At 37.6% G+C, this 72,089-nt stretch overlaps 1 protein-coding gene and 2 pseudogenes across 1 annotated transcript; all 3 read right to left on the bottom strand.

The window, feature by feature from the left end:
- LOC122352384 overlaps positions 1-6,929 on the bottom strand; it is a 15,361-nt pseudogene extending 8,432 nt beyond the window's left edge.
- A 26,631-nt stretch (positions 6,930-33,560) lies between these two features.
- On the bottom strand, positions 33,561-36,326 carry LOC122353026 (interferon-induced protein 44-like). Its single transcript, XM_043250858.1, has 7 exons — positions 36,067-36,326; positions 35,907-35,940; positions 35,310-35,505; positions 34,959-35,105; positions 34,662-34,833; positions 34,256-34,356; positions 33,561-34,163 (listed from the first exon to the last, which is right to left on the bottom strand). Exons 1-7 carry the CDS (start codon positions 36,077-36,079, stop codon positions 33,993-33,995), a joined length of 834 nt encoding a protein of 277 aa, XP_043106793.1. The 5' UTR covers positions 36,080-36,326; the 3' UTR covers positions 33,561-33,992.
- A 17,025-nt stretch (positions 36,327-53,351) lies between these two features.
- LOC122352993 lies at positions 53,352-56,018 on the bottom strand (annotated as a pseudogene).
- Between the last annotated feature and the right edge of the window lie 16,071 nt (positions 56,019-72,089).

Below are 72,089 nucleotides of genomic sequence, written 5' to 3'. Positions count from 1 at the left end.
AAATATAGTCACTGGTTCATTTCATCAGAAGTCGCTATATAATTCGGATGTTTTTTTATATAATTCATGTTCAGTAATTTCTAGCTGCCTATATCATGTGAAAACTAACCTTTCTGAAAGGCTGGAAGAGCAGCTCAGTTTTTGCCTTATTGCGTACTGCCTTCTAAAAGGCAGCATTACAAATGAAATGGATTTTAAATAATGACTGATTTGGAACAATTTACATACCCACAAAGTATCAGAATTGTTTTTTTAATTTTGGAAAAAAAAAAATCTATTTTATCCCATGTCTTCTGTCCTATGGCCTATGTCGACCAGTACTCAGTTTTTTTAAATTCAATGGCATTAATAGAAATCAAGAAGGCAAAAACAATGTACTTTTTCACCAATCAACTGGAGAAGTGATGTTCTGTTTCATAACAGGAAGTACAATTTTAATTGAAATCCCTTTAACATTTTCCTGAGATGTTGCTTTATGACAAAAAAAAATTAAAACTATTTAGATTTAAGTGACAATTGCAAAATATAATCATATTTCCATAAATATGTACATTTTTCCTAAATTAATTTGAGCCATTTTTAAAGACCTAGGAGAAGGTGTGGTCATGGTGAAACTTCCAATCATTTGATATCTCAGAAAAGACCCGAATTTGCTCTGTACAGGACATCTAGGCTTAAACTGTGACGGCCTCAGAGAAATCCACAACAATATAATGCCCACTACAGAGGCAAAAACTCCACAGCTAGGTCTATTATATTATAAACAAAAACTTTTACTTTGGATGCAAATGATTGCAATTAATATATTTCTAAGCTGATGACAAAACACTCTAAACTAGCATTGCAAACTTAAATACTGGGCAGAATAGTTGTTTTTACATTTGACTGAGCTATTTTTATTAATAATTTAAAGCGGAATGCATTATGAGATATGCAAACTTTAACTGTGATGCTCCCTTAAAGGAAAAATTCACCCAAAAAATGTAAATTACCCCATATTTTACTCACCCTGAAGCCATCCTAGGTGTATATGACTTTCTTCCTACAGACTACCTCAGTCAGAATTTTTAAGAAATGTATCGTAGTAAAACTAACCTTTATGTCTCTGGGGGTTATCACATGTCTTCTGAAGCAGATCAATGGGTTTTTGTAACAAAAATATAATGACTGACTAACTGAGAGTTTTGGCTTCTTGCTGACTTCTGATTGTAAACGTCAACATTATATTTAAATGATAAAAACGGGAAAAGCCAGGATAATTCCACTATAAAGTCATGCCATGAAAAAAGTAGTGTCAAAAGTTCTTCACTGAAACAATAAATAATTAAGAAAATAATAAACTAATTGTTCTTAAGTTTTGTTGTGGCTGACTTCCACTGATATAAGTTTTTGGCTTTGCTGGCAATCTACTCTATGTTTTGTTCCAGATGTAGTCAAATCAAATTTTTGTTCAAAATTTACTTTTTATAATGAAACACTCACATTAATTTTATTTGTAAGAATGCATGAAAAAGTTTAGTTTTGTTCAAAAGCAAGGTGCTGTTCTTCTTTTGACATATTGTACGTTCAGATATTCATACAGCCAAATATTCTGTCGGGTCATGAACATTTTGTGAAAATGCGTCTAATTGGTGTCAATGTATTTAAAACGTTCTTCGTGGAACCAGTGTATTTTAATTTTTATAAGTGTATTTTTCTGGTTGGACACTTCACATCTGGAGCATGTGATGCCGTTTAAACAGCTAATATCATAAGTATTATTAAACATCAAGCAGTGTTTCAGATGAAATACCTGGAAAGAAAGGTTCCCGATGTGAGATTTTTAGTCTCAAGTCTTGCCAGGCAATTTGTGATGCCAGGGATCAGTGCCAGTTCTGGAGACACAGTGGCAGCCGAACCCACCGCTCGTGCCACCAGCTCCAAAGCATCCTGGACGTAATGATCCAGCGAGGGCTCACCCATACCACCATGTGCAAGAAGACCCATGGGCAGCCCCTCTGTCCGTAATTCCTCCACATTCTGAGAGTCTCCTATAATCCAGTGGTAATCGGGAAGAATCAGACCAAACTTTGCAATGGTAGTAAAAATTCTCCTTATATCCTTGATGTCACATCCAAAGGTCACTATAGTGGATGTCGAGTCCTTGATGGACTCCAGTTGAACTTGCAGTGACATTTGAAAGTCACTTTTGGAGCTGCCGTTGGTGGATATCTTGAGAACTGTCCCCAGATGAAATTTGGAGTTGTTGTGGAGCAAGAAAACAAAGTCTGAAATATTCATCTGTTGACACATCACCAGACTGACATCATACCAGTTATTCATGGACAGCAGGGAGAAGATGAGATTTGCTTGAGAGGTTTGAGGATTTTGCATTGCCATCTGGAAATGAAGTGTGTTCTGTTGGGAAGAAACAAATGAGGTTATTGTTACAAAGAGTTATACTTTGAATCTTGTCGGTCATTCAACTAGTTCATTGAGATTAAAGTCCTGATTCATGGCAGTATTATATTGCGTATCTGGCATAACATTTTCAATTTCATTATAACACAACCTGTAAAAAGGTTTACGTCCTCGCATAATTTAGAATTACAACTCGTAAACCTGCTAAATAAAACTTTATTAATAAGCCATTTGCACAATGGCTACTGCTTGTTTTTTGTACCTTAAATTATGTAGATTCATTTCGTCAGTAATAATTCTGAGTCTGAGGACATGAACTGCCCAGACTAAACCATTCAAGTCGTCATCTATAGTAATTATGGTAATTACGACAAGCTTTGAATGGATCTTTTAGTATATGCAGGTGGCCTTTTTAAGCCATCAGGTTGTATTTAGCATTTTTAAGACTGCATGTCAACTTAAAACTAGTAAAACTTAAAAAAAACGCATCTTAAAACTCTGAATTCTAGTCTAAGACACGTCAAAAACACGACGACAGCTTGGGCTCAGGTGAAACTAAAGCCAGCCTAATTATACAGCACTTCCTTAAACAGATCGGTTGACTACTCTTTCAGGCAATTCTCCATGTAGTTGATTTTTCACATCTCTTCATGTCTGCCAAACAGAGGGAAGGCGTGAGTTTTAAGCCCAATAGATATTTATCTTAAATGCATGATTTGATGGACAGTCTCTTTCTGTTTGCAGATTGAGTTTCTAAAACAGATTCCCCTCTGAGGAAAACAAACATTAAGATTTCCAACATGACGTCCAAGTGTGCAATTCTTTGCTTCTGCAAACAATTACTTTAAGCGCTTTCTGGTTCCATTTATGATGGATGGCAATAGAAATGCATCTACTTTAGCATCTCAAACTAGTTCAACGCATTTGAAAGTTGATGAATCCTCTGAAAGCCTTTTTTTGTTCACGTGAGGTTTAACCCTTTAAAGCAGGAATGTGATTGGGCTAGTGGTTAGTAGTTGGGTACCAGATGGGCTGGTTTTGTTTCACTGACCTGGCAACCCTGGCCGGGACAATACTGAATCTCAGGCATTCCCAGCAAAATATGGATGTGGAGTTTTTCAGATATGGAATGAACATCTAATCGTTGCTCATTAAGGACATCCAGAAACATTCATTATGTGAGGTCTGGGATCTCAATGTTCTGATGATATAATAGCTATTAATAACCTGACATTGTCCTGCTAAGGAAATCAAGACCTTAACAGACACAGTCAGATGAAATGTTTAGCCAAGCCATTTAATTTCCCCAGGGGCTGCAATTATGCGATGGCAGAAAACCGGCTAATCAGAATTGATTAAGGAAAGCTTTCCAGGATTTATCTCAAGATGTCTAAACAAAGTCAGACTTATTTTCAGTAGAAGTTGTCATGAAATTGGCCTAACGGTGGGAGAGTAATAAGTACCACTAACAAGTTAAGAAGAGACACTTAAGAGGTTTTGAGTGGCTACATCATCCCAGTATGTTTTATCTTGAAGGAGCCCGTGTCATTAGATGATTTGCAAGCTGGGACACAGCCAGATATTACTGCTGTGTCATAAAAAAGCACTAGAGGGTGATACAATTATGTGCGTTTCCAGCAGCTTTGAAGATGAATGGGTAAAGATGGGTGATTTGATACACCCCAGTTCTTTTGGCCTGTGGAGAATGGCTTGATGGACTTTCGGTTTGTCTTCTCATAACCTTGAAACCTTCTGAAATATCCCAGAAGGAACTGAGAATGATAAATGATGTAACCACCAATGACGTAAAATAATACAGTTGTTGTAATGGTCTTTAATAATACGGACATCTAATTTTCAGTGTTACAGTAAAATGTATTGTTGTTACCTTCTACATACCAGATGAGGGGGTTTGCAATGTTTACTAAAAGCACAATTCATACAACTATTAAACACAACCGTAACCGACCACAAACAAACAAAGAAGTAAATCAATCAATCATTCGATCAATCAATGCCAAGTTCTGGAAAGTAAATGCTATGTGTGTCTTGGTGTTGCAAAAATTAAAATGGTACTGCATTCCTAATTTAAATGCACATTAAAATCTCAGTAGGCTTTCTATTTAAACTCATGTTTTTGTAAAACCTTGACAATGATTTTCCCTTTGGGCTGTTTTGCAGCTGATATTTTAATAAACAGGCAATTACTACATCATCATCAAACTGTAGACTTTTTTCACATTTTAGATCCTTCATTTATATCCAGTAACACATGGCAATGTCTGCTGTTTATATTGAAAGCATTCCTTTCTTTCATCCATTCATGCATCCATCCATCCATCCATCCAATATTTAATGATATGCAATCAAATAAAATTAAAACGTTTTATTATATCTCTATTTATGCATGCCTGACTTTTACTTAAGATTTAAGTATTGAGAAGAACCAACTATATAAAGTTCAAGGAATACTGAAATGGCGATGGTCCCAGAAACCTTTGTGTTGAAAACTCTGAGTTTTGTATTTCTCCACCATCTGTGAGCGCGGTTCCTGCTCTGACCGAAATCAGAAAGGCTCCGTAATGAGCGCATTGAGAGAATAATTGCTATTTGGACAGACAACAGACACAGATTCTGAGCTCACACAGGAATCTGATAAAACTTACACGATCCGAGTAAACAAAGACCTGACCAGAAGATGGTGCTAACTTCAAAAGATGAGATATCAAACAGCTCAGTCCTCAGGGTGCTCGACAAAATGCATTTAACAGGCGCTGTGTGTCAGCATCTAAATAGCTGTTTTATTTGTTGTTTGCATTGATCCATGAGGAGTGATGACAAACTTCCAATTCCAAAAAAGCAATTCCACTCTAACTGAAATCAGATACCTTCAGTACCACTTAGATATAAATATAGGCAGATGTAATGAATATTTGATACCAGTCATTAAAACAGTTGTACAAATAAATAGCACTGAATTTATTATTCATGCACTAAATATGAGAAATGCACTCTTACAAAATAAAGCCTCCTGCAGTGATACCAATAAAGAATATTTTTTTTTGAAATAGTTTTCTTTCTTCTTCTTCCACTATGATACAAAGATTCCATTAATGGAAATTTTAATGGAAAGATTCCTCTTGGAAATTTTACCAATGAATAAACACTTAAAAAGATATATATATATATATATATATATATATATATATATATATATATATATATATATATATATATATATATATATACACTCACACACACACACACACACACACAACATACTACACTATGACTCACACCGCTTAAAACCATCAGACCCCAACTTAAAAATATAAGCTTTCCATACCATTGGCAAAATCAAGTCACAACATAACAGACTTAAAACTTGCGTGCAATATGAAATATGTATATCAGTTACATTCATATGAATTATTTTTGTTCAGTTTAGTGTTTGATGACAGTGACAGCTGAATTGTGGGCAAATCAACATGTACAGGGCACATCTGATAAACTACGTATCATTTTCGTATCTGGCACGCTATCACGCAACGCAAATGATAATAACACGCATTTATTTGCAGAAGCAGGTGGTCGCGCGTCACAGATTCATTCCCTGAGCCTGCGGTGCATATAGTTTATAATCCAAAAACCTAAAATAGCGTTCACTCGCGCCTCCAATCCGACTCCTCCGAACATTTCAACGAATAGCGACGTCCCTCAACATTATTCACGTTTCTACATAAAACAAAGCGAGCTCCAGAAACTATACGCAGGCTAAACTAAACATATCAAATAAATAAATAAATAAATAAACACACCTGACTCTGGCGTTTGAATTCGCTCTGGACTACGCTGATGACCGGAATCTGTAGCGTCGTGGCGATAAATTCCAACTTCACCAGTTCGTCCCTGTTTTGCGGGAACGCGACGATGGCAGAAACTCCTTGCACGATGACAGTGTGGCAAACGCTTTGCAGAAACGACACGGGGTCGGCGCAGGCAGGTGCGGGTGACGAGGAGAAGGAGAAAGCAGGTAATTCTCCAAGTCCCGCTTCCACGGCCATGACTATCTCAAGGGTGAGGTTGTAGGGTAAAAGCCCCGGCACTCGATTGAGGCTCTCCGTAGCGAGCATAACAGAGTCTCGAGGTAGAAACGCAGCGTCCGTACCCACTTGTTTGAGCGCGGGTTTACTTTTGGAGGCCTTGTGGGGGTTACTCGCTGAGCTTTTAGTCCTGATACCCCTCCAGCTTTGCTCGTGCCCACTTTGGCTGATCGCGTCCCACTCTTCCCACGTTTCTCTGTCTGCTTCCCAGTCCGGATCTCTCCCCCTGAGGGACTCCCGCCTGAAGACCCGAGGCTGCAGGTGCAGGGCTCCGACTCTCACCGTGTGTCCGATCCTCTTCAGAATCTGACATGGCTGTGGATGCGCCAGAGATGCCGGGGACGAGAGCATTATCAAAGCGCTTGGCGCAAGTAAAGAGAGCCACACCGACCTGCCCAGCGCGCCCCAGATCCAAGAGCCCGGCATTACTCCAAACAAGCCTCGGTTAAGCTCTGGAAACGACGGGATCCGCGTCCACCTGCGCGCCCGGTGGCTCCTGCACAGCGCTGGAGAGATGATGGATCACCGGTGAATCTCCTAGACGCAGCAAAGTTGCGCTCCTCTCCAACAGGCTTCTGAGGGATCGCCAGCAGTGCACATGTCCGGCGCGGCGCAAAACACTCGTCGCTCATCTCAAAAGCGTTTATGGACAAAATATTCGGGGTACGAAATAATCAAGAGGGTGTCGTTTTGCGCGCTCCAAACAGGTGAAAAGGCAGCTACCATAACGCAAAGTAACCGCGAACCCCCTCCTAAAGCGCTTTTCCAGATCAACGAAAAGAGGTCAAAGGGTGCGAAAGAAACAGTTTTCACACATTTTTAGCATTTATTTTTGCATGCGAAACCGCACTCCATCCCGAATTTAATCACGCGAAATCGAGACGGATCTCCAAAAATGTTCTTCGCAAACTATCTCAGAATAGAAACGAGCGTTCAGATGCCTCAAAATGCAGTTTAAACATGTTGCGCAGTGAAATTGTTCCGATAAACTCCACAGTGGCACTGGAACAGCGCAGATTATTGCACCGGCTGTGCTGTGCGTTTAACCCGTTCGCTGCCGCGCGCACACCTCTGCTACGCGCAGACGTTGATGGATTTAGATGGGCTTTAGATGGGTTAAAGGTATTTATTTATTTATTTATTTTTATTTTCACGAAGAGTCCGTTTGCAAAAACAGATCATTTCGTTCTTTCAATCTCGTTAACAAAGTGTTTTTTTAAATTGCTTTTTAAAAAAAAAAAAAAAAAAAAAAAAAAAAAAGGACAAACAACAGAATTCAATTTCATTTTATCTGCACAGCACTTTTCGCAATATAAGTCAGATTTAAGTAGAATATCGCACCAGCGAGCAAGCTAAAGGCAACAATGTGGCAAGGAAAGCAGATGTTGTTTACGCTCATGCTGGCAAAATATGTAGCATCTCAATTTTCCTTTGATAGCTTCCACAACACTTTATCTTCAGAAACAGCCAAAAGAAGTTACACACCGATTTTGCTGAAAATAATTCTGATTGGCTAGGAAGCCTAACCTCTGCTCTCCCTTGAATCATCAGCAGTGCTGTCGTTCTATCACTGACGCAATCCTGACTTACAGCAGGAGAGGTTGGATAAGAGGAGGGTGTGACACCAGAACAGTGCTGTCGGTGAGTGATGAACAAGAAAAACCTCATCACCACTGCCATAAATCTCACACATCATTCCTTTGCTGAGACTACGCAGCTCCAGGTTTGTCCTGGGTTAAACAGATGACCTGATGACTTGACCTTCCTACTTGATCCCACTCTATAGCCATGCAAAGGCCTCTAGAACATGCTTCAGTTTAGAATAAAACATGCAATTTGACATCATTACCTGCACGTTCAGTTTGCTAAAATATGCTTCAAAGACTTGAGGAATACACGTTCAGTACATTTAAGAACTCCGGCTGAAATACAGACTCCAGTTTCAGCAAGTGTTGGAATGAAGGAAATAAACAGGATTTAAAAACAACGAGGCATCTAAATTTGTAGTGTATGCACAAATTAAATTTTAGTTTTTTTACTTATCAAATGTAAAAATGTTGCATTGAACATACATCTGTAAGTCGAAAAATTAAAGGAACTAATTTTGAACTCATGGCAACTAATTCTTCATTCATGGCTAAAAAAAAAAAAAAAAAAAAAAATATATATATATATATATATATTAAAAATTATTTAAAAATTATTATTTAAACATTGTTAATTGGCCAATTTTTTTTTATTTTATTTGTTTTTGTTCACATGACAAAAACACACACACACACACAAAAATTATATATATATATATATATATATATATATATATATATATATATATATATACATGAAAATGAAAATGATAAGCAACCAGTTTAGTTGCAATTTTGTTGATAGTTTATAGAAGAAAAAAAAAAGAAATTCAAAAAAACCTGCCCTTTCCACCGCAGTGATATCTCTTGTCTTCTGTACCTGTGCCCTCAATTCTGATGGAATCAAAAGGACGTTTTTCATCTCTCAAGAATCATAAGATAAAGATTAAATGGTTGTTATACAGTGCTTTGCTTCAGAACAAGAGCCACACTGAATAGCGAGATCATTCATCTTTTACAGTTATATATTAATACATTTTTTATAGTTATAGTAATAATAAAAATCGTGCTGAAGAACCTAGGTGTTGTGTTAGTGGTCAGCTTGCAGTTTAATGCACCGGGGGACTGGCGTTCGTCCTTCTTTGGCAGTCTTTAGTCATGCAGACTGAGGCTTTGGAGACTCCTGGCAGTCAGAAGCATGAGTTCCTAGTCATCTGGTCTATAATCCAGTCGTGATCAAAAGCTTTTCCAACCTCATGGACACAGATCATCTCCTTTATTTGACATTTTTGTTAATGGAATTCCAAAGCTCTAGTCTAAATCAAATGACTTGTCGTTTAGACAAACGACAACGAAATGTAACTAAAAGCAGTATGATTTCTATAAATCACTAATTGGTATTGATTCAAAAACAAGTATGGAATGAATGAATGACATCCTGAAATTACCCCAGCATGAAATCTACCATATAGAATGCATTAAAGTCCTGCATCATGAGAGAGGTGGGCTTTGGTGGTGACTCTTTGACCCTTCATTGACAAGCCGCTGTAATAAATCTCTTCTTCTCATTCCCCTCCTATCAGACTTAATTATAAGAGGGGACCCGAGCAGCGGCCATGACTGGTTGCATCATCAACTTCTAATGCTGCGCTGATGCTTAATGTAGGTCATGAGAAAATACCATTGTGACCTGTTTTTACATTAAACTGCAACAGATTTTGTCTGATTTGTTGTCTAACCTGTGGGGCCGATTGTGAGTAAATGAAGGCTTGGAGTTTTAAAGTGAAATCATGTGAGCTATGCATGAAACTGCATAATGTCTGAAAGTATCCGTTTTCAAATATCGCAGTATCATTTTGAGAATAGTCATGATATTGGGCAATGAATTGTATGAAAATTAGGCAATTTTTTGCCGTACTCTGGCACGTAATCAAATCTATATGAGTTCAGAGCACACACACACACACACACACACACACACACACACACACACACACACACATATATATATTTGGGTTTATTATTTTAGTTTTTTATCTCAGTCAGATTTATTGTTCATTTCAATTATGAAAGGAGTCGTGAACTACTTTGTTTTGATTTTGTACTGTTCTCCGAGGTCTGCTTACAATATTTTGAAGATCCTTACTTCAAAAAGCATCATAATTTAGAAATAATAAGCTACATCCTGTCCTGGTTTTGACCCCCCTCATCAGAACGCTATTGTGGTGCGTATTTTCTAACTTCCAAAAAGGAATACGTTATAATTTTGCAACCATTGTGCATCCACAAGCACTTTGTAGTGCCTCTTGCGGATGAGCACAAATATTTCAACGTTTGTGCAGAAATAGTTGGAGTCATGTATTTAATAATTTATGGTCAACAGTTTTGGGTTTCTGTTGCTTGTTTCCTGGAAGAAAACCAGATGAGAACAACAGCGGTATAGCATTGATTATATTGGACATTGATGTTTAGTATCACCAAATAAAATATGGATGACCGGGATGAGGACACAGGAAAATTCCATCAGGATTGTTCGTATCATCTTCTGCCAAATTGGAAAAACGTCATACCACAAATCACGGTTATAATGCTGTGTGCCGTTCTGGAAATCTCATCTAAGCTGGGAAAAAAGGAAAACACATACCAGTATAGTTCAACAAGTAATAAAAGCCTAGCCAAGAAAATGTTCAGGTGTTGATGTATCCGTCTGGGCATAAGTTTAAGATTGGCTACTTGGCATTCTTGGAAGCACACATTAGAAATAAATTGGACTCATATATATATATATACGATATCTTTTGGTTGCATTATCTTTCCTTTGCAAAGTAATACATTCAAAACAGTTAACAGTTAATAAGTATACTTGCATGATTAAGATATTAATGCAAATGTTTCTTATTAAGAAGATGAGTGAAAAGATGACCATTAAAAGTCCTCAAGGACCTCGATTTTTGCCATTAAACATGCACGAAACAGTAATATTGTGATTTTTAACAATTTGTAACTATTTAAAATAACTATCATTCTAACTATCATAGAAATCATATTAATATATGATTTGATGCTTAAGATTGCATCCCCAGGTTTTTCTTTGAAGAAATATAATATAGATGTAATATATAGATTCCGGTTTCCACCACAGACACACAAAAAAAGCAAAAAGCAAGGATTTTTTTCTTTTAAACCTTTGTCAAGGTTTGCACAACAATGTAACAAAGGTCTTTACCGTTACTTTTGATTGATTCAATGCATTGTTTTCTGAACATATAATAAAAATGAAATATTACGCTAAAAATACTGAGCCCAAACTTGGACTGATATAGCGCATGTAATATTTACTCTTATGCCACCTTAAATGCCCATAAATAATAACGCTGATATAGACAGAGCATGCAATTTGGTGCCTCGGGTAAAAAACGGTCCATGTTTTTAAATGTCATTTCATCAGGTCCATTACAGAAGATGGGATTTGAAAGAAGTCATAATTATTTGGATTCATGACATTAACCAGACCTGGTACAGGTGCGCGCGAGGCCACTGTGATGTAATGATTGTTTTATTAGTGCATCGGAAGCCTTCTGTTTCTCCCGTTGATATTTTTTCATTCCCTGCGGCGTCAAAAAACCTTTTCCTGCTGTGTCTTTTCACTTTGTCCAAGGTCTTTTCTGTAACCGTTCATCTTTTTTCCTTTCCGTACTTTTTTAGATTGCACTTTTTTTATTTTTATGAGAACATTTACAGAATGACTAGCCGATGAGACATTTTCAGGTCTCTTCAGAAAATGCACATAAAATATGTTAATATTTCTTATAATAACAGACGCTGTGGATTGAGCGAATCTTATTCAGAGTGGCCCGGCAATGATTTGAATGAAAGCGGATTAATATACATTTAATTATTTATTAAGCCCACTTCAAGGCCAGCTGGTTCGTATGACTTTCATCCATTTTCACAGAGATCAGATTCGGTTAATTCATCTTGCGAGCCTCGTTCTGTTTGAAGGTATATTATTTATTTATCTTATCTTTTTTTTTTGGGGAATGACATCTGATTCTTGACATGAAAAAGGTCTGTTCAGTTCAGACTTTGAACTGGAAATTGAGAGGAGAATGTGAATGTGAATTCACAAAGTGGTTAAACGCAGACACAAACCTCTCATTTGCGGACAGACTCCCCTCTGGAGGATGTCAGTAAAAGTCAAAATCTATAATAGAAAACATGTTGTGGGTCGTTTGATCAAGCGATTGCACAGATAAACCCTACTGATATTATAACCTCTGAAATGATGATATATTCTAAAAATAGCAAAAGCTAATTTATACGTAAGCCATTTATCCTCATTTGTAAGTCACTTAGGTTAAAAGCATCTGCCGATTTAATAAATGTAAATGTAAGTTTCATTTGATGTACATTTACCAGCTTTGATAGTTAAATATTTTAAAAGGTATTGCCTCTCCCTCGTTTTGTTCAGTAACTATAGGAACGTCTTCCTTCTTTTGAATATAAAAGTACATATTTTGAAGAACGTTTGTAACCGAACAATTGCTGGCACCCATTGACTTCCACTGCATATAGATTTTTCCACACTGTGGACGTCAAGCGGCTACCGGCGATTTAAATATCACGCTTTAACAGAAGAAAGACAATACATGACTTGCTAATAACTTCAGTTTATTAGTTATCTACTTTAAAGAGTAATTTGAATAATAGTCAGCGAAATACATTTTTAAATAGCAACACACACGAACACGATGTTTACTTAATAAAAACATATTTCACAGCAAAGACACCCGAACTATTTTTTCTATGCTAAAAAGCCTTTTACTTGTTAAAATGACAGAAGTCACGAAGAGATCGCGTACAATATATATATTTTTTTTAAATCAAAGTGTTGATAGTTATTTATAAGAAGATACAAATATGACATTATAGAGTTGACACCTTCACATTATGAGGAGCTTATAATGTAGTTCTAGTGACAAAATACACAGCTTCCCAAACACTAATACACTAATACCTAAATACATATCAAAATACGAGAGTTAGTGGATTCAACCTTTTATTTTGTGTAAATGGGCAGAATGTGTTAGTTATTAAGGTATTTGCGAATAGAAAAACCTCCACCACGATCCCTGCTGTGTTGATTGCAGCCTGCATCAGTGGAGAGCTCAGAAATGAAGCGAGTGGACCTAAGGCGGACCTCCGTGCCTGCTCTTAAACTGAAGTACATCCTTTTATTATCCATGAGAAAAACATAGGGATGCAAATTTCGACAGGGAAAGACAGCACTATTAGTTTTTGTCTAAAGGAGAAAAAAGGTCACGAACAAATGGTTTTGTGGCATATATTGTTGAAAAGGCCCCCGACTAGCAGAACGCATAATGTCTCAGGTACATTTACCAAACAATACCTAGTATAGATAAACAATTTTAGCTGCGTGTGTTTTGGTTAGTAGCTTACCGAACATATACAAATCTAGGCGTAAACAACCACAGGTTGAATTCATTCATGTGCTTTTCCTCCAAACATGAATTAATACTGATTACGTCAAATATGTCAAAGAGTGCTTATGAATTGTGTTGTGTGTTGTGATACTCTCCATAATGGCGTAAGACTTATATATATATATATATATATAAGGAATATATATATATATATATATATATATATATACTACTAGAGACTGTCGGGCACATTGTAGCGGTCTGAAGTAATTCTCATAGGAATCAATAAATATTTGAAAGATGCCACAATCCTGCACAGAATGGCTCAAAGGTTCTGTGCGAACATAAAGTATGGTGAATGACGTCTAATACACCGTTCCAACATGACAGCCTCATCTACGTTCCAATGAGCGATGAGGCTTCTATGTATATCTACAGAAAAGAAGGGTTGAGTAAATTGATATTTTAGATTTTTTTGCACATAAAAAAGTATTTTCGTAGTGTCGCAAAACTGAAGTTGAGAAATAGAATTTCTGCCTAATTCCTTGGTAAATAAATATAAATCATTTTTCTCATAATGGTCATAACTTCTCATTAACGTTTGAAATTGTTCCGATGCGAGAACTGACCTTTTATAGATGCTTTAAAAAGATCATTTAAAGTTCAGCAAAAACGATTCAATGATTGTAATCGCTCGAAACTCTTTGCCTGCTGAGTAAAGGCCCTGACGTATTCAGAATGCAATTGAAGAACAAACTGATATGACGTAATTTCGAACAAAGCTAGATCAAAACAGCTCACCAAAGCAAACTTTCTGGGGTGTTCGCTTTGACTCCTTACATTGGTGGTTACTCCATTGGTGGGTGTGTTATTGAACTTCTTTGAGGTCTGACTGTTTCTTTAGTCCGTTTCTCATTCAGTTATGCAAAAAGTGACATATCCAAGACAACATCCAAGACAAGTTTTCCAAAGATAGCAATTAGTACTTAATAAATGTATTACGAATATGTCACACCATTTTGCTGCTGCTGTGGCTGTTGTTCTTTCAATAAGTGCTTTTAAATGGAGCCTGTCCTCCAACAAAAAAACGACTCTGTAGATCGTTTATGCAAGCACTTTATTATGAAAAAGTTCCGTGCCCTCTGTCGCGTTACGTCTGTCGTCATTAAATGACGTATGACTGTCATTGCCAATCAAAATGTGTGTTTGTTTAAAAGCGATGTGTGGACGTTTTACACCGATCTCACACCTAACCCACTCCTGAACCTAACCCTTACAGAAATAGTGCAAAATCATGAATTCTTAGTGCATATACGAGTTTTCATGAGCTTGTCACACTTAAAGGAATGATTATGGAAGTATAATGGTTCTTTTTTTATTGCATATATGATATTTGACTACGCTAATCATTATTCTTTTGGCTGTAATATTCTGACCACTGATGCATGTCTCACACCTAGATTTTATCCTAAGTTTTGTATCGTCGTTGTATTTGGGGCATCTTTACTAGTGCTGTCAAATGATTTATTGCATCCATGTATATATTTAAGAAAAGATGTTATGCATGTAAATATTTCCAAAACATATACTGTGTATCTGTGTATGTACATGCATTATATATATATATATATATATATATATATATATATATATATATATATATATATATATATATATATGTATATATATACACAATATATTTGCAAAAACATTTATTTTGGATGTGATTAATCGCAATTATTTGTTTGATAGCACTAACATGTTGAAAACTGTTTACCGGTGCTCAGCCTTTTTGTACGTCTTTTTGAAGAATGAAACGACGAAGAATGAAAACTAACTTCTTTTGAAGTATATCAAGGCCTTAAATGCAACAAAACCATACATAATTCAGCTTATAAACCCAATGCAAACATTTTATTGAAAATCAAAGGTAGCATTAGTTCTGAGAAGTCAGTTAGTCAAGTTGATTTATATCTACCTATAGAAATATGACGCCTGTGATACATTTATATTGGTTCTGTTCTGTTTCCCTGGAGAGGGAGTAAAATGTATTGTTTTCTTAAAAGAAGGATTTTTGCTCAAGTTGACCACTCGTTATCATTATCCCAAATCACCTCGAGACCCTTTGCACACACGCTAGTCCTTGTAGCCTTTCCGGAGATGTGTTTATTTTGCAAATGCAATCGCAGGTCATAAGAACACTGGGATTATGAGGGCAGTAATTGCCAGAGCGCATCAAATTAGTTCCCTATCTCCATTGACTTGACAGAGTGTTTCCCTCTCTAAGATGTCTCCCAAGGCAGACAAGAAGGCTCTGCAGTCCTTTGACAACATTTCTGTCATTTTAGACAGAGTAACAAGAACTGGAGGTCTTTTGGGAACAAGCGAGTTCTCTGCATAACAAAACATCTGCGCTGGAGTCAAAGAAGCATATCCACAAAACAACACTGATGTGTCACCCACACATCACCGCAGACACTCACAAACATTTAACTACAACTCGGCTGTCTTCTCTCCACTCGCATGCCAGTTTATCAACATAATGAACAGTACGCTTCATCAGTATGCTTTAGATGAAGACAAAATGAAATCACAGCAGCTGAACTTCTAAGTTGGAAGAAGGTGTTTAATGAAATAATAAAAGGACAAAGTACTTTTTTGAATGTTTAGAGAGACACGTAATATTCTTTCGTAAGTGTCTCATGCAATAGACATCGTTACCGGAGCCACAATATTCCAGAACCATCTGATATAGACAAGACTGGAGGCATCACCCAATATTCAATGAAAAATGAATATTTACTCTCTCAGGCCTTCCAAGGCTTCTTCGTTAGATCAGAAGATTTGGAGAAATGTATTACTTGTAAACTACTAAATAAAGCTATATTGAATAACTTTTATTGCAACCAAACAACCAAAATCAGCATACTGCCACACTATATTGAGTACAGTTTTTTTTATCATTTCAAATCAAAGCCATTTTTGAGTGACTTAATTATAACACATTAATAAAGCATTAAAAACAAGATTTAATTAAAAGATTTAATTGACAGCAGGTCATTGGATTACTGAATATAATAATACTTAATACAAATAAAATAAATTAAATAAATGCAAAACATTATGGTATACTGCAGTTGGACCTGCTGCCGATTTTGTATGAATAAATCAATCAATCAATCCGAACTTACCCTTTAATTTCATGTATGTCCTTCATTTCATTCTTTGACATCCTAAAGCGTCAACATCTGTGGCTCTTTAAATTCACTTTGTTTTATTTCTCTTCTCCTTGCCCTTCAGGCACCAGATGTTGAACAAAGGAAAGATTCCCCAAAACAGACTCACTGAATAACAAAGGTTGTGTTATCGAGGCATGAAAGTGTCTTTTAATCGTCAGCTTCATTTTTTTTTTCTGTACAGTTTACAAAAACATTTTTTTATTTATTGTAACATACAAATGACAATTCAACGATCAAAATCCACGAACAGAACCCAGAGGCATATCATATGCAGCAGGCCCTCAACACACAAAAAAAGCAGTACATACATACCTATTAAAAAAAATACACGTATGAACTGAATGTTACTTATAGTTAGTAAAATATCTATCAAATGAAAGTCAAACCCTGAAATATACTTCGATTCCATTTACATGCATTTTTAAGGGGAAGCTGTATTAAAATAGATTACCTTCCAATGTAACATTGAATAACAAACTAGTATAAAATGTATTCTTTGCATGTCAAAACGTTCTTTAAAGCAAAGTAATTATGATTTAAAATATACTTTAAATAAGTTCCGAAAATGTCTCTCTTTACGCACAATTAAGTGATTATCGTGTCATTTTATTGTAAGTTAAGTAAAGAAGTACAATTTAATATCCATTTAAGATTTTGAGTACCCTTTAAAACTGTGTTATGAAAATAAAACCATTTTTTTCTGCAGTATTCTCGCAACCCGATACAGGTGACCTTCAAAATAATAGCATGGAATTGTTAATCAGCTGTGATCTTCCCTGCGGAACATCTGTCCTGAGCTCCTTGGTATTCCGGTCAAGAGCTGACGTCTGAAGACAGGCAGAGGCATGGAAGAGATTATACACAAAGTTAATAGGAAAAACAAATTTGCGGTTTGCAGGTGTCACAGCCTGACACACAATAAACATCGCATACACACGCTCACACAAACACCCACACGCACACGCAGACATCAAACAAGAGTGAGATTATATTTCTGAACATCCTAGAGACACTTCCACACTCATATTTATTTCTGCCATAAACACAGATAAGAATTAACAAGCTTCAATACGAGATGATAAGATTTTCTCCTATCAGCCACTTTAAGTTATTTACTGTAAAAGGATCTGACCTACCAACCAAAGACTATATATTCCTGCTTTTTTGGAGTGCATTTGTCTTAGTATATGTTAAAATCATTCCTTGGTGTAAAACAAATGAGCTTGCTATTATGGCAATGTCGCAATTAGCGAATATAAAGATTAATTTCGTTTTTAGATTTTTTCTCACTTGTGTCCTGTTATCCAGCATTCGCTCTAAAGCTGGTTATAGCATCGGACTGCTGCCATCTGTTAGTGGGCATCAAATATATTCAGGATGCATTCAGGTACAAGGAGTAATAGTTTAATTGCCATTCTAGGCCATTCTCGTTTGTCTCTTGTGTTATTGCAAGATTATGGAAGTAGTTTTGTGAATACAAATGTGTGTTTTACAACAGGGATAAGATGACAAATACCCATGGCGCTGCGTCAGTTATGATATGCCTTGTGACGGAATGATTTAGTTATGCTTTACGTGTAATTTATATAAGCAGTGTAACTACATTAACACTCTAAATCCTACTCACCTGACATATTTATGTGGATTTATTATATGACCTTTTCTGATTTCCTTCATTTCACACTCAATTCTGGGAGATTTCGCAGCGCAGATAATGAATAACATCAACAAGCCATTTTTCTATGGTGAAAATGGTATTTTCTACTTCTGCTTTTATGTATGTATGCACGCATTTGTTTGTTTAAAAGGTTCGGCTATTCTATTTTAATTTGCAGTGTGTGCATGTGTGAATTTTTGACTATGAATTTTGCAGTACTACTTGGAACATTTAATTTAATGTTAATTTTGGCGTCATGTTACCTTAAATCTTAATGCCAGAGGTGCATGAGGCTTTCATACACCCTTTAAGGCTAGCTAGCTAGTGTCTGTGCTTTTTCTTCTCAAAAGTTGTGAGCAATAATTACTATTAGTTTTAGGCAAAAATGATCATTTAAAACGAAGAAGCATTTTTCAGACATGGTTTAAAATATTCCTTTCCTAATCTTGATTTATATAGTCTTGTTTCCAGAAGGAGGATCGGAGTTAATCTCGTTCTAAGTGAAGGAATAACTTAAACCTGGCCAGAAGCAAGTTTAACTTCAGATTAACTGATGTTGGCCTCCAGGCTGATCTTGTCAGTGGAGGAAAATGGATTATCTGGACTATTACAAAGACTATTACAAACACCACTAAGAACAGACAGAAGGGCAGTTATAGACGGCCCATTGAATAAATTTGATGAAATCAACTTTCGCAACCATTTAGGAGAAAGCCTATTCCTCATTCACTGCAAGTAAGTACTGATCACCTTGAGGTATTTGGCACGTGGAACATTTCTTGAAACCGAAGTGAACCAACTGCCTATGTGAACTGAAAGATAACTTCATCATGTTCCCATGTACACTGCTGCCCAAGCAATCTGCAAAGTGGAGCTCAATGAATATGGTAAATTCCCTGGAGTCATTGGCTGTATATTCCCATAAAGTGCCACCCTACAACAGATGTTGAAGAGTAAAGATATACTGGTACGAAGTGTGTGCACTCCCACTAGTTTTCAAAAACTGTTGCATTTTGGAAAAATGGAACTCATGACTCAAGGATTTTCCAAAACCACTCTTTGTATACTCAACTGGAAAGAAACAAACATAATTGAATCACACTTGGTAACAGTGGGAATGAATGCACAGACCAAATTTTCATTCACCATTATATTCATGCAGTCCCACCTGAACAACAGTGGTACGACCAAACTTGCATCCACATTAGTCTAGTGGAGAGCAAGTTTGGTGTTGAAGAGCCATTTCCACTGTCTCAGAAAAACATTGCACTTTTAACCAAAATGATGTATTGTTCACAATTACATCAAACAGCATGGCTGGCCAGATCCTGGAGTAGATGCTAACAATTATTGTTAAACATTGTATTGATGCATTAAAGCGGTAGAACTTTTTTTTTTTGGTTACTAGCTTTCGCTGAGAGTTTGATGACCAGTGGTGTTTTACCGACAAACTCTTTTTAATGCTTGTCATTGGTTAAACAATGAGCGATATTCTTCAACCGCCCAGGTATGTCTACCCTGTTCAAGGGCCTAATATTATATTATTATATTACATTATATAATATTATAATATTACATCTGTCTTACATTCTTTCTCCTTATGGTTATGATACTTTTTCGACACATTTTCAGACAGTCATGTTAATACAAAACTCTGCCTTACAGCAGCTGTTTTCGGGGAGCACTTCGGCTATTGTAAAAGCACTGACATAATCATATAGCTGTCATCATCCCGATTTAAATCCTGAATATCAAACATGGGACGTGCAAAGTTCTATCTTGCGACCGTGTACTCGACAAGATTTTTGCTCCGATTCTCGGGAGGGGAAAATTAGGGCTAAACTGGACTAAAAATCATGTAGTGTGAGCCAGACTTAAACGATTCATAATTTATTCGAGTTTTATTATTGAATTCTAAAATAATCACTTTTGAATGGCAAAAATAACAACAACAATATAAAAAAAGTCCAGGGCAGCGGGAATCTCCCGGTGTGTGTAAATGTAATCCACTTTGTAATCGTTAACATTTTAAACTGTAATTTAACCTAAATTTTTCTTAATAACTGTAATTAATTACAGTTACATTTATTTTGTAATAAAATTGCGTAATGCCTTTACATGCAACTAGTTGCTTCCCAACACTGGTTACAACTCATTTCAAGATATGTATCCATGTATCCAGACCATGTGTCCACTAGGGAAGTACACATACTGTAAAATAAAGTGTTAGCATTAAAGTTTAATATTTAAGTTGTGTTCATTACATTCGTTATGGGAGTATAAAAAATAACATGGTATATAGGTGTGTCACGCCGTCACTTCCCACGCCTACCGATCCCGCCACCTGGTCACGATCACAATCACCGGAGTACTGATCACCCGCACCTGCAATCACTCACCTGCCTCTGTATAAAGAAGACTCTCACCATTCAGTCAATGGCTGATCATGAGGTTGCTTAACTGATGTTCTTGTTCCCGAACCACCTGCCTGACTGAGATACCTTTTGTGATTGTGATCATCATATAAGGAAAGAACTTTGAGTTAAATCAATTGCAGACATCCGGCTCATTTGGATTTTAAACTGATCAGGCTTCACAAACTGATCAGTCCTTCTGTTAGTCTGTGTCTCCCTAGTCTAAATAATCTCAAGTTAAGAAATGTCTCAAAAGCCACTTTTTTTAAGTCTGGATTAATTTAATCAGAATTAGCCTAGATTTGATTTTAACATAATCCCTGTTTGAGAAACCACCCCAACTGTGAAGGACAAATAATTGATACAAAAAAAATAAAAATTGCACCCGCTTTGCATCAAAATTAAAATACTCAGTTGTATGCTAAAGAGACGACAACAAAAGTGTAGCATGATTCATGATAGCAAATTCGTAATATTCGCGGAACAGTAGGCGAAAAGCATCTGGATGACCTTATGCTTCTGGTGAGATTCTAAAGTACGCATTAAACAGACAATTTACTGTTCCATCAGGCCACAGAAGAAGACTTCTAAATAGCAATGTTGCGTACACAGTGAGTCTGGTAGGTTGTGTGACAGTATGGTGGACATAGTACATTTGAAATTTGGTCACTCTACCCATATTCATGCTACACAGAACTTACATACAGCCTCAAAATGAAATAACCACTCAGAGAATGATTTCATATGCACTGGTGTTAAGAAAAATCAGGCTAATGAAGAGATGTTGGTCATATGTACTGTATGAATGTATTCATATTCATACAATCTCATTTGTACGCTTTTGTATGATATGCTTGGTTTGGGAAAAGACCTTCATGCTTATGTTTTACTAAAATATTTTTTGCAAATAACATTATGCAAATTTCTATGAAATCAGCATCTCGTTAATAGTTAAATTCTCTCATGAGATCGAGCACTGTTCTGCTTGCATGTTTTTGCATTCCTTTTTTAAATGTTTTTCTTCATAAACATGTCAATAAAAATAGTTTCACTGAAGAAAATTTTCATATGAACAATGTTTAATAACAGGTACTGTGACAGGCCATAAAGGCAGTTCAATAAGTATTTTGGGGCCTGATATTTCATCATGGATTCATTCTGCCAATTTGCAACTGCTAGTTACACGCACACTAGCAACAGTACATTTTCATTTTATCTGTCAGGTTGAAGCTAAAACACACTGGCAACCATATACTTTTCATCTATGAGTTACAGAGAAAATAAAAGTACAGGAGTGTTTCAGTGAAAACAAACTATATATATATATATATATATATATATATATATATATATATAAGTCCTTATGCACAGAGCTTCAGGACTATAGTTTGCGTATTTTTGCTAGGAATCTGTAGTTAGGCTATAGTTTTGCTAGGAATCTATGAAAGTGCAGATTGGTTAGCTAGTTTTGGGTTAATGATAGTATGTGAATTTCTAGTAATTCTATTTTTCAACGTTTTGTTGGGAGCGCTGTGAAGCCTAAAAGCATTTAGCAGATAGATGGGAAACGTCTCGGTTACATACAAAACCCTGATGGAGAGAACAAGACGTTATGTTGTGACGACAGACTGGGGTCTTGCTTGGAGCCCTGATTAACTCTGAAATTTGGCAAGTGGTTAACTAATCCTGAGCCCCTTACATCACATGGCTATAACAGACGACAGATGTAACCACTCATTAGATTTGCTGAGGAGCCAAAACCGAGTCTCAGCTCTCAGTGATGGTTCAAGTTTGTGGTAAGGGGACATAATGTTTTTGTTCCCTTCATCAGGGAAAGGGTTACTTAAGTAACCGAGATGTTCCTTGACTGTCAGTCACTATGAGTTATGACCAGCCTGTTAAACCACGGCCCGAAGGCTCGGAGGATTGGGAAATTGCTCTTTTTCTGAGACATTGGGGAACAGAAAGATAATGGAACAGAAGATTCTCCGCCCGGCCCTCCTCTAGCGAAAGAGTGGCACCTTGCTCACCATCTCCTGAAGAGCTATTCCTTGTCTCTCTGGGCCATCCATCTCAGAGTCTCTTCGTCGTCTTCCTAGAGGACTTGGAGGCTGACTGAGGTGGGACGGACGCTTCTATCCTGCGTTATGCTCGACACAAAGGCTTATTGGGAGCCCAGCACGATGCAGGGTAGAGGATGTTGCTGCAGTAGGGCCCCCTCGGCGACAAGCTGGCCAAGATGAAATCCTTGGACGAAGTGGTGGCAGCTGGAGGATCATGCCGGGGGAGGATGTGCTGAACACCTCCAGTGTGGACACCTCCAGCCCAATACTCATGGCAGCCCGGGCATGGCTTACCTGCTCTGGATCTGACTCGGCGGAAGCCGTAGCACCTGAATGCCACGATTCCTTCTCATCATCGTGAGACCTTTGTGAGATGGCTCCCATTTGGCAACCAGAAGGAACAAGTGCTGTGGGAGCAGTGAGTGGTCTGTGGGGTTGGAATCGGCTGAACGGCACTCACCGTACCCCTCAAATGTGTCTCCCAATGTGTCAGCTAGTAATCCTTTGCTAGCCACAGAAAAACCAGCTTAGGTGACAACAGTAGGTGCCTGTCCATCCCAAAGGATAAAGAGGCGGGAATGTAGCACTTTCAGGGGCATGGCCTCGCAAACACGTCCTCAGCATGCTGGATCCCCAGACACTGAAGACAACGCTCATGGCCATCATTCACATACAGATAAAGACAAAAGGGCACAGCCGAAACGGCATCTTGAAAAGGATGCATAACAAATTGCTGGAATGCAGGAATACTGCTGATCGTGTCATTGATGTGCATCGTGAATTGTTTCTCCGCTTAAAAAGTAGCACTTCAGAGCTAGTAGTCATGAAGACTGTTGGCTCCATTTATACCTGTATGACAAGGAGGGGATTAGGATTAGTTAACCACTTGCCAAATCATTAATCAGAGGTAATGAGGGTTCCAAGCAAGACCCCAGTCTGCCGTCATAACTTAACTCGTAGTGACTGACAGACAGGGAACAGGATATCTGTTGTCCTCATTCAAATTCAATGTTTGTATGTATGCATATAAGTTTGGAAAAATATGAAAAGAATAAATAATGTTTTTTTTTAAGTGAAGTAGTATAAAAAACAACATCTGTATATGCTTGACCTTTGCAACTTTTCATTCTAAAGTAATGAGCAATGAAAGTTAATAATCAGGTTATAGTCCCATTCAGGTTTTTCTAATAATGCTGTGATCAGAGATTTGGAATGCACAATGAATGGAATTCTAATGAAATATTTAGTTGAATACATTCAATTGATAAAGCAATGTTGAAGTAATCTAAAGGAATGTTCTTACTCTTTAATTTCTATGGACTGCTATGGCATGTATACAATCACATTGTTTACAGGATTCATGGTTACACTTTTAGAGTTTGGATGCTTAATTTGTTTATTCTTAGCTATTTAACGTCAGATTTAAAGTATAAAATTCAAGAAATTAAATATCTTGACAAAGAGTTATTTGAAATGAACCAGCAGTATGCTTTCAGTTGTTGTTTATCACATTACAGTGTTAGAGAAAAAAGGCCATAACAACCTTAATTAGATTGTGCCCATTTAAACCCAATAGAGCAACTAAAACTAAATTCAGGGATTAGTGCAACAACACCTAAAATCTATATCGACTACTTAAAAAGTGAAGCAGTGTAGTATCGATTGGCTGTCCACCATCTTACGAGGCATTTAAAATTCACTGTTGTTAGTGGAGTACATTTTCCATGCGTCAACAGAACACTGGCGTATCAGAGAAATATTTTTTTTCTTATAATCTCAAAACCTTTCATGAATAATTCCTTCCTCCTAACATTATCTGTCTTCTAACAGGTTGAGTGTGAGAGAGCAGATATAAAACGACACGAGCATTTACCACAGCGCTGCACATCGCTGTTGACCCCTTTTAACTTTTATCATATCACAATCCCTCTATTAAAGCTGTCAAGTCCTCTATAGTGGATCCATATGGTCCCTGAGCTCGAGATACATCAGTGGTATTCATTATTTGGAAAGCGAAGGCCTCACACTATCCAGATTAACTCCTGTCTTTCTTCTAAAACACAATTTTAGATTAATGACACACCTTAACTGAAAAGAAAAATAAAGATATTACTGCTTTTGGCAAAATGTGTGCTGTAGCTTCAAACAGGATGTCATATTTTGATAAACCTGTATTCACAGCACAAAAACTACATTAAAATAATCACCAGGGAAGACTGTGGGAAAGTTGTCACAAACATGCAGCAACTATAATGATTATAGCGTATATAGATGCCTGGGGAATAATAAAGTGCTGCAGTGATGGTTTCACATCCCTGGCCTGTTTTGTTTGTGTTTTCACCCACCATGTGTTCCGTGTGACCTAGTTCTGTCTCCCCTTGATTGTGTCATTGTGTTCAGGTGTGTTTTGATCATGGATGTCATTATCTCCCCAATATAAGTTCCAGTTTGTTCAGCGTCTGATCGCCCAGTCTTCTTTGTGCAATGTAGTTGTGATTGTCTATATATTACCCTTCCTGCTTGGCTTTAAAGACTCTTCGTTGTGAGCTCTGATCATTGTGCGTTCTCTTCTGCACCACATGCAAAACAAGACTGGACCTATGCAGTTTTTGAGAGCGCCGTGTTTTCCCTACCCTTTGTTTTCTGTGTTTTTTGATTCAGTTTTTATTTAAATTTTTTCCCCATATGTCTTACTCCAACATCCTCATCCAAAACTTTTCAGTTTGTATTCGTGAGGGTTTGTTTCAGGATGTGTGTGGGTGCTCATGTCTTTTGCTTTGTATTTGTATTCTTAGTTTAGTTCCCTGGTTTGGCATGTGTTTCTTGCCCCTCATGTAACCATGTCATGTGCTACTCTTGTCTGTAGGTTTGATTGACATTTGACTTGAAGCATGGCTACAGATAGATGGCAGTCAACGAAGGTAACCTCTCGCAGTCGGACATTTTCTGCTCCTGTTAGTGACAGGTTGTGTGGTGTTTACATACTCACAGATCAAGTGAATAAAATGCAATATTTGTCAAATATGTAAACATTTCAGAAATGACAACATTTCCAAACCCTTTTTATATACTGCACAATATAGTGCCATGTTCGACATAATCATACTATTTAAATACTAATAGTAGGTGTATATATGCTTTTATCAGTTTTATGATAAACATATGGCAGCTACCATGAAAAAATGCATTTACTGTTCTAAAAAAAGATTTGTGGCCATTATTTGAATTGAAAAAAAACTGAAACCTGTGTAACATGTTGTCTTTCCTTGAATCTGGCCAATCGCGAAACAGCTGTGTCATCATAAGAGCTTTTGTACCTGCTCTAAAGAAAGGGTTTACCAGCTCTCAGGAACCCGGTTACACCAACCAAATACCACAACGTTTAACAATAAAAAAAAAATAAAACAATTGAACAAGGCATATGTGTAGTATGTCCAGTAGGAACGCTTTTCTGTTTGAGGAGAGATACTGTGATTTTATTTTTTTTTAAGGCATGTGTATAAACAAATTCTTGCAAACACTTTCTGAGACAAATTGCTTTGCCTTCATAAAAGAAACCACACACACATTGGCATTTGTGGTTTATGGGGACTGTCCATAGGCGTATTGGTTTTCATACTGAATAAACTGTATGTGGTATTGCTCTACACCTAAACCTACTTAGAGGAAACGATAGGCATTTAGTATGCTTTTTTAAGCTTTTTGAAACCACCTTCAAAACGCAATACCTCTGTCATACCCATGCCATTAAACACACACACACAGACACACACAGACACAGACAGACACACAGTAACAATTCAGAGTAGCAGTGCAGGCAAATTGACTGAGATTTTCTGTTAGGTCCTTGTTTACAGTGCCAGAAATTCTTGGCATTATATTGTGTGAGGACAACGTTGGCATATTTTGGCAGTTAATAAAATCATTTCTTGTAAATGGCTTGTACTGTTTGGCTGTATGATAGTTTTTGAAATTTGCAGATGATAATTGGCTATTAATATTTTGTCCCCTCGGACTGCATGACACAGTATGTCTTCAAGACCTCTGGTACAATATTTAAAAAATACAGCTGCTTCTAGAACTAATAAAACGTTAAGTTAATAAGTTAAGTAAATTGATTTGTGAGGGTGTGGAGAATCATTAAAAAAGTTCAAAAAGCATTTTCACTGACAGCAGTTCAGTTTGTCAGTTATTTATTTATGCATGTATGCTTAAATGCTATATCACAATATATTTCTTTTTATTATACAAAATGATTTGATACATGTGTTATGATTATAGTCAACTGGGACCCAAAAGCTTGGATTTGACGCCTGGCGAGTGATAATTTCCTCTCTATTGTATCCCTCATCCACCTCTCTCTCTGTATGTAAATGATGCTACAGACACTTTAACATCCTGTCTAGACAACATATGTCCTCTCTCCTCCAGCCCAGCAGTGTTATCTGATGCTCTTCATGAACATCAAAACCTCAACAGCGATTCACACACAATTAAAAGTAGGCCACAATTATTAAAAACTGTACATGCAGGTAAAATTCAATAAGAAGCACCTAGGTATAATGAGTACACTTTCATGAGCATTTTATAATAATGTCAAGCAAGTATATTTTTGTCACGGTGTGAGAAGAAGCACATGAAGATGAGAGATACCAATTACCAGTCTTTTAATAATCCACAATAAGGCAATTCCAAACAGAAGGGTATCAACACACACACGGTAAGACAAAGTATTGAGGGGACTGGACAAACTAATACTGAACAAAATCAAACTTATAAGAGTAACTAATGATGCTAATTGAACACACCTGAACATAAACACATGATTAACAAAGGACAGAATCTAGGTCACAAAGAGAACGAAAGGGTGGGACATAAGGGCAAAATGGAGGAGGACAAAGGAGAGGACATGGGATGGTGACAGGGGACGGCGAAGGGCAGGCAGGAAGGTAGGCAGACAACATTGGAGGAGGACTTAGAGAATGGAGGGAGTCGAGGGATTCTTCAGCCACGATGCCAATGGAGACTGGCAGACCCATGGTGAATCCAGCACACAGGTGGTTGGCTAAGGGTGAGCAGCAGGGCTGACAGGAGCCAGTGGTCGAGGAGGCAGGAATGGGTTGGAGGGCAGGAATTTTTTAATCCCCTCGTGAGGAGCACTACTGGGAGTATCTGGACAGGACCTGCGGAGATGAAGGACAGTGGAGAGGGGTGGGATTGAACTCCAGTTTCCCACTTAATTAAGTAATTTTTTCATCTTGCAGCCCCAGATGTACGTTCAGCTCATCCTCAGCCATGGTGCAGTGGGCGCTCTCGCTGTCTGTGGTTCTCTCCACTATGGCAAGCCCTGTTGCCATCTCTTGCACCTGACATCAGAGGCTCTGGCTCCGAGGCGTTCCTCAGCTCTGTCAATGGCTTTCTATCAACAGTGAGCTTGGGCTTCATGCAGCAGGGAAATAATGGGCTGGACTCTGGTCAAGAGTGGGCCTGGTTTCATCATTCACGACATCCATGGTCGGCAGAGATTTGCATGACACCAGCACCCACTCGATGAAGGCGGCGAGGCTCTCTCCAGGACCATCCATGGGCCGTTGTACTCGTGTGAAGGTGTTAATTCCAGTCAAGAAAAAGGAGTAAAGGCAGCTGAGTCAAGAGAGTAGAGAGAGAGCTCCAGCAGGAGGATGAGGAAGGCAGGATCGTTCATGACAAAAAAAGAGAAACAAAATGCGCAGTTCAACTGTTTTGGTCCGTTTTTCTGTCATGTTGTGGTGTGGGGAGGAGAGCACAAAGATGACCGATAACAATGAACAGTTTTTGAATAATTTACAATAAGACAATTTCAAACTGAAAGGTAATAACACACAAGGTACGATGAAGTATTGACTGGACCAGACTAGACTAGATAAACACTGAACAGTATCAAAATTAGGAGGGTAACTAACAAGGCTAATAGAACACACATACCTGAACATAATCACACATTAACAAGGACAGAAACTAGGTAACACAGACCACATGGAGAATTCTTAGCTTTTGTCCCAGCAACCAAAAAAATGTAAGAAAACTGTATTTTGTCGCATTTCTGAGGTGAAAATATTTGGTGTTTTCGGTGCATTCATTTTTCCCTCACAGACAAGGCAACACACCATCAACGGAGTCAATTCTCACTACACATCATCAGCAGTCAATGCCCCACAAACAGACACCACCCACATGTTACTCTTTACTCTTTTCTTTATCTCCTTTCACAGAGGCTGAGGTCTCTGAACCTCTCTTTTCTAACCATCCTACCTACTGCATCCTTGACCCTATTCCCTCTCATCTTCCAAGCTATCTCTCCTACACTCCTTCCCACGCATCATCAACACTTTTATTCTGAATGGCGCTTTACCCACAACATTTGAGCAGGCTCAGGTAATCCCACTGCTAGTGGAAAATTGCAGACTGCTCTCTCTGTCCTCCCATTCATAGTTAAAACCCTTGAATACCTTGTTTTCAGTCTAACCTCTTCTTTCAATAGAGAATCACTGATAGATATCAGGCAATAGATATGTCACTGATATCTTCAGGAATTTGGTCTGCAGTCCCTTAGTTTACCGAAGAATCAGTACTATATATATGTGTGTGTATGAAGAAATGTTCATTTCAGTTATCAGTTATTTATAACAAACAAATATTGTGTTAATCCCATATGCGTTGAATGGACATCTTCAGATTCCAACATTTTATTTATTTATTTGTTTTTGTGAGGTTGTGCAGGTACAACACAGCTGCGTCTTTTCATGGTGTGCCAGCTGTGGTCATTGTAAGATTACAGTCAGAGCTTGATGCCTTGCTGTTTATTTGTGATCAGTGTTTGGGAGCTGCGTGTCATTGTGATTTGTTTCACCATTCCAGTTCTTATTCATATCGTTAACTCTGGTGGATCAGCATTTTGTGACATCACTGAACTCTAGTTGTGTACGGAGTATGCATATTAAGCAAGGACTTCGCAGTAAAGCACCATTAGTTAACATTAATGCATTAACTATCTTTAACGAGCAATAAGAAATTATGGCTTCTATGCGGAGCCGAAATATATTCAATTTATATGCATGTGAATAATTTTACGTTTTACATTTTACGTGGTTCACCCAAAAATGAAAACGGTACTCACTCTCAGGCCATCCGAGATGTAGATGAGTTTGTTTCTTCATCAGATTGGAGAAATGTAGCATTACATCACTTGTTCAGCCATAGATCCTCTGCAGTCAGTGGGTGCCTTCAGAATGAGAGTCTAAATAGCTGATAAAAGCATTACAATAATCCACACCACTCCAGTCCACCAGTAAACATCTCATAAAGCCAAACACTGTGCACTGTGCACTGTGCATGAAACAAATCTCATTTACATCCTGTAGGGCCTGAAGGCGAGGACATTTTCAGCTAATTAAAAGTTTTGGTTCAATTATTGCTTTTATTTAAGAATAATAACTGCACATTTAAATCACTTTTTTTTAATAAATACATGTAAATTAAAGCGTCTAAATACTTTCTTGGCCCACTGTCGTCATTGGACATTGTTTGACACACTCAGTGTGTCTTCTTTGTATATCAGCATTACATGCACATAATGTGAAAATAATCATTAATTATATGTCCAGTCATACAGCAGTAAATGACCTGACAAGAGTATAACTGGCTGAACTCTCCTTCATGCCCACGTTGAGTATGTCTCCTTAATCACAGTAACAAACAACGTGAAGCAACTTCTCAACTGCTGTATGGAGCCACTTGAGGTGCTGTCTGTGGTTTCATTGTACTCTACTTGTTTAATATTCATTACTTCTTATTTGAGATTCATCGTGTTTCTAGCAGTTTTTTTTAAAGGAAGAGTGGCAAATTCTGTTATAAGGCATCTATAATGAGGCACTTCAGAAACAATACATTGCGGACAGTTGCATCAGAGCGCATGTATTAGATGGAACACAGATTGTCACGATGCTCGATGGCACTTCTTGGACTGCTCCTCCAAAACAGCCAATCGGATTTTACCTACAATAACAGTTTTTATTCCCTTTGAGTGCTAGGAACCGCAAGCGATTATAATTTGATATATTTGAATTTTTGTTAATCATTAAATGGTCTATACAGTGAGTAAGGAGTGTTTGCCATCATGTCTATGTTTTGGTTGTAGTAGAGGCAGGTTTATTTCTTTTAGGTGGTATGTGGCTTTCCTCAATGTACTCTCTTTTTTATATTATATATAAATAGCAACCTGTATTGCTTTTGTGACCTGTTTGAGTTAACGTTTCAAGTTTTTTTTTATAGTTCACTCTGTTCTAGTTTGCTTATGTTCTTTAATTAACTCTAAGCTAATGGGGATGTAACAGATAACTGAGCCACTTTTAAAAATCAGACACTCTAAAATCCTGTTTTTAAGAAATATAATTTAAGGATATAATATTATCCTGCTTTTTTATATGTACTAGGTCAGTGCATATTGTTCTTTTTCTCTGCAGACTAAATGTATGGTTTGAGCACATTATTGTGGTATTGTAAGCAAAATCGTTAAAAATATATTGTACCTAAAGGATACATATTAATACCTAATGGTACATGACATTTGTACTTTTTGAAAGTACAATTATTGTAAGGTATTGTCTTGTGACATTGTGTGACAGAGAACCACTACTCTAACCAATGTTTGACATTAGGTTTAGATACTCAGCCTTGTTAAAGTTTTTTTTTATGGGGCTTTCTGTAATACTGTACATTTTTTAGTCATTATATCAGGCAACAAGCACCCACCAAAAGGATCTTTAATTTTTAATATGTAGATTAGTTGATCTTTGAGAGAGCACCAACACTGTTTATGTTTATTTATTATTCATAGTATCTCTGTTTTTAATTAGTTCTGCATGTATTTAGACTCTTATTAACTCCACTCAAACAATCACTTGGAGGCAATGTAATAATACATAATTAAAATTTGACAAAGTTAGATTATCTAGGATATACATTTTTCATTGTATACTTCATGTTTTCTTTGTATTTTTATTTAGCCATTCATGACTTGAATCCGTAAACAGCATGTAACCACTTGAACCAAATTAACTTTTTAGTACCCCTCTGCATACACCCAATTCATTCCCTGTGAAGTTTATATACGTCATTTTCTTTTTAATCTGATAAACTACATTTTAATAATATGTATTAGATTTTGGATTGTCCTTACATTTTTTAAAAACACAACAGACCCTGTCTGAGGTGTAATACTTTCACATACAGTAACATAGACATCCCTTCAGATGTTGCATGTGAAATTTGTAAATTTAGTTGAACAGTTTAATTGAACTTTTATTTTTGAAATGTTCTTGTCATCCTGTTTCTAGTAAGGAGTACAAGTTTTCAGAAATGATGGCAGGTCTTGAATAGATCTCAAAGTCCAAATTGTTTATTCAATTAAATCTATTAAGTGCATACTGCACATCCTAATCTGATTTAAAGTAACAGTTCACCCAAAATTTAAAATTACCCCATATTTTACACAACCTGGAAGCCATCCTAGGTGTATATAACTACGAAAAAAAAATCCTGGCTTTTGGAAAATATTTCTAGTTTTAAAATGATAATGTAAATAACTGACTGACTGTGTGCCAAGAGTTCCAGTTTCTTGGCCAAGAAGTCAGCCAAGAAGCTGGAACTCTCGCAGCGAGTCATTTATTTACATTATAATTTTAAAACTAGAAATATTTTTGTTACAAAACCCCATCTGCTTCAGAGAACGTGCGATATCCCCCTGGAGGTGTATAGGTTAGTTTTACACCACAGTACTTGCAGATATATCAGATTTAATGGAACTTCAAAATATTGCCAAAGCTTCGAAGAACCAAAAAAAAAAACTCATAGGTTGGCTTGGGGGTGAGTCAAATATGGGTGAACTATTCCTTTAAAGGGACGTGAGTAGAAATAACTGCATTTATCACAAGCACTATGTACACCAAGGATGCCATAGGGCTTAAAAAAAAAAAAACCTTCAAAATAGTTTAAGCTAGTCAAATGCATGTCCCAGGATGACATGAAGTAAGCAGCTTCAAGTTCTCTAGTAAGGGTTAGGTTAGGGTTTGAGTTCTCTGCATAAAGACCTCACATAGTCAGTACACACAATAATGTTGTCATATGTGCATCACTGTCTAATATAAGAACATTATAGCTCTCAGTCTTACTGCTTTGCAGGGTATACATGCAGGGTATATACTCACTGGATGTAGGATGTCCCCTCTTCCAGGATGTCTACATTAGTAGTGTGTGAGAAGATGTAGCTATATGTTTTGTGTGTAGTGGGCTGTTTTTTACTGTAAGGAAGAATTGCAGCTACTTCAGAGTGAGGATTAAGACCCAAACAGGATTATATTGTATCTTTTTAAGATGAATTAATACTTAAAATGTGTCCCAACAACTGCTACTTTTTTACAAGAGCATCTGGACTACTGGTCCAGGGACAATAATTGTAAATGATGATAATAATAATTTGGAAATTAATTAAAAAAATAAAGTAACAATGGTATATATATATATATATATATATATATATATATATATATATATATATATATATATATATATATATATATATATATATATATAATATAATAACATAGACAGCCATGTATACTCATTGAACGATTTATTAGTGATTATATAATTGCTTTATAGTTGTATTGGAGCCTTGCACACATGCTATTCAATGAATCTAAAGAAGAAGAAGAAGAAGACTGGTCAAGTATGTGATTATTAGATTACTATGGAATAACAGTGATATATAGCATTACTTAACATAACAGACTAATAGCAAAACCATATAAAAAAAAAATATAAAAACTTTAAAAGCGTAAAAAAACTGTAATACTTTGTTGTAATGAGCTGTGATAGCTGTGAAAATGATTCTGTTTTTGTGTGTATGCGTCAAAGAGGCAGTTATGATTTGCTATTACATGTAACAGGGAGTTTTGTACATTTATACTTAGTAGTTAATAACTGTCATAAATGTGCATTCCAGGTGTCGTTCATTGAGCATTGAGCAATATTACTGTGTTCATTTACATTATTCATAAGCTTCTTCCCTTAGTCTGTCATTAGCAGAGTTCACAATTTGCTCAAATGCATTAAGAATCAGAACATCAACATCATCGTCTACTTCAATCTCATCATGGTAGTTCTTCACTGGATAGATGGAGCTTATTGGCACCCCAATCCTCTCGGCGCAACAGATCTTCTAAAAAAACAACAAAAAAAACAGATAATTCTACAAATATCAGACAAACTCAGAATTCACAAACTGTACATTCATTAAATGTCATGATTTACCATCTTTCTGATCTTCTCGCTGGTGTATAACTTCCTTAGGTCAGCGTTTACCAGTGGACATGCTTCATCCACTTTAGTCATGACGATCATTAGAGGGATCCCTACAATGATACAATTAGTGGTCCGTGAAATGAGTGTTATCTTAAAAGGAATATTATATTAAAACAACAAAGAGGCCTTATAGAGAAGCTTCCTAGACACTCTTTTCTATCTTATCTCATTAATATATTTAAGAGACAGTTTGCCAGAGATATTTTCAAGGGAGAAACGTATTCTGAACAACTAGATTTATAGGATTAGCACAATAAATTTATACATATGCTTTAGAATATTAGTGGTATATCCCACAACTGCACTGGTATAGCTTTTAGCAGCAATAAATATGAAAACAATACAAAACAATTACTTTTAGAACCGATTCTCTGACGGATGATCTTCAATTTGTCCGTAAGTCGCTCATCTATATATTGGATTGTAGGTGCATCCACAATGTAAACCAGGCAAAAAGCCTGTTCAGAGAGTAAAGGGTCACTGATGTAATCTTTACTCCTGTGACTGAGTGGCTCATCTGGGTTAAACTAAGATTTAAAATAGAGAAGAAAAATATGTGAAAATATCATATGTATTACACAAACATAAATCTTATTTGAAGATGTACTGATTCATTGAAAGGTTAATTGATTAAATGAATGTGGTTCATTACTTTGTAGTTTTCCTTCACATGTCCGTATATGGCTTGGATGATATCTTCTGGATAAGGCCCCTCCAATACACAAGGTTCTAAACCCATTGTGTCAATCAATACAAATGGCAGATCACCACCTGCACCTCTGACTCTGTGTGACTTAAGCTAAAAAACAACCACAACAACAAAAGGAAATCATAAATACTGTAGTTTCTGACTGATGAACACATAGTTGGCCAAAATGGTCATAATACAAATACTATGTGTAACTAAAGATTTTTAAGTTTTGTAAAAACCTACTGATTCATTCCCTTTGAAGGAAAGAAGAAAGGAAAGAAAGTTACTATTATATTTGAAAATAATACCTACTCTCTTTGTGAAGCACAAGTCATTTGAATCCACTAGTGCTTCACTTGTCATCCGTCCTTGGAAGACGTTGTTGACAGAATTAATAAAACTAGACTTCCCTGCTCCGGTTTGTCCAGCTAACAGGATCCTGATGTGCTTTACATCTGGATGACTCACAGAGAACTCTTCTAGACGTTTCTTCAGTGCTTCCTTCTGTCTGTGCCAACGCAAGAAACAAAAGAACTTCAGAAAACAAAAAAGATTTGTTTGGCACATTTGAGTCCCACTGACTCACACATTTACTTAGATATGTATTTAGCAAAAGACTTAGTGTGTTGGCACAAGGAATATAAAAAGATCTGGACAAAATCTTAAAACCAGCAGTACGTTATATTAATCAGCAACATCCTCTCCTAATGGAAACCTTAAATAAAAGGTCTCTTTTTCATCATCTGCTATGTAAGTCAATCACATCCATTTAATTAATGTTAATGTTACTAACACGTTATTTGACCTTTCATCTGAATTTCCTGTCTATTTTAAATGAAAAACAATACAAACAAATAGCAATCAACACTGCATACACAGCCACAAATAGTATATGATGGATAAACCTACCCCCAGGCAAATGTCTTCCTCGATTCTTCATATTCTAAGAATAGAAAAAAAGAGCTTAGCAACCGTTTAACAATACAATGATTCTCTCTCCTTGTGTTTGCGCTCATATAACACTGCAACATTACAAAAATATATGTAAATCACTGCTGCCTAATTTTACCTTGGCTTGCCATTTGATCCGACGATGATAAAGATCCACTTCTATTTTTTTTTGCTCTTCTTATAGCACAGTGAATTATTCCTCAGTCTGCCGGCAGCCCAGCCTGGATGCTTTCAGCATAGTCCCTGATTATTTTCACTTTCAGTTTTACAAACAATATTTGTAACAGTACAGCAATAACAGTAACAATAATTAGTACATTATTTACATGTTTAAATTATTAACACATTTCTTTTAATAGTATAACAGATATCAAATAAGAGTTAAAAATGTAACATGAACAAGCTGCCTTTTTAGCAAACAGAAACTGAAAGTGTTTAGGAAGTGCTGTGTCATTTCAGGGAAGAAGAGTGAAGGGTGTTAAACACAAAGTCATATAGACTATGACTGGTGTCCTGTGCATGATACATTTAAGTGGCAACTGAAGCAAGCCTTTTTGGTTGTTAATAATTGGGGACAGACCTGCTTATTACACGTTTCCTCTGTGGTGAGGCTTCTGATATGTCCAGTTGTACTGCAGGCTTTCTGTCCTCCTCCCTTTCGGGATCCAAACCAGTCTATTTTTCAAGTCACTTTTATTTTTATAGTTCTTTCAAAAATACATATACAAAGTACTTTACAGTATCAAATAGGAAAATAGTGTCAGTAAGGGATCTGATGGAGGAGATGGTTGATAAATTCCTTTCTCTCTGCTTTCATTCAGAGCTTCACCTTCAATTGCCCCTGTAGAGTTATGTGCTATACTGACAAGTACCAGCTCCTCATATAGGGAAGTGCGTCCCTTTGAGCATCCCCACCCCTGTGGCCCTTTTTGTTGGGACCTTGAAGCAATCTTGAAGGACCTTGCAATCTGTACTCACGCCTAAGAGGTCCCAGTCTAAGAAGTCCTGACAGATAGGGACTCGGGACTTCTGAGGGCAGGCCCCTCTGGGGAAGAGTGGTACTCATTGCATCACATGGTGTCAGTTGCTCCCCAGTGACCTCTGCGCTGAACTCGCTTATCTCCGCCAAGAAACATCACAGTAGGGTTGAGTTGCACGCCACCCCTAAGGGAGTGCCCTAAAAGGCTAGTTAGCACTCCTCCTGGTGGTATGCCATCACAAGCATACAAACTACCGCCCTTAAGACCAGAGGCCATCCTTAAGAGGCTGGTTCCTTTAGTAGATTATTTAGCAGTGAGGAAAATACTGTAAAATGTATCACAATGGGTACTGCAGATTGTAGAATATAAGTATTGAATTCAGCTCGTCCTTCCACCACCACACTTCAGCTGTGTGATTTCCCACTCTGGTGGGCCCCAAGCAGCTTCTGGTCATGGAACAGGAAGTAGACACTCTCTTGAGCAAGGAGGTCATCGAGAAAGTTCTTGACATCCCTCTTAGAGGGCTCTTGATGGGAAATTCTAGTCAGGAGGGATCTCCTCTTACAAAGAGGTCATTCAGCACCCACGCCCAGAGAAACTGTGGGTGTGGCCCCTGAATGAGGCACAGCTCATAGCTTCTGGTCTCCCAGCTGAGGTGGTAGGGACCATTTTCCAATCCACAGCTCCCTCTAAGAAGAAAGGGTACACCCTGAAGTGGATATTCTTAATGGTATTTACTTCATGGTGCAGAGTTCTTCTGCAAGACACTGTTAACTGCCCAGTTTGTACAGTTCTTGAATACTTATAGGCTAGATTCTCTGCAGGGATATCCCACTCCACAATTAAGTTACATGTGGCAGCATTATTGGCTTACCACTCACAGTTTGATGGAAAGACAGTGGACAAACACCCCCTGTGATATGCTTCCTGTGTTGCTCAAGGCTCTGTGTGAGCCCCAATTCAGGCCCATTGAGGAGATATCTGATCGCCATATTATCCTAAAGACTGAATCTCTTCTGGCAATATCCTTATTAAAGAGGATCTGCAGGCCCTTTCAGTGGCACAGCTTATTTAAATTTTGTGCTCAGTCTGGCCAAAGCATTTTTGTACTCTTGTGCAGGGTAAGTTCCTAAGGTCCCCTTCTCTGTACCACAGCCCATCATGCCGCTTTCAGGACTTCTGATGAGAGTGTGCTGAGACAGTGTTCGCCTACTGTTAGTAACCCCATTCTGGCCGGGATTGAGTATGGTTCTCTGACCTGATTTTCCTCCTAGACGACTCTCTGTGGGAGATTCCAGTCAGGAGGGATCTCCTCTCACAAGCAGCGGGTGGCATTCTGCACCCCCGGCCCGGCGATATTGAAACTGTGGAATTTCCTTATAGTATTCACTTCATGGAGCGCAATATCCATCTGAATAGCCATCTCACCCTCAAGGTTGTTGGCAATCACATCTCTAAAGAGAGTGAGTGGGTGACCTTCAGGCTCTGTCAGTCGCCCCTTTATTTTTAGACTCGAGTGACCTTGATCCAGACCAGAAGAAGCTTAATTGTGTTGGACACGTATGTGAAGAAAGTTGGACAAACTTCTTGTGTGCATCAGTTGGACTGTCGAAACAATCACATCTTGTTATGAGTCCTCTGGTGTCCCTCCACCATTTGGAGTCAGGGCTTACTCCACAAAGTGTATGGCGGCATCCAACACCTTCTCTGCAGGTATCGCACCTCTGACACGCTATAGGCTGGTCCAAATAGAATGTCTCCAGTTTCCTTGAGGAAGCAAGATGCTGTGTCTTTGTGCCATACTTCCCGCCATCCCTGCCAGTGCAGTTCTTCATGACTTGAGGCTGACACTAACCACACATACTTTTCCTGGTCTCTGACGTCACCCACTTCCACTGGACAGATTCTTAAGCAGATTCAGAGCATGGTCACACAGGGCATTCCCCAAAGCGTTGGTTGCCTGTGTAACCTGGTGATGTTATGTTTGTTTTCATGTAAAAGAGATGAAAAGTAATCAGATCTAGCAGTTTTTAATTCTTTTTTTTAGGATATGGCACTTTCCCGCCAAGCAATATGAAATACCTCTAGATTTGCTTTCCTCCAGCTGCACTTAATTTTTTTTGTACTGCTCTTTTTAGAGTGCAAGTGTGCTCATTATACCACTGAGTGTTTTCTTTTTTTTTTTAAGCATAAAGAAACAACTGTATCTAATATGTTAGAAAAGGGAGAGTCTATAATTTTTGTTACATCATCTAGTTTTTCTGTGCTGTTGGATATGCTGAGGAACTGAGATAAATCATCTCAAGACTAGATAATGATCTGAGGTATCATTGCTTTGCTGCAGAATTTCAACACCATTAATATCAGTTCCATGTGACAATATTAAACAATGGCAGTTGCTTTTGTTGAAACTATTGGTCACACTATTTCATTGCATATTGTCTAAACATGTTGCTCTCTAGTATACACATGTAAAACTAAATATGCACATACTAACTATGAGAGGTCTCCTGGACACCAAGAAACTTGAATCTGCTTTAATCCATGTAAGACTGTTATCCTGGGGCATGCAACTAGATTTAAAGTTAGTCAAAACCCTTTTTAAATATGCAGGAGATGTGTGGCAGGTGGTCAGTGGGCAGGCAGAGAAACCCATTTGATGTGTCGTGACTCCGAAAATCAGAAATAGAAAGCAAAAGTTTGATTGTAAACATGGCTAGAATTGCAAGCGTGAATTGTACTGGTCTCTATGCTAAATAGTGAGTCTAACAAAATGTAGAATCGACGCATTGCATTTAAATTATATTCTTTGTTGTATTTTCCTGCCAAAATAATGGAGTTCCTGTGGAATTGTTCAGCTTTTAAGAGCAAGTTATGATGATATTATTATTATTACATTATGAAACATTGTACACTAATCTGCACTATTTTACTGTTTCTGTGTGACAATGTGAGAGACACCTATCAAATTCAATATGTTATTTGAACACCTTGGGAATCTCCATAATATTTTTTATAGCATTATACTATGATACTGTGATAATTTAGCATTATAAGATGATAGAAATTTAGTAATTAGCCCCGTACTGCATAGCTGCATTACTTATGCCCCCAATTGGCAGGTTTTATGAAACATTTTTATATTTTGCATGTTTAGAAATTCAGTTTTGTTGCCTTAGGGCAATGTAAGAGGTAAGGAATCAGGGGTCTATAGCTCCTATACCTAACTAGGATTTCTCATTAACAATACATACGAGTGTAAAGAAAGAGAAGGTGCAAGGTTCCTGAGTGTGCAGGAACACCCAAAGTGATGTTAAAACAAAGCGATGTTCACAGCAGAGAAGAAATGCCTCTTGAAGTGTAACATGGAGTAAAATCATGATATGAGACGACACACTAGATCAGGGTTGAGAAACTTTGGTCCTGGAGGGCCAATGTCCTGCATAGTTAGCTCCAACCCCAATCAATCACATCAGAACTAACTAATGAATGTATTTTAAGATCACTGGAAAGCTACAGACAGGTGTTTTTTTTCTGCAGGACAGGACAGTTTCAAATGCGATATATCAATGTTTTCCTAGTAGTTTTTTTTTTTTTACTGATTTGTGATTCTGTATTACTCTCTGAACATTGTTTTATATTATTTGAACATAGAATTTTCTCTGTGATTTTTATACCACTGTTGCGCAATGTGGGATGGGAGGCAAGGGGTGGTAAAAAAATAAAATCTTTTATTAATAAAATGTTCACATATAAGCCCAAAAATTTTTGTAGGATAATTTTTTATCATGTGCCATCAAAATGCATGCAGTAGAGGGTTCGAATAACCATAAATGTATATTCGTTGACTGAACTAATTGGGGGGGTTAATTGTGATAAATTAAATTATCAAGATGGCGCCGTTGAGTTCGGCTGCCGTCACGACCGCTTCTGCAAAACTTTTTGTTTTTCTGTTCATTGTTAGTACTTTGGATAGTCTGCGCGGTTTTCTTTATATAAGATGGCTATTACTACATACGACCGAGCCACTCTTATATCTATTGGTGTATAATGCACCCAACTTTCGCCGTTTTTAAACCTGGACCCATGTTGGCTGAGCGAGATCCTGTCGAAGACAAAAGGACGCGACCCACACCGGCGTCCACGAGGGAAACAAGCCGGCGTCAGGAACAGGTTGAGCGCATGCTCACACCGCACTCCCCTACCTAGTGTCCTGTTAGCTAACGTCCAGTCTCTGGAAAACAAGCTCGATGACCTCAGGGCAAGGATCAAGTTCCAGAGAGACATTCGGGACTGCAACCTCCTCTGCTTCACCGAGACATGGCTGAACCCAGCAGTACCGGACCACGCCATACAACCGGTCAAGTTTTTCTCTGTTTACCGCATGTACAGAAAAATGGAGTCTGGGAAGACACGGGGAGGTGGAGTGTGTCTGATGGTGAACAACCGCTGGTGCGATAGCGCGAGCGTTGTTCCTCTCTCACACTCCTGCACACCAAACCTGGAACTTCTGACCATCAAATGTCGCCCTTTCCATCTTCCATGGGAATTCAGCTCGGTCATAGTCAGTGCCGTTTACATTCCACCTCAAGCGGACACGGACACTGCAATATGGGACTTACACGACCACCTCACAACACACCAGTCACAGCACCGGGACGCCGCACTCATTGTGCTGGGGGATTTTAACAGTGCAAACCTCAAGCGCGCACTGCCGAACTTTCACCAGCACATCACCTGCCCCACCAGGGGCGAAAGGACACTGGATCACTGCTATACACCCTTCAGAGAGAGCTACAAGGCAAAATCATGCCCACCGTTTGGTAAATCGGACCATGCCACCATCTGCCTCGTACCTGTTTACAAACAGAGGCTGAAACAGGAAGCCCTGGTACAGAGGGAGGTGTCACGCTGGTCTGACCATTGGTGGCCGCTCTGCAGGACGCTTTGGATGATGCAGACTGGGCCATGTTCAGGTGTAGCTCCGAGGACGTCAACGTGTTCACAAAAGCGGTGGTGGGATTCATCGGGAAACTAGTGGATGACACGGTAGAGAAAACCGTCATCAGGATGTTTCCCAACCAGAAGCCGTGGGTAGACAAAACTATCCGCGACTCTCTGAGATCCCACTCCGCACCCTATAACACGGGGATAGTCATCGGGGATATGACCGAATACAAGGCTGCGTCGTACAGGGTGCGCAGAGCGGTAAAGGAGGCAAAGAGGCGCTACGGGAGAAAACTAGAGTCACAGTTTCAACACAGTGACTCTAGGAGCCTGTGGCAGGGACTGAGAAACATCACGGACTATAAAATGCCAACCACGGATGCTTCTCTGGCAGATGAGCTAAATAACTTTTATGCTCGTTTCGAGGCTGCAGCTAATCACGCTAGTGGTATGATGAACAGCATGCATACCGAGAGAGCCGGAGAGGAAATCGCGTTCACCATTTCGGAGCACGACGTAAGGAGGGCATTCAGGGGAGTGAACACCAGGAAGGCAGAAGGACTTGACGGCATTACAGGTCGGGTTCTGAGAGCCTGTGCTGACCAGCTAGCACCGGTGTTCACTGAGATATTTAATCTCTCCCTGAAACAGTCTACAGTCCCCTCGTGTTTCAAACAGTCCATCATTGTTCCTGTGCCGAAGAAACCTCAACCATCTTGCCTGAATGATTACCGCCCTGTAGCTCTGACGTCGGTAGTGATGAAGTGCTTCGAGAGACTCGTCAGAGACTTCATCACCTCATCGCTACCGGACACACTCGACCCACTACAGTTTGCTTATCGCCAAAACCGGTCTACGGAGGATGCCATCACACACCTCCTCCACACAACCACAAGCCACCTGGATTTTAGGAAAGGGAACTATGTGAAAATGCTGTTCGTGGACTATAGTTCAGCGTTCAAGACCATAGTTCCCTCCACGCTCACCTCGAAGTTGGAGGTCCTGGGACTTAGCCCATCCCTGCGTCACTGGATCACCAACTTTCTCACCGACAGACCACAAGCCGTACGGATGGGAAAACACACCTCATCCTCCTTCACTCTCAGCACTGGAGCCCCTCAGGGTTGTGTTCTGAGCCCCCTGTTGTACTCGCTGTACACACATGACTGTGTGGCCACTACAAACTCCACCACCATCATTAAATTTGCTGACGACGTGGAGGGCCTGATCTCCAACAACGATGAGATGGCCTACCTTCAGGAGATCAACAACCTGGAGAGATGGTGTCAGGAGAACAATCTGCTCCTGAACGTCAGCAAAACAAAGGAGTTAATAGTGGACTTCAGCACGAAGCAGGTGTGCTCTTACCATCCCATCATGATTGACGGGACCCCAATGGAGAGAGTGGACAGTTTTCGGTACCTGGGTGTTCACATCACACAGGACTTGTCTTGGTCCTGTCACATCAACACCCTGGTGAAGAAGGCCCGGCATCGTCTATACCATCTGAGGCTCTTAAGGGACTTCAGACTCCCATCTCAGGTCCTCCGGAACTTTTACACCTGCACCATCGAGAGTGTCCTGATGGGAAACATCATCTCCTGGTTTGGGAACAGCACCATGCAGGACAGGCGAGCTTTTCAGAGGGTGGTGCGGTCAGCTGAGCGCACCATCCGCATTGAGCTCCCTGTGCTGCAGCACATCTACAACAAGCGGTGCTGTACCAGGGCCAGGAAGATCATGGAAGACCTCAGCCATCCCAACAATGGACTCTTTTCTCTGCTGCATTCAGGAAAGCGCTTTCGTTCCCTGAAGGCAAACACAGAAAGAATGAGGAGGAGCTTCTTCCCGCAGGCCATTCGGAGTCTGAACCAGAGAACACCCAGTACCTAATCACCTAATGTCCACCCCTCTTTCCCCAGATACTCGCCACTTACAATTGGACAATTACACAGGAAAATATTGCACTAGTCACTTTGCATTGGACATTCGCACAGCCACTTTACACTTTATATCTTATACTTTATATTTTATATTCTATACTTTATTTTATTTTTTATTTTTTATACTTTGCACACTTCTTTTTATACATATTTTTATATTTTATATTTATATATATATATATATATTTAAATTTTGTTTTCTATTTTGGTGCTGGACGGTTGTAAAGAACATTTCACTGCATGTCGTACCATGTATGTATGTGTATTTGACAAATAAAATTTGAATTTGATTTGAATTTGAAAATTGTGATACTCTGAATTCTCCTACTAATAACAATAAAAAACACTAGGATTAATGAGCTGCTGGGTTCATTAATATTAATCACATTGTCTGCGTTCACTCAAATTGATTTGCTGAAATGAAAACAGGGACGACAATAGGTGGGTGTTTACATGTAGTGTGTCAGTTCTGTGTTTTATGTTAGACTCTCCAGCTCTTTGACTTTCTTTTATGTGTGTGAGTTAAAGTGTTGACGACCCATGTACCTTCACATTAGAGTTTATGGTACATCAAACACAGATATGTTACACTGTGAATCCATTAAGATGACCTGAATGGAAACAGCATTTTGTTTGATTACTTGTTACTGGAAAAAACAATGCTGTTTATTTCCATCACTGTACTCATCTGCTCACGGAGCTGATTTTATTTTTTACCCAGATAAATTTGCATTTAGTTTAAACAAACTCAAAACAAAACTGAACCAATCAGCTGTGAGCAAAGTGACAATCATTTGCTTTCTTTTCATAGTCTTATATTTCATTTCTGCTTTTTGGTTTTGTCAACTCTAAACTTTGAGTTTTACTTCTTGCTACAGGACACTGGCACAGGCATTTGAACCACTGCAACTTGTAACACCCCCATACCAAATAATGTGTTTCTTGCCCCTAAACCTAAAGTGACAAAATGCTCATTCAAAGTTGACCTTTCCAGTCTTTTAATATTGTACAGTTATGTTAATTAGTTGTGTTCATGATGCATGAGACTGACAAAACCCTCTGTCACACTTTGTTTTGAAACAAAGGCCTAACCTGAATATGGACCTCCGTAAGAAAGTGATGTGCATGCAAATGTGGTCATTGTACAGCCAGAAGTTGTTGTCCTGAAACCAGAGAAGCCTTCTACTGTGAAAAATAAATAAATAAAACAAAACAAAAAAAAAAACCTTACAGCATATCATTTACTTCCCCTAGCTCATATTATATGATATATTTAATGTTTTCCTGTTCTTATATTTGTGTTTTACTGTGTACCATTTATCTTGTTTTTTTATCCTTGTAACAGACTGTGCTATGTATGGACATCATTAATGAGCACCTGTCAGAAGTAATTAATGAGGCAAAGACAGCAGAAAAAAATAACAAAATAAAGATCATATGAATTTTTGGGAAAACTTTTTTCCTACTAGCTCTTTGTGTCATACAGTGCATTCAGAATATTTTGTACACTCTATAACCTATACTGTCACAGCAATATATATATATATATATATATATATATATATATATATATATATATATAATTTAAAATTCTATTAAAAAATATTGAGTAAGTAAGTGTTCAAGCACTTATTGACAAGCTTTGCACACCTAGATTTGTGGATTTTCTGCGTTCATCTCTGCAGAGACCCTCAAGCTCTGTCAGATACTCGAGGACTGTCAGTGGACAGGCATTTTGGCATTTTGCTGTGTTACAGTAACAGCTGTGCATCTACAAGTTTCTCCCATCTTGACATAACCAGGAGCTCAACTGAGGTGAGCAGACTCTTCCTCCTGCTCAGTTTGGACAGGCACTAACAGTAGACAGAATACTTGTTGTTCCAAAGTCTTTCATTTAAGAATCTAGGAAGTTTCTGTGCTCTTGGGAATATTCAATGAAGCAACAATTTTTGTAGCCTTCCATGCCATTGTTACTCATTTCAAAAACAGGCTCCTCTTAAGCCAGCAAGGTGGTTCTTCTACTTTCACAATCACATTGACAATTGCTCTTCCCTCTATTTCATTGACTGCTGGTTTACAGTGGTTGGCCATAAGCCAGGAGATAAAGTAGATACAAACAAAGCTCAACAGCAATGACATCTCCATGGTAGCCACAATGGTCTAGTGGAGGGAAACTGCCTTTAAGTATCTTGTGGCAACATCCAATATTGCCAAGATGTGCTCATGCATGTGTGCCATCTGTTGACACACCACACAAGATCCAGCCAAACATCGAATTCCATGCCTCTGAGTGATTGATTAGTGGGCATGAGTTCAAAGCAGCTTTGCTCCCAGGTGTGCTGAGTCAAAACAGTGTCCAATAGCTTCCAGTCAAGAGCTTTCACTATGTGAAACATCGGGCATGGGCAGGGCAAGTGTGGCCTTGAGATGCGGCATCTCGTTCCTTCGAGGAACCATGGTTACATTCGTAACCTGGAGACGTTCCTCTTCAGGAACTTGAGCTGCGTCAATGGTGCTTTGGGGAACAAGATGCCCACGCATTCTATTAAAAACCTCCAGCACGACTGGCTGTGGTGCAGCCATAGGGACCTTCAGCCTATACCCCGCATGCGGTGTATTACAGCGTGGTCTTAATCATCAGAAGGCGATCGAAGATCCATATTACATTACGTTTATCCATATTACACTTGACAAAAGGCTACTGGCAGGTGTTCTTAATCCTGACAACTAAAGATTAAATGGTCTTCAGAACCCTCAGTGGACAATAACTATACAATTTTTTTTCCCCTTCAACCTTTATGGTCGTCCAGCCACATTCTTAAGACAGGCGGTGAAGAAGGAAACTTTAGCCACCAAGTGAGCCCTCGAGGAATTGATCTCTATGATTGATATGTTTTTTTTTTTCTTCATTAAACAGGGCCCTTGCTGTGCAAACTGTAAAAGTACCTCTTTTCCTATTTTAAGAGTTGTTTCACCTTCCACAACCTACATTTGCTTCTCTCAGTACAGTTTGCCATTGTTATAGTAATCAAGGCACAGTCAATCTCACGTATTACAACAATATGGGCATGGTTTTGGTCTTTGCTGACACACATATGTCTACTCTGTGCAGAAAGTGTGTAGTATGCAGAGCAGTAAGGAAAGTGTGTCACTCTCATGCTCTTTTTTAATTTTTGTGTTGTTTTCTGGGCACAACTCCATCAAAGAGACGTTTTACAGGACTGCAGGTCAGTGCTGTAGTTTAAATCAATTTTAGTGAGGTTAATCTGATAAATCACATTCACTTAATAACATCTTGCAATACAACTTCAAAAACAACCCAATAATTACAATTGCCTTTAGGATTTCCAATGTGGGGGCATGCATTGATGGTGTATTCCCACCATTGACCCTCTGAAAATTAAATGGAATACTGCATGGAATGATAGGATTCCAGGAAGGGTAGTATGAGATGTATAGTGTGCAGTAATCCTATATAAAATACAAAAACAAACAGTTCCTTCCTTCAGATACTTGACCCATTTAATTAATTAAATTATGCAATTTATCTCAAATAAACAGCAGTAGATGAAATTATTGTGACATAGTCCATTGCTCAGCTAAGGTTTTAGTGTCTTATCCACAAGGTAAAGTATGCTGTCTGCACCAGCTGTGTGCTTCAGATACCTGACACAGTTATACACACTTTGAACAGGAGCATTATTCTTTTTTAAGCCACCAGCTAAAGTATGAGCATGAGAGTAACTGACATGTGGGAATTAAATTAATTGGGAAACACTGATAAAATAAGACATATCTTTAACAACTCAAGTCCACAACTTTCATACCGGTACCAAAGAAATCACCTATGTCCTGTCTAAATGATTACTGTCCCATAGCACTGACTCCAATCATAATGAAGGGCTTTGAGAGGTTAGTCATGTACAACAACTAGCCTCCCTAACACACTCGATCCACTCCAGTTTGTATGTCCCCACATGTATCGGATTGACAATAAAGCTCAACTTGACTTGACTTAACTTACAAGCATAATGGCAATACCATTATTCCGTCATTATTTATGTCTATGTCATATTTATTACCAAATTGCATATATAGTATAGTGAAGTGTTTGGGGATACATAACATGCTGCGTGTGTAAAATATACTGAATATATATCCTTACTCTACTTCTCCTATACTGTATAAATATATAGAGTACTATATATGTACTCTGCTTTTAGCCAAGTTATCAGGTCATGTTCCGGTCATGTCAGCTCAGCTGAGGCCAGTGTTTACAGGCTCACCCAAGTGGATAGTGCACCGATTGGAAAAATGTCACCTCGTCTGATTAATCTCATATTCAGAGACATGCAGATGGAAGGGTCATAATTAGTGCAGCATGAATCCATGGATCCATGGATTTAGTGACTCAAGCTAGTGGTAGTTGTGGATGGGTGTGAAAAATCTCTGACCACAGATCATTTGGTGCATATTACACATACGCACATGCGAAAAGAACAGAATCCCATAATTTTTTTATTGCCTTTACGCAATGTACACAATGTTTTTTTGTTGAGAAAAACCAAAAATTTGCTTATCATATAAAGTTATATGGTCTGTCTCATATTTTCTTGATGCCTGCAAAAATAACTAAAATAATGTTTTATTGTACAGTTAAGAATCATTTTAAACTGTAAAGGGTCTTTTTTAATTGAGGGTAGTCATAATAACAACAAAAAATGTGCTGTTGTAAAATAAAAAAATAAACAGGGTGTGTTTTCTGCCAGTGTCAGGGAGTCACAGTCATCACCTCAGTCACCAGATCTCAATCAACCAATTTCTGATCACCTCCACTTGTCAACAATTAATAGCACTATATCCCTGCACTCTTCCTGTTGACTCGCTGTTTGGTCTCAAACGTTACTTGCTTGACATACCTGACTAACCTGTGCTTATTTACCTGCTATTATTCCAAGGAATCCCTCCTAGATCTCCACCATTCCTGTGCTGCACCATCTCCTGATCTTACACTACCCTGAACCCCCTGGAAAAGGAAAATAACTATTACCTCCAGATAAGACTATAATAGCAACATTTCCATTCATTGCTCACTCACCTGCATTCTTTGCTCCCCCTTTGTTCTAACCCTCTGTTGCTAATAAGCCGTTTTTTCCCTTCAAGAAGGTGTTTGGGTTGTATATGAGCCTGATCTCCATGGCTGAACCAGTTGGTCCATCTCCGCCACGGGACTTCCTTGGCTAGAGATTACACGATTACAGTTAAGGTTTGGATCCTTGAATCAGAGCTCAGATGTCAATCTATGATGATAATGTCAGCCTGGAGAGCTTTATGCAGAAAGCTGTCAGAATCTTACAATGCCTCAGAATCTCCTGTCAGCTGGATGAAACTGCTCATTCTCCAAATCCCCCACCTGCTACATGTGCTCCAGTACCAGATAATAAGCTCTGCCAAAACATCTCTCTTGCTCCGAACAGGTATGTTGCCTTGTTTTTGGCCAATGTTTGTACTGTGGAACCCTGGAGCATTTCATTAAACAGTGCCTTACAAGTCCAACACACCCATCAGTGAGTACTCTCTGAAACTATCACAAACCTGCCATTTTTAACAGTTTAACTACACACACCAAGTTGTTCCGTTTAAGTTTCTCTGGTTATTTTATCTCCCAGACCTCCTCAGACAGTGACATGCCCAAGAATTTTAAGATCAAGAACCAAGGACGTGCTTGGACGTCGATACATCGTCCTAGAGCAGTACTACCAATAATTTCTCCTCCATCTTCGGTGTATCCCATTTTTTTTTTACCTCCTGTTTCTCCTCAAGTTCTTGAATATTCTTTGCCTCCATTGGTTCTGAGCAGCCCATTCTCCTGAGTTCCCACTTATACTCTCTCTCCCAACCTCTTGCAGAAGCAACCTTTTTCTTTATTCTGTTTCTCATCGCTCACTCCGTCTGGCTTCACCTTTGCCCTTAGTCACCTTTGTCATTGAGGTCTTCTCCACCATGGCTTTTCCCTCCATTGACTCCACTTGTTGGTCTCCGTCCCTGCTGGTTTTTAGACCACCATCTGGATTCTCCTGCTCCTGGCTCCTTTATACCTCCTTCCACCCTTCACTCCATCATGGACTTATTTTTTGGCATGGACTATTTGTTTTTCTTTTAAAAGCCACCCCTAGCTAATCATCTTGGTTAATTAGTTCCCCACACCTGTTTCTTTGTTACCGTCTGGAGCAGGGTTCTGATGTTGATGTTCCAGGAGCTAATTAATTCACCTGTGTGAGGATGTTCCAATCACTGGAGGTTTAGCAGTGCATGAGATGATAGAAGGTCAAGGATAGAGAAGATAGATGGTCAAAGATGTCATTTTAAAGATACTATTTTATTAGACGCTATTTAGTTTCCTTTTGAAACCTGATCTAAGACTGACTTTTTGCTGAGAGGTTTGCAATTATAGCTTTCTGTAGCTTCACTTTTCTGTTGAATCCTACTATCACTCTCTATTGTTTAAAGCACTAAAATATAACTTAATATCAGAAATATGGAGGGAATTATCTACTAAACTAATTTGACTGTTCGCACGAGTGCAACCCGTGTGCAGTGCATTAGCATTAGTTAGCCATTTATCTTTTTATTCACATTCACATGACGCACCCACTGAGAAACCTGATGAAAGTGTTCTAGTAATGGACAATTCAATTCAAGAGAACGTGAAAATAGAGACATTAGCCACCATAGTCCAATGAGCCTGACATCTTTGGCAAATTTAAAAGTGCTGGCTAATATTACACATATATTCAATGCTTTATTCCCCACCCTGTTTACCTGAGTGATGGGATACATAGTAGACTGCTGTCACTCAATGGCTGAACGTCTAAGTAGTGCCAGCTGAATAACATAGGGCTTCTTAGACAACCGTAAAGGTTTTCGGGGCAGGCATGACCTGTGGAAAAGAGATGGTCTTCATTCCTCCTGGGGTGATGCCACTATTCTCTTTAGAAATACGAAATTAGAAATGGCACATAATTTGTACTTGACCAACTGGGGCTAGGTCAGAAAGCAGACAGACTGGCTAAACTGACTGTCTGGTAGCTGCCTCATGTCACAAATCAGTTAATTCTAAGCACATAGATCACACTATAGAAACTGTGGGCCCTATTTTAACTATGTAAAGGAAAAGTCTAAAGCGCATTGCACAGATGGTTTTATCCGTACTTCCTTGATTGCTTGTTTGACCCTGTTTTCTGATCACTGACTGGCAGTGTTATATCTGTTGTCACTTTTTTGCAGTTTGTAAATAGCTGCTGTAAATACCAAAAGCCCCAATGACAACACAGAGATGGGGCAGTGTAACTCTGGAAAAATTGCTTTTCCTTTTGATAGATTTATTCTCTATAAAAATAGAGATATCAGGTGAGGGGTTAAAAGTTATCAAATACAAAAAAATCAGTAATTTTATTTTTTTACTCAACATTTTACCAATCTCAATCCAGAATTTCAATAATTCGGCATGCACTGTAAAGTGCAACTATTACCAATATATAACTAAAAGTACAGTACTAAAGTAAGTAAAGTGCATTCACACTGATGGGCTTAGGAATTGCAATGCTGAAAAATAAAGTAGATTCAGAAAGCATGGCCCATTTGCTCGCCAAGAGCCGGATATCATTATAATATTTTTAATCTATGTTTTGTAGCTTAAGTTATAAATAATTTTAACAACTTGATGATATTAGATGATCAACTAATCATTTATAGTACTATAGGTCTTATAGTACTATAAGTCCCATGTTGAGATTGTCACTCTGGTGGGCTGCTTCAGATGTTTAGTTCCACAAATAAATCATGTTCCCAGAGGATGCTTCCTTACAGATCACCTTGCAATGAGAGCATGGCAAGTCAAAATGGAATGAATGCAGTCTCCATGGGACTTAGAACTTACCAGAAGCAATGTATAGTGACTTTGTTGCCTACCCCTAAATGCAATGTCCCCTAGGCAAGAGAGAAATCGTTTTCAAAAGATCCTGATGATGAAGGGCATGCTCTTACTGAGACAAATCAGCCAGTCACTGAAGCTAATGCTCAAATTTTGAGTGGTTAAGCCCACCAAGATCTAGAATTGGACATACCTGGGAACCAGAATAATATTTGCTATAGCAGCCTGACTCTGTCTAGAAGGGAAGATGTTCTCTGACCTCCTTGTCCAGCAGAGCTTGCAATTCCTGTGTCAACAAATAAACTCCCGGTTTCATTGTAGTGGAGACCATGCTGTTACAATGCAGAGAATGATGCTCAAATCGTATCTTCTTGCTGTCTTATACAGTCCAAGAAGAGATTATTGGCAGTATTTTTTTATGCTGCCAAATTCTCTGAAAGGAACAGATTGTGATGTTTGTTTTGTTGTGGGGAATGGTAAATGAAAAATAACAAAAAACAACCGAACATGTAACATTTCACTGGAGACCACTGCCCCCTCAAAATATCATAAAAGAACCCTTTTTCTTTGTTGAAATTTTCCATGGCCCTTCCAAGTGCATATACCCATTGTCCTGGCCACATTCTTAGGAGCTCTTTTGGTAGCATTGACCTTTCCTCTTTGGCTGTTGAATGCTATGAGCTATTTTTGCGAGGGGGCATACAATTTGCCAAACATTCTCTTTTGGCTCCTCAACTCAGAGATTTTTGATCTTTAGAATGCCATCCTGATATTCCTGCAGAATCACTATGGTGTGTGTGTTTGCCTGAAACACTTTGTAGATGATGCTTTACATGACTTGGTAGGGAGCGCTTAAGTTTTGGGTGACGATGCACCTCCAGGGGAGAGATAATAAGCTAGCATTCCTTCTGCCTGGGGCATCATCATTTAGTCCTGCGCCTTTAAATCCACTATAGTGAAATACTTTGTTGAGAGCACAAAAGGAAGGGATGATCTGGGAGAAAGCACAAGCATGAACGTATGCGTTGTGATACTCTTTAAAATGGTGGATGAGGTAAGTCAGGGAACAGTATTGGTCAAGAAAAAAAATATGTTGTTTTTGCTCAAATAAAACAAAAAAAATTATAATTCTCCTAGTGTCGCAAAACTGAAATTGAGCCACTGATGTCACATGGACTGTTTGACCGATGTTTTTACTACATTTCCGGAACTGGGATCGTTTCAGTTGTATTGCTGTCTGTGAAGGGTCATATAGCTCTCCAATTTCATAAAAATATCTTATGGTTTTGGAATTATATGAGGGTGAGTAATTAATGACAGAATTTTCATTTTAGAGTGAACTAACCTTTTAGCGTGTGTTTGCAGCACTGAGCAACGTTGTGCTCATGAATCCTCTTATTATAATGAATTGTAGACATTATGAAAGATTCATGTATATATTTATTGTGTTAGAACAAATTGATGAGATTGCGAGGAACTGGCATTCTGCCATGCCAAAACATGCACATCTTGCTTTAGTTAAAAATAAATTAAAAGACTAAAACATGTAGTTTAAAGTAAGTGAATACACACATCCAGGTAGTAGTATTATTGATTCCAGTTGAAATATTTTATTAGCTTTTAAACACACAAAACTCACAAACTGCTTTAAGCATAGACGGATATCAGACAATGAAGACAGTTATGTCACTTAATTACAGTTTTTCAACACATAAATAATGACAATGACATATATTTTTATTTGAGAAGAAAACATTTTAAATTCTTACCTGTTTACTATGTTAAATTAGTGTATAAAACAGTTGGTTTACCAACAAGATGAACACTTCAGCAATATCAGCACAGCTACCATTAAGGCTTAAGATTGAATGAATTTGACAGTCAGTTACTTGGGTGCAAAATGATAGCAGTTGTTTGAATGAAATGAGAGAGAGGTTGTGTGATATGAGATATGTGAAAGAAGCAACAGCCTCAAATACCCATGTTATTCAGCTAATGATGATGGTTGTTATTGGGGAAAATACACTTTAGAATGTTACAACATATATGTGTATATATACGTATATGCATGCATATATGGAACAAGGTCTTTTGTGCATGCATGTATAATTAATTGTCATTGCACATGCATTGCATTGGTTGTTTTTCCTGTTTTCAAGCAGAGGAATATTATTTTTAGCATTTAGAGCATGCATAAAGTTTGCTTCAGTTGGAAGAAGCTTCTTTAAGTCTGTCATTAGCAAAGTTTACAATTTGGTCAAATGCTTTTAGAATCAGAACATCAACATCATCCTCTAATTCAATCTCATCATGGTAGTTCTTCACTGGGAAGATGCAGTTCATAGGCACCCCAATTTTTGCGCTGCACAAATGCATCTGAAAAATAATTCAACAAATATCAGTCAATATTAAAATGTAATTGGTATTTCCAGGACTTAACGCACACGCAGGACAATGAATGGCATGATTTACCTTTTCTTTGATCAACTTACTACTGTATACCTTCTTTAGGTCATCTTTCACCAGTGGACATGCTTCATCCACTTTAGTCATGATGACCACTTGGGGAATCCCTACAGTGATTGCATAGAAGCAATGTCAGTGGTCTGTAAAATTATTACATATGAAATAAGAAACATGTGCACTCAGTTGGAGAGCGTTGTACGCTTGTCCTGATGTTGCTGAGTTCTATGTGTTCCTGGGTCAACATACAGTCAGACATGCAGTGTCATACAGTTGGAAAGTGTGTTGGAATGTGTTCATTGTGAGACCTGAAGGATTTTTGTGAATAACATCAGAAAGGTTAACTGAGCAAAGTGTGTGTAAACGTTTGATTTCAACTGTGTGTATATATATATATATATATATATATATATATATATATATATATATATATATATATATATATATATATATATATATATATATATGCCCACTCCTTGAAACTTTTTTTTATATTTTCTATTTGTTTTAAATTTATACAATTATAGGCTAGACTCACTTTTATCACTGATTCTTCTGCGGATGATCCTCAATTGCTCAATAAGTTGATAATTTGCATCTTTGATCGTAGTTGTGTCCACAACATAAACCAGGCAGAAAGCCTGATCGGACAGTAAAGGATCACTGATGTAGTTTTCACTCTTGTGACTGAGTGGCTCATCTGGGTTGAACTAGGATTTAAAATGGAGACAGAGAAAACTGAAAATATCATATGATCAAATCCTTTTTTTTTCTTTTGAACATGGTTTATTACTTTGTACTCATCCTTCAGATGTCCATATATGCCATTGATGATATCTTCTGTTTGAGACCCCTCCAGTGCATTTAAACCCATTATATCAGTCAGGAAAAAAGGCAAATCCCCATTTGCACCTCTGACTCTGTGTGATTTCAACTACGAAACAGTATAGAAAAAAGCAAACCATGAATACATATACACAGCCAAAATGACCACAATGCACATTCAATCAAATAATTTTTAGTTATTGGGCAAAAAATAAATACACAAATAAGAATATGTGCATATTTATTTTTTTATATGAAAATAATACTTACACTTTTTGTAAAACTTTTTCCAGTACTCTGTTCAACTATCGCTTCGCTTGTGATCCGTCCTGGAAGACGTTGTTGACAGAATTAATAAAACTAGACTTCCCTGCTCCGGTTTGTCCAGCTAACAGGATCCTGATGTGCTTTACATCTGGATGACTCACAGAGAACTCTTCTAGACGTTCCTTCAGCACATCCCTCTGTCTGTGCCAACACAAGAAACACTCAAACAACCACACCCTTTTCAAATATAAAATAGCTGCTAATAATACATGATTTTTTTCTCCCTGAAATCCCAGTCTACTATGCATGAAAATAAAACAACAAAGAAATAATAAATATTGTTCAACATAATTGTCTATTTAATAAACTTACTCCCACAAAAATTTCCTCCATGGTATTTTCAATTCTACATACACACACACACACACACACAGAGTGAGAGAAAGAGAATGTATTTATTAATGTCCCTTCTGTCCCTTCAGTATAAACCATACCATCATATGATAATCACACTGACACAAAATATATGTAAATTAGCACAGCCTAATTTCACCTTGGCATGATGATGGATCTGGTGTTGGTTCCGGTTGTTTTGATGATGTTGTTGATGATTTTGATGTTGTTGATGTTGAATTTCCGCCTCCCATTTTCTGTTGCTTTTGTTAAAAGAAAAGGTGACTTGCTGTTTCTCTGTCAGCTTCTCTGAAGCTTCTGTCGCAGTTACGTTCATGTACTCTTATCACTTTTACTTTCAGTTTCCACTTGCAGAGTATCGGGGAAAAATAATTAATTGCATTTTGAAAGATTTAAAGTATCTTCAGACTAAATGAGAACATAAAGCCCAGTACTTAAAGACCTTTTTGAGATCTTAAAAAAATGTATTGTCTAATGTACACAGTGAAATATTTAAGTTCAGGATGCAAAGAGTTAAACAGTTGATATTATTTTCCCGGAAACACAAACTGAAAGTGATTTGGAAGTGCAGTGTCATTCCAGTGTAGGAGGGGGGAAAGCACATATAAAGTGCTGCAGAATTGCATTAGAATTTAACACAGGCCATTTGGTGCAGCTGTGCCTTTAGGCAAAGCATGTCAAAAGAGCTGCAATATTGGGAGATTTCCCAGACTTCCCATTTTCCTAAATCATATTTTTTCCCAATGTGTTGGTTAACCTTAGATTATTGTGACAGATGCCAGATACTGTTTTACTATTGCTTTTTATTTATGTATTTAATTTTTTGATGTTCTACAGCCATTTCTGGTGATTACATTCATTATATGTATGGTGCCAGTTGCGGGCCAAATTATTACTCAAGTAAAGAACATTAGGCAGAATTGCTTCTCAGGTATGTTTGTCTTGTTTTGAGGATTGCTGTGGATGTGCAGTTTCCAATATTCCTTGGTCGTGGATTATTGTTGAGTAAATAGATTATGTGAGTTGATGCTTTTTGTATTAAAGAATGTCCTGCTCCGAGCACAGTATGTCTACAACCACATCCTGTGACATTAATTATTTTCCTTGTAAGTGTACTTTACTTTTCAAATCATCAAACTGACTGTTTTTTCACTAAAAGAGAAATGAATGGTTATTTTGTTAATTACTAGTACTATACACACACACACACACACACACACACACACACACATATATTTTATCTCTTTTCATAAAAAAAAAGAGGGTGCACTCTCTGCATTCTCACTCTCAAATCACAAAACTAGTCACTAAAATGAATAAAAAAGCACTGAGAAACACAGTAGGCTATATCTAAAGAAAGCTTGAAGCGTCTAAATGAATTGTGATGTCGACACGGCTTATTGTAGTAAATCATTTTATTCTGATGAGTGATTTATTTTTACTCATATTAGTGTTACTGAAACATACACATACTTGTACATATTAAGAATTAGATTACCGTAATGTGCTACTGTGCAACACGTTGTACCCAACTGTGGTGTTCAATAAGCCAAACAGCAATTCATTGAATAAATAGCCAACATTTTGTTGTACAAAACGTAACTACAATCAAATGAAATTATGTTCCTGTTTTAACCTAATCTTACTCTGATTGTATTTTGTATTATTAAGGTACTATTCTTAATAATAAATCAATATTCATAACAAATCTGTTCTTTTGATTTTTACAACTTAAACCACATTTTTTAAGATTACTTTAGTGACATGATGAAATCTGGCAAACCAGTTCTCTCCTGCACAAGACCTGGTATCAGCACCTCAGTTCCTGTCTTCTAGGAGTCTGGTGTTGCCCAATCTAGCTTATCTGATGGACGTTATTACTTCTGTTAATCTACAGAAATCAATCGCACTGAAACAAATCTGTCCCACTGCAGTTACTGAAAATGGACAGTTACTGCCAAGGAAGGCTTGGTAAAACTATGTAGCATTTGATTCAATCAGACAGACACAGTTTTTTAGTAGATTAAGTAACAGTCACAGACCCCTCACCCAATATACAAACTGGGTGCCAGTACTATTGTAACCAGGACACCTCTGTCAGATCAGATAAACTTTATGACATAAATGTATGTTGAGACTAATTCTCTCTGAAACAGACACATACTGCAATAGGAAATTGCTCTTTTCATTAAGTCCTAGACAATTTGTCCATACATATCCTTCAGGTCATTGTGCATATTTTATTGATCTTGTATATTGTCTTTGGAATTGTATTATGTTTCATTTATGTTAATGATAGATCATTAGTTAAAACCACTCCAATCATGCCGTGTTTTGTGTTGAATGATTCACTTTCACATAATCTGAGAGTGTATATGTTGACATCTTTGCAGAATATTAGTGCTCTAAGAATCTTTACTAGTTGACTATCAACATCCAATATGAAACTTGCTCTCATCACTCTTCAAACCAAGAAGAAAGTGAATGCAAATTAAAAACCTTGGAACCATCAAGACTTTCATCCGAGACTGCATCTGGGCCCTTATCAAAGAGGCAACGCAGGCATCATCCATTTAACTAAATTAAACAGAGGTTTATTACTAGATACATGTGGTTAAGTGACTTTCTATAGCTTCATTCTCTGTCTTTCCTGATGGATCCTGAAGAATTTACGTCTTTATTTCAGTATAGTAGCAATTTATTAAATTTGATCTTTGAGACAGATTTGTTTTGTATAAGCAATAATTAAGCTGTCTGAAGGGTCAAGATCTGCATCTCCTGCACTCCATCAAGCCACACCCATAAATCTACATTATCTTTATTGTAGCGTCTGGTTAAGATCTAGATGCTCGTTTGGAAGGTTTAAAGGACCCTTTTTGCCTTTTAACATTTGCTGAAATTACAGACCTGGACCTCATATCTACATCTTTGTGGGTATTAAATTGCCCATGGTTCCCCCATTATCACAGAGATGCTAAACAGAATGGCTCTCTAGTCCCCTTCATCAAAGCTCGAAAAACATTCTAACGAGGAGTAACAAACCCCTGTGCCATTCACCTATGGATTCACTAGAGATGTGGTCTGGCCACACCATTGCAATACGCATCACGCACACTCAAAAGGACATATTCTTTATTTTAAGCAATGATTAAACAGTTATGAATGTACCTCATATATCTTTGTGTTGTACGTATGTCCCTTTACCTTATAATCCCAGTTACAACTCATTATTTGCTTTAGTTAGACTCTAAATACCTATATTCATATCTATGAGCGTATCTCTACATTGATATCTTCTAGGGAGTTCTTTCTTGGTCTCCTCTTGTTATCCCAATGATCATTTTGTTATCCCTCAAATGATGGTTTACCGTATAGTACATAATCATGAAGTGCATTATACCATTTTTACTGTGTTTTGTAATAAAGTTGCTCCAACTCTCCATACCAGCAATAAAGATGCCAATGGGACATAAAAGCAAACAAAGAAACTTTCTCCCGTTCAAAATCCATGTCTCTGACTGGCAATTCCAATCAAACAGTGGGTGTGTCAGGGAACTATCAAAAGTCCCTAACAACAACTATTCAGTGCTCAAAATATTCCTTCCTTTGAGACGGATAATCTACAGACTCAACTCTTGAGTCCAACCTTCTGGTAGTTAACTTCAAATAACTGTCATCTCGCTGTGGACTTTCCTAACTTTAAGATGAACCAGAGGAAAACCCCCAACTCACACCTAAAGAAATCATCAAGAACTTCTTGTCTACTGCATCAGGATTCTTTTTTAGCAACAAAAACGAATGCAAGTAACTTTTAAAACTAGTTGGATGCGTGTTTAAGTTTGTGCCCCTTTTAAGGTGAATTTTGATTCTTTGATGATTCTCACTAGGTTGTAGTTAATTGATGTGAAATACTGCCATTCTTCTCCTTCCTCTCTCTCTCTTTCTTCCTTACTTTCCTGTATCTTATATATATATATATACTGTATGTGTGTATTTATATTATATATATATATATATATGTGTTTAATGTTATCTATAGCTTGTTGATTAAATCCTTTAAATTCACAATTAATTGTCTCTGTCACAAGTAGAAGTCGCTGAATGATGATCCTTACTACATGCTTAATTACTGCTAGTACTGCAGAATAGGAAAACTATTCTTCCTTGGCTAGGAAAATAATGTTTCCTAGAATTGATAAATAATTATATTGTCTGCTCGGTGAACAAACATATCAAATAATTGTAACGTTAATTCTGCTACTGTTAATTCTAAAATATAATCTAAATATTTATTATTAATTATACCTAGCTATAATTAATTATAAATATTCCCCCTTTTGAGCTAATTCATTACAGTACAGCATGTGACTAAGACTGTAATGCAATTGTGAAGTAATTATATAATGACAAATAAATTTTACATTGAGTAAACCTGATTTTTCTTATATTCTAATTATTAATATTTATTTTTGTATTTTGAATCAGTAGGGTAGGATTTGATTTTTTATTATTAAATGTATTATGGATTTTAAATATCAATTCTGCTTTAAAAGATAAAATAATCCTCTTTTCAAGCAGCTTGTGGAGCTGTTTCTTTGACAGTAATGGGGAATATACCTATACATATCTATGAGAGCCTGTGCCATTGAGAAACAGAGTTGCAACACCATAATTCCATTGTAAGTAAAGCATGTCATGGAGTGGATAATTATTCCAAACAACGTCTCAGTTGCATATGTATCCCTTGTTCCCTTCAGAAGGGTACTGAGTTATCACGTCAGTAACCGACATATTGGATTCTCACTTCAAGAGCCCAATATTCATCAAGTGTATAAAAACAAGCCAGTGCACATTGGCCTGATCACAGCATGAATATAATGAAGCAGCAGGTGCAGGTACATATTTAGGTTTTCACTGAGGAACCAAGCCAGTGACCTGGCCACTCAGCAGCGGTATAGCATCATGGCATCAGGACTTGAGGTCTTTGTTCTCTTCTTCAGGGAAAGAGGCTTATAAACGTAACTGAGACGTTCCATTTCAGTTGGTCTCTCTGAGTCACAAGCCAACACCCAGGAGGATACCACGCTTCTTGTAGTGAGGACCTGTAACCTGAGGGGGAAGAGCACAACGTGTGCTTGGAAAGCCAGGGTGATTGCATCCACTATCAAGTGGGACATATTCTGCTTGGAGACAACATTCTACTTCTGTGACAGGCAAAAAAACTGGTCTGAGGTCCCGAAGCTTTGAATTTGAGGTCCTGACACTGAAAGAACTTGGTGGTCTTAAAGGCATAGTTCTTGAAACTAAAATTTAACGTTTATCAGCTTCTAAGAGCATATAAGGTGTATATATTTTTTTCTTCATTAGATCCAATTTTGGAATTTTTAAGCCAAATACTTGTAGTGTGTCAGTCATATAATGTTCAGTATAGGTAACTTTCTCCATAAGAGAGAAAACATGCACAGAGAAATCCAAATTAAACCATACCCTATAGTAAGGATACATTGATGGCCTAAGATATGAAATGAGTGGTTTGTGAGAGAAAATGAACAGTATTTATATTGTTTTTGACCACTTGTACACCACCATGTCCAAATGATCTGAGGGTGCACACGCTTCCAGTGCAAGACTACAATGGTTTGATTTAAAAAATCTCGACCATTGCTATATAGCTGATAACTAAGGTTTTTTGTGATTTGTGAAAATTTCATGAGCGAGAGTCACTACTAATGTAATTCTTACTGCCTCTAATGTCTTGCTTACAGTCTTCACCCTCCTCGAAACTGGGTCAGAAAATTACATCTCCGGAAGCCTCTGCCACCAACTCCAATTACCCACCAAAGCTACCGAAATAGTCTACCAAGTCTAGTCAATAACTGGTAACCCCCTAAGCAGGAGGCAGGTTCGCAACAGTGTGGGTTAGGTTTAGATTCAAGTGGGCCAACTACATCGAGAGCAGACACATCTGTTGGTTCTGGAGGGTTCCACTGCAGAGGTGATCTTAGGGCGTCATGCAGCACAATTCCATTGTATCCAGGAGTACAGCTAAGATACTAAAATGGGGCCAGTAATGCTTCTGAGTGTTTCCCGATTCTACCTAAGCCACTGAGGGGTTTTCCTGTGGAGATACCAGTCAATGCCATTTCTGTAGAAAGTCAGAGAGAGAAGCATTCCCAAGTGCTATTCCCCTTTCAGCAACGTCTTCTGCCCCCAATGAGCTGCACAGCTACCACCTCATCGGCCATGGGATTGTGCCATTGATCTGCTTCCAGGTAGGCCAGTGCCCCGGGGAAAGGTTTATTCCCTGCAGCTTTGCTGTGCCATGGTATTCACCAAGTTGGACCTCCGCTGTGCTTACAACCTCATTCAGATATGTGAGAGGAATGAATAGAAGACAGCCGAAACAGCAAGAAGTTAAATTATTTCAGTGAAGGATTACAAGAAATAGTTTTCCTGAATGTCTCAGCAGAATTTAAGATTGATCAGAAAAGGTGACATTTTTCCAATGGTCCACTATCCACTTGGGTGAACCAGTAGCTTCAGTTGACATGAGGTGAACATGACAGTACATTAATGTAATATGCTGTATATTAAATACCATTATAATCTAAATTTAATTTTGCAGTAAATATTATATATATAACAGTGTTTTCCAGGTAATTTAAACTAGTGGCTTACAAAAGGATAATGCTCCTGTTAATTGGGATGTAACACAGCCAGTGCAGTCAGCATTCACCTTGTGGATGAGACAATGAAACCTCAGCTAGGCAATGGACTCTGTCATACTAATTTCATCTGCTGGTGTCTCGTTGTCATAAATCAAATTATAGCATTCCTCAAATACAAGTAACTCTGAATGTAAGTAAGTGAAAACCTTGACACAGAAAAGTATCGCACATACATAAGCAGTAAGTTAATATACAGTATTCATGTTTATTTTAAAGTCAACATACTTCTTAAGTATGCAAGCAAATCCTAATAAGTCCCAAAACACACTACAGAAAATATTACTTAAGGTTTTAATGACTGATGGTTTTTAATGATTGTAATGGTTTATAAATCATTAGAATTTCTGTGATATTGCCATTGTTGTCATAAATTTGATAAGATTGCTGTAATGTTGCAAGATATTATTGACTGACTGTAATTGTGTTAGCCTATTTGGGAGAATATGCAGGTCCGTTTTTTTTACTCCCAGTCCATCCCTGACTGAGAACTACCACAGCTCACCTATTTCTAACCAGCTGATTTTTATTCATTCATTCGAATAAATGCTACTTGGTTTGATATTTAGATATATAATGAAAAGACCTATATAAATGTTGAACTTCACCTTAGGTGGCCATAGACCTTTTGAGTCCACTGTACTTATGTATTATTATCAATAATACTTGGTTTATAAGTTAATAAAACTTTTAGTCAGTATAATAAACTAACAGAATACATGTCTGAAACTGTGTTTTGGGTTGCAGTGGTGAGAGCCTTGAAATATAGCTGAACCATTATATCTAGTGAGATTTTCGTAGGTGCGATAAATAGATAAACAGATCATTAAAATGTATCAGTGTTGCAATCTGTTGCAAGTAACAGCTGTTCTGTGAATAAAATTCTCGTCAAGTACATAAAACTTGCTTTCACCCCATACAGTGAAACTGAGATTGATCTGAAAAGATATTTTAGTTTGTTTTACTGAAGTTTTACTTTGTACACTGTTGGATTTTGATATGAAAGACATTCATTTATAAAATTGCAAACTGTCTGACTGATGGACAGTTAGTACAGAAAAGGTGACTGCAGATATGGCGTATTCAATCCTCATCAGTCCAACAGAGCTACACTTACCTGTCATCATGCTCATTAGTGATGAGAAAAAGGTCCACGGAGAGAAATCCATGCTTCTTCACGTCGGAAGCATGGAAAAATGCACTTGTACTTAAAATGTGTTAAATCCATTGGCTCATTTTCAGGGAGATGTGCTGTTTCTTCTTGACCTTTCAAAGTTTATTAAGGTTCTCAAAGATCCATGAGCCAGGGCTGTATCTGTCACAGCTATTGGGAGACTGCTCAACCCTATATATGACATTACGGCAGTTGTACTGTCCTGATTACTGTCAATACTGTCATTTACAGTCAATAAGCCTAACCCTAAAACGAAAGATTGATTAACCCTGTTTAATTCATTATTTAGAGATTTTATTAACTTCTATATGCTGTGAATGGATTCTGACAACTTGATAGGTAAATTATTTTGACCATGCACGATGATAACATGATTTTGCCTCAGCTCCAGCAGCTATTATGTCTTATTTTTTAGTGTCCACTTTATTATGTTATAATGTAAATAAAAGTTGCATAAAGTTGAGAATTGGAAGTTGAAAACACTTTCACGCTGGTTTTAGTTGGTAAGGAATTATGTGACAAACTTGAATACAAAATCTTTCATGGTAAATATTTTTTTAAAACTCCTAATTTCAAAGATTCCCATTGGATTCTGCAAGCTATTTTTTACTGGCCATCAGAAAATGTTACATTTATGTTAAATGCTTTTGAATCTACACTCTATTATGGATAATGACAAAGCTAACCCATAGAAATGATAACATAGCAAATTTGATACAAATAAACTGACTGAAATGCCCAATAATTCAGACCCTTCATTCAGTATTTACTGTAGCTAAAGCACCTTTCGCAGCCTCAAGTCATGGATTTGGGGATTTTCTGCCATTCTTCTCCACAAAGCCTTTCAAGCTCAGGTTAAATGGGGACTGTTAGTGGACAGCCATTTTCAGGTTTCTCCCGATATGTTTGAATGAGTTCAAGTCAAGGTTCTGGCTGGACCACTGTATGACATTTGCAGAATTGTCCCTTAAGCCATTCTTGCATTTTCTTTACTATGTGTTTAGGGTCATTATCTCACTGGAAAGTGAACCTCTGGGTCCTGAGTGCCCTGTACCAGGCATTCAAAAAGGATAAAGGTGCATTCTTTTACAACATAGTTCTTCCACCTCCACACTTTTCTTTTGCGATGGTATTCTACATGTGATGAGAAGAGCCTCATTTCCTACAGACATTATCCTTGGAAGTGAGGCTCATCTGACCAAAGAATCTTCTATCTCACAGTCTCAGTATCCTTCGGATGCTTGAAGAATTGTTAAGAGGTAACATTCAATACAGAACATTTTTGTAGCCTCAACCAGTCTTGTCTCTCAGTCTTGTCTGTGCAGGCAGCTCTTTTGACCTCATGGCTTGGTTTTTGCTCTGATGTGCATTTTCACCTGTTGGACCTTATATAGACAGGTGGGTGTGTTATTAAAACATGTCTTATTAAAACATGTCTTGAATTTGCCCCAGATTTACACAAATGAGTGCATAGAAACCTAAATAAGCGGAATGTGCCTGAGCTAATTTTGAAATATCATAGTAAGGGGTCTGGATAATAAGTAATATCTACCTATACAGTCAAACCCCTTCATCATAAATGTGACCATGAATTTCATGGGGTCTCATCCCGCTTGTCCTGTTTTGTCATTTTTCCTCTTAACTGTTATCTGATTTTTACTGTATTTTACTTATGGATGGAAATATAGGCACTGTAAAAGACTAAAACTGTAAAGATTAAAATTACATTATGCCACAATATAACATGACAATTGTTGTATTATATTTTAAATAATAAAATAATAAAGTTTTATTTATTTTTTCCCATTCTTTGCTTATCCTGTTTTTTATTGCATCTGACCAGTTTTTGGAAAATCTATTGTAAAGCTGCTTGAAAAAGCTATTCATTTCCATTATTAGTGGTGCATAAATTACACACTTCACCTTTAAGTGGGGAATTATATGCATAAGAAAATCCTCTAAAATCTAAAAAAATTCAATAACCTTCTGTAAACATTTGGGATTATCCTGATTGAATTTTTTCTCTTTCACAAACTTAATTGTTATGCATGAGCTGAAATTTTCACATTAAATTATGTATTTTAAGCCAAAGAGAGAGAGAGAGAGAGAGAGAGAGAGAGAGAGAGAGAGAGAGAGAGAGAGAGAGAGAGAGAGAGAGAAAGAGAAAGAACGCATGCAATAAAATGTGTGGGGTTTTTTAACGGTAAAATAGTAATAAATAATTCTGCTGGTATATCTTAGTCATGTCATGGTTAGCAGGTGCAATATACTCCATCTGCATAAAGACCTACACTTGCAGAAAAAGAATTGAATCTAAACCCCACAGAGGTTTTAAAAAACCATATTAATCCTCATTATCTTGACAGTGCTGCACAACTACCTGCAGTGCACCTCAGGTTTAGAGAGGACTAGAATTTTTCAATGTATCCTACAATTCAACTCCATTTTAAAGATGTTAACCCAAGGTCAGGTAGCTCTCTGACTAATAAGAATATGCAGACTAATGGTCTACTTAGTAACACAGCTGTTAAATTAATGACAGTATTTTGGAAGTGAATAACTAAAAGTAAAATTTTTAACTACATTATTCAGTAGCCCAACAGTAGCTTGTTCTCATAAAAAAAAGAACTTTCAAGCTTGTCTTGGCAGTAATAGTCAAATCTGGCAAAACGGTGATATTTACTATATAATGTTGCTTATGTAGCTTTAATGCCAAGCAAAACAATAATCAAATAAGCTTTTCAACATAGCCTTGGACTGACCATTTGATTTTTACTGTGCATCACAATGCCAATTACTTCTGCACCTTGTTTTTGGATGAACAGAAATTCTGATTGTAAAATCTATATCTAAAACATTTTCAGCTACTAACGACCATAGTATCTGAATTGTGGCAAATTTGAGACAGCCATGGCTTTCCGATTGAACAAAAAAGCCTTTTACTGTTTAAGTAGATATTCTCCGTCAGACCACACTTAATATGGCTTACCAAAAGGGTAGCTTGAATGTTATCTCCCAGTTTCTTCCCCATCAGAGAATAAAAAATAATCTTGTTTCCTATAAACTGTCATTCTGTTTGCTCTAAGTACTTCCAAGACACCTTATTTCCGAGGACTGCTTGAATAAACAATAATTAACATTTATGGAAATCAGAGAAATTGACTGGTGTGTGACTTATTATGCAAACAACATAAGTAACCTTGTAGCTGTGGCATCCAAGGTTGTGAAAGCGGGCGGTTTCATGTGCAATGGGCTTACAGCGTTGCTACTGAAAACGTCAATGTTATTGACTGAAAGGGACTCAGCATGATGCAGGATGTCCTTTGTGCGTTTCAAAAGAGATCTGGCTTTTGATTTCATTTCATGACCAAATGACTCGTGTGTTCAAACACAGTTTAATTTTTGTGGTGTTTATTGCTGCTGTGCGACAAAACCTGAAAAACAACGCTCAATGTGCAGTGGTGGAATTATGGCATATAGCGGTGTGTGACCTCAATAAAACAAAGATCTTGGTAACGTGAGCAGAATTTCTTTCATGCTACCAGTGCCAACAGATGTTTGATATACTGGAATCCATTTTTCAAATTAAAAGCTCTCCTCATCACATAATTAGCTGGGAGAGCATGCCAGGTCAATATCACAGTAGTGGAGTGAGAGTCCATCTCATTTGCCTGACTAGTAATATGGCTTTTTGGCAAGCATTCTGAATTTTGCTTCTGCAGAATGGTTCTTTTCACCAATTTTAGGATTTAAAAACACTTTGTGATTTCTTTATGGGCAATAAATATGACCTGAAGTAGCACTTTATATATATTTGTAACCTGTACCATAAAGGTGTATTATCCATTTGGATTTATGGCGGCTGTATATGACGTGGCCCCTCCAGTGAGAGGTTTGAGAGGTTCAGGCTTGTGATAGTTAGTGGACTGGAGCTGAAGCTCCAGTGATGAGGTTATCAGAGAGGTCACTGGCCCCGTTTGACAGAGACGCTGATGGATTTTCCCCCGACTTTGTTCCTGCCATTTCCATTCCTTTCACACACACACTCCCACAAATCATTATCATTTCCTCTGTTCCCCTTCTTGAGTATCAAGGAACCATTTTAAGGATTAAAAATTTTCCCTCTTCAGCATACTCCCAACTTCAATGACAAATTAAACGACTTTAGTTGTTCATGTTATATTATTCCCTACGGAATTTGACAAATGAAACATTCATTTACAAATTAAACAAACTGCAAAAATTATATATTTTTAATTTAAATCTAAACTAAAATAAGTCATGTAGTCATGTAGTAATCATAATTCTATTATAAGGTATGTCAGACAATGATGTAAATATTTAATGATTTTATGTTTACCAAAGAACTTATTATTATTATTAATAATAATAATAATAACAACAATAAAATACCACATTCCTAATAATTTGGCGATAGTAAACGTGGGGCATATAATAAACAGACACCATAAAATATGCTATACAATGTTCCATTTGTGGTCCAAGGAAAAGTAAAATTATTTGTGACAAATGACTCTTGAGAGAGAGAAAGAAAGAGAGGGAGAGAGGGTCTCTGGTAAAAGATCAATGGAACCATTTAGTGTTATAAATCTATTTCAGCTTAGAGAAACTCATCTGGAGCCTTTTTTCACCAACACCTTTTCCAATTCAGTGAAACAGGAAGAACCATTATATTCTTTATATCTTTTTCACCTTTTAGATACAATACATATATGGTGCACACACAAACTATTAGATCTGTAATGCTGTATTTTTTGCTCTTAATTGATTATGCAGTTGTTAATTTACACAAGTGGTTTTCTTTGAATCTGGCAAACAATTGTTAGTTGTAACAATTTGGGACTCCAGAGAACCACATGGAGAGCCATTGTCCACAAATGGCGAAAACATGGAACAGTGATGAACCTTCCCAAGGAGTGGCCGGTCAAACAAAATTACCCCAAGAGCGCAGCAACTACTCATCCAAGAGGTCACAAAAGACCCCACAACAACATCCAAAGAACTGTAGACCTCACTTGCCTCAGTTAAGGTCAGTGTTCATGACTCATCTCAGTTTTGCCAGAAAACATCTTGATGATCCCCAAGACTTTTGGGAAAAATACTCTGTGGACTGATGAGACAAAAGTTTCACTTTTTGGAAGGTGCGTGTCCCATTACATCTGGCATAAAAGGAAGACAGCATTTCATAAAAAGAACATCACACCAGCAGTGAAATATGGTGGTGGTAGTGTGATGGTCTGGGGCTGTTTTGTTGCTTCATGACCTGAAAGACTTGTTTTGATAAATGGAGCCATGAATTCTGCTGTCTACCAAATCCTGAAGGACAATGTCCAACCATCTGTTCGTGACCATAATTGAAGCGAACTTGGGTTCTGCAGCAGGACAATGATCCAAAACACACCAGCAAGTCCACCTCTGGATGGCTGAAAAAAACAAACAAAATGAAGACATTGGAACGGTCAAAGTCCTGACCTGAATCCTGTTGAGATGCTGTATTAGGACCTTAAAAAGGCAGTTCATGCTCGAAAACCTTCCAATGTGGCTGAATTACAATAATTCTGCAAAGATGAGTGGGCCAAAATTCCGTAACAGACTCATTGCAACCAGTTATTCGGTTTAGGGGGCAAACGCTTTTTCACACAGGGCCATGTGGGTTTGGATTTTGTTTTCCCTTCATAATAAAAACCTTCATTTAAAAACTGCATGTTGTGTTTTCTATGTGTTATCTTTGATTAATATTTACATACATACAGTGTGACAAACATGCAAAAAAAACAAAAATACATAAATCTTTAATATTCATTACAAATATGATAGTGATAGTGACAGTGATAGTGTTTTATTGCTCAGGGCTAAAGACAAACAAATAAAATTAAATACATGAATTAATTAATTAATCAGTCAATGAACGAACGAACAAACCAACCAACCACAGTCACATAAATTCCAGGTTGGAGTGACCTGTTACCTGAAGTCACTTTAAAACAATGACATCTAACCAAATCAAAACTCTGTATTTTTTCTCTAAACGTGATTTATTTTTACATAATATGAGCTCCATTGTGTGTTAAACTGCAGTAGGGTGGTCTAAAGGGTCTTACAGGTTGTTAAATCACCTCATTAAAGCTGTATGCTGAATGTTTTTTCCAGTCCTTTCATTAAAAATAAATGCTTAAAAAACTACAGCAATTTGTCTTAATAAATCAGACATTCTGGTAATAAAAGTCAACCTGAGGAACCTGGCATGGGCTTTTTTTTTTTTTCTTTGGGGATTGTTTGAACATTCTGTTGCTAAAGATCCTTTTTAGTAAAAACACTCATTAAAATACGGTCTAATGATGTGAACTCTATATTGGGGAGACATGGCCAGTCAAAGGTGAACGCTGGACTTTGTTAAGATCATACTAATCTGATGTTCTTTGAGGTGATTGCTATGTTCTCATCTAAAAACTGTTTTTTATAAAAACATATCTTTTAGACATTTTAGGATTCTTTAAATAGCATCATATGTGTCTGGCATGGCATGAATAAGTAAATAAACAGAGTTTTCATATTGGGTAAACTACTAATTTGACAATTTGATAAGTTTAGATTCTGGTCTTATTGTTATTTAGAAAATACAATTCTGTTTATTCTAGTGTTCATTACGCTGATTTAGTTTGCTGCGTTCATGTTGGTATTGTGGTCAAGTTGTGCAGATGGGCTAGTTAAAAAAAGACTCATAAGATAGAATTATTTCTGTGGTGTCATATTAATCATTCTGCAATTGTCTGGCAGCTGGAGAACAAAAATAAATTCGGAGTTAATTTACCATAAACACATGGTGAGTCCCCCATCAGCTATTTGTAGCACATCTGCTAATTTTGTTAGTTCCTTGCGCAAATGTTATTTGAAACATTAATTTTGACTACTACATTTCTATCAAGGTCACTGAAGTAGAAAGTTGTTACTATGCAGCAGCTTTGGAAGTCAGTAGGTAACTGTTTCTTGTCTAAAATATGACCTTTTTAGAGAGGATTTTATATAGTTTCACTTGTAGGGTTACATTGTAATCAATACAATAAACTGTTTAGAATAGGGAACACTTGTTCACTCTTAACTATGACCTGATGTCAGTTGACTTAATTAGTTGCTAGATGTTCTCCCAAGCCCAATCTTTTCCAAACTTCTTATTTTTCAGCCCTTTGTTGCCCCCGTGACAACTTTTTTGAAATCTGTAGCAGGCATCCAATTTAAAATGAGCTCATTTTGTGCATAAAATTGCATAAAAATTAAAACATCTGTTATGTTATCAGTGTTCTATTGTGAATAAAATTGCGGGTAATGTGATTTGAAATAGTTTTAGTTTCTCTTTTACTAAAATAAAAAAAACCCATCCCAACATTTCCATAATTCGGGGTTTCATTAGATCTTTGGAGACCCGAATGTCACACTGATTCTCGCATTAGCTGTTTATCCAGATCACATGGTCATAAACTCTCCAGTCCGATCTTAGCCAGAAGGTGCAAGATTAAGCTATCCTTTTAAGTCATCTGCGTACTGCTCGCTCAGAACAAAACGTTCAGTTTGTTAGGTCACGTCAATATAATTTGCTAAGGGAGTGATAGACTGAAATAAAAAGGATGATAACGCCTACTGCACCATTTATCCATGAGCCGGTCTGTTCTATCCTAGACACAGATTTGAGATAACATCAAACATGATCTACTTCACATAATGATTTCAGGAGAGTTCAGAATAAATCAAATAAAGATAAATCTTAGTGTGAGAGAGGCGCACAGCTGCATGTGAATGTTCTGGATGTGCAGCTCCAGAGACTCATAAACTCCGTGGGGGATTTCTCATTACAGATTTTTTTGTTCTTATGGCACACAGAAGACTTTTTGGGGTCCCACTTTATTTTAAGGTCCAGTTCTCAGTATCAATAACCAGGATTTTTGCCTCAGTAAACTCCTAATTTTTTCTGCTCAATAATAGTTAGTAAGGGAGTTAGGTTTGCTTACATGATATGTGGTATATAGACGACCAAAATGAATTGGAGCCTTTGCAAGGGAAGGGAAAAGTGGGGCCATGAATAAGCAAGGCGGGCTCTTAGTTTAATCTTCTCTGCAGATTAGCAAGTTTTATTGTTTTGTTGTAGGGTGTTTAATTTTGTGTTCTGTCTTAGCAGGAAAACCATTCTTATGGATCAATAATTAAAGAAATGGAACAGATGGAAAACAACAATGCGTCACGTGTAAATTTGTCAACCGCAGACAGACTGACAGACTCAACTAAAATGATCTGTAGACCAATGACAGATTTGGTAACGAAAAAATGACTTTTTGTAAAATGTAATCAATGTTTGGTTTGAATTTCTCGGCAAATATCGACAAAAGATATTCAGTTGCATTTAATAGAATTAATCAGAATGCGGCACATGTACTTCGATCCAAATATAATGACGAAA

The sequence above is a fragment of the Puntigrus tetrazona genome, chromosome 10 (assembly GCF_018831695.1).
Source record: "Puntigrus tetrazona isolate hp1 chromosome 10, ASM1883169v1, whole genome shotgun sequence".
Lineage (NCBI taxonomy): Eukaryota > Metazoa > Chordata > Actinopteri > Cypriniformes > Cyprinidae > Puntigrus > Puntigrus tetrazona.
Note: the sequence above shows the minus strand (reverse complement) of the source record. Positions and strands in the feature narration are given on the sequence as shown.

What these genes read in the sequence shown, in the direction of transcription:
- LOC122353026 (XM_043250858.1), bottom strand. An exon ending in AGGAAGACATTTGCCTGGGG is followed by an intron (nt 35,506 to 35,906) that starts GTAGGTTTATCC and finishes GCGTTGGCACAG; the next exon opens with ACAGAAGGAAGCACTGAAGA. An exon ending in ATGTGAAGGAAAACTACAAA is followed by an intron (nt 34,834 to 34,958) that starts GTAATGAACCAC and finishes TTTAAATCTTAG; the next exon opens with TTTAACCCAGATGAGCCACT.